The sequence below is a fragment of the Ictidomys tridecemlineatus genome, chromosome 2 (assembly GCF_052094955.1).
Source record: "Ictidomys tridecemlineatus isolate mIctTri1 chromosome 2, mIctTri1.hap1, whole genome shotgun sequence".
NCBI classification, from domain to species: domain Eukaryota; kingdom Metazoa; phylum Chordata; class Mammalia; order Rodentia; family Sciuridae; genus Ictidomys; species Ictidomys tridecemlineatus.
The window spans coordinates 111,951,572-112,011,561 of NC_135478.1; the positions used below are offsets into that span (position 1 = coordinate 111,951,572).

General features: G+C 36.9%; 1 protein-coding gene across 1 annotated transcript; it reads right to left on the reverse strand.

Annotated features, from left to right (window-relative positions):
- Window positions 1-14,069: 14,069 nt before the first annotated feature.
- LOC101956041 (protein phosphatase inhibitor 2) lies at window positions 14,070-29,744 on the reverse strand. Its single transcript, XM_078027396.1, has 2 exons — window positions 29,603-29,744; window positions 14,070-14,710 (listed from the first exon to the last, which is right to left on the reverse strand). Exons 1-2 carry the CDS (start codon window positions 29,742-29,744, stop codon window positions 14,070-14,072), a joined length of 783 nt encoding a protein of 260 aa, XP_077883522.1.
- Window positions 29,745-59,990: the final 30,246 nt, after the last annotated feature.

Sequence of the window (59,990 nt, forward strand, 5' to 3'; positions counted from 1 at the left end):
TAAAGACAAGAACCACATGATCATCTCAATAGATGCATAAAAAGCATTTGACAAAATACAGCACCCTTTTATGCTCAAAACACTAGAAAAACTAAGGATAACAGGAACTTACCTCAACATTGTAAAAGCTATCCACACTAAGCCTCAGGCCAGCATCATTCTAAATGGAGAAAAACTGAAGGCATTCCCTCTAAAATCTGGAACAAGTCAGGGATGCCCTCTCTCACCACTTCAATTCAACATAGTTCTTGAAACACTGGCCAGAGCAATTAGACAGCCAAAATAAATTAAAGGAATAACTATCGGAAAAGAAGAACTTAAACTAGCACTATTTGCTGATGATATGATTCTATACCTAGAAGACCCAAGAAACTCTACCAAGAAACTTCTAGAACCAGTAAATGAATTCAGCAAAGTGGCAGGATATAAAATCAATACCCATAAATCAAAGGCATTCCTGTATATCTGTGACAAATTGTCTGAAATGGAAATGAGGAAAACTACCCCATTCACAATATCCTCAAAAACTAATAAAATACTTGGGAATCAACAAAAGAGGTGAAAGATCTATACAATGAAAACTATAGAACCCTAAAAAGAGAAATAGAAGAAGACCTTAGAAGATGGAAAGATTTACCTTGCTCATGGAGAGGCAGAATTAATATCATTAAAATGACCATATTACCAAAAGCACTTTACAGATTCAATGTAATTCCAATCAAAATCCCAATGGCATTCCTCACAGAAATAGAAAAGGCAATTATGAAATTCATTTTGAAAAAGAAGAAACCCATAATAGCTAAAACAATTCTAAGCAAGAAGAGTGAAACAGGTGGTATCACTGTACCAGACCTTAAACTACAGAGAAATAGTAACAAAAACAGCATGGTACTGGCCCAAAACAGGCTGGTGGACCAATGGTACAGGACAGAGGACACAGAGACTAACCCACAAAACTACAACTACCTTATATTAGACAAAGGTACTAAAAGCATGCACTGGAGAAAGGATAGCATCTTCAACAAATGGTGCTGGGAAAACTAGAAATCCATATGCAACAAAATGAAATCGAATCCCTATCTCTCACCATGCACAAAAGTTAACTCAAAATGGATCAAGGATCTAGGAATTAAACCAGAAACTCTGTGTCTAATAGAAGAAAAAGTAGGCCCTAATCTCCATCATGTGGGGCTAGGCCACAATTTCCTTAATAAGACACCTATAGCACAAGAATTAAAACCAAAATCAACAAATGTTGAAACTAAAAAGTTTTTTCCCAGCAAGAGAAATAATATATGAAGTGAATAGGGAGCCTACATCCTGGGAACAAATTTTTACCCTTCACACATCAGATAGAGCTCTAATCTCTAGGGTATACAAAGAACTCAAAAAGTTAAACCCCCCAAAATAAATAAATAACCCAATCAAAAAATGGGCCAAGATCCTGAACAGACAGTTCTCAAAATAGGATAAACAATCAATTAACAAATATACCAAAAAAATGCTCACCATCTCTAGCAATCAGAGAAATGCAAATAAAAACTACTCTAAGATATTGTCTCACTCCAGTAAGAATATCAGCCATGATGAAGACAAACAACAACAAGTGCTGGTGAGGATGCAGGGGGAAAAAGTACATTCATACACTGCTGGTGGGACTGCAAATTGGTGCAGCCAATTTGGAAAGCAGTATGGAGTTTCCTTGGAAAGCTAGGAATGGAACCGCCATTTGACCCAGCTATTCCTCTTCTCAGACTATACTCAAAGGACCTAAAAACAGCATACCACAGAGACGCAGCCACATTAAAGTTTATAGCATCAAAATTCATAATAGATAGACTGTGGAGCCAACCTAGATGCCCTTCAATGGATGAATGGATTGAAAAAATGTGGCATATATACACAATGTAATATTACTCAGCACTAAAAAATAATAAGATCATGGCATTTGCAGGGAAATGGATGGCATTAGAGCAGGTTATGCTAAGTGAAGTTAGCCAATCCCAAAAAAACAAATGCCAAATGTCTTCTGTGATATAAGGGGGGGTGACTCAAAATTAAGAAGAGAGGAAGAACATGGGAAGAAGATTACCTCTACTTAGGGAAGAGGGGTGGGAGGGAAAGGGAGGGAAAAAAGGAATTGCATGGATGGTGGAAGGAGACCCACATTATTATACAAAATACATGTATGAAGATTGAGGGGAAAAAAATAGCATTACCCTAGATTAGATAGAGAGAAGTGATGGAAGGGGAGGGGAAGGGTTGGGGAGATAGGAAGGATAGTAGAATGAAACAGATCTTATTATTACTATATATATGAATGCATGACCAACGTGATTCTGCAACCTGTATACTCAGAAAATTGAGATAGTATATCCCATCTGATTCAAACGTATGATATGTCAAGGTCATTGTACTGTCATGTGTAACTAATTAAAACAAATTTAAAAATAAATAAAACCAATTTTCAGATTAAAAAAAAATTCACTGAGATTTCGTCTCACTCCAGTCAGAATAGAAATTGTCAAGAATACAAGTAACAATAAATATTGGTGAGGATATCGGGAGAAAGGTACTCTCATACATTCTTGGTGAGACTGAAAATTGGTGCAACCACTCTGGAAAGCGGTATGGAGATTCTTCAGAACACTTGGAATGAAACCACCATTTCACTCAGTTATCCCACTCCTCAGTCTATAACCAAAAGACTTTAAAACATTCTACAGTGATGCAGCCACATCTATGTTTATACCAGCTCAACTCACAATAGCCAAGCTATGGAAACAACCCAGGTGGCCTTCAACATATGAATGGATAAAGTAACTGTGTTATATATACACAATGGAATATTAGCCATAAAGAGGAATGAAATTATGGCATCTACTGGTAAATGAATGGAGTTGGAAAATACGATAAGTGAAATAAGTATATCTCAAAAAAATAAGGGCCAAATTTTTTCTCTGATTTGTGGATGATAACCCCAAACAATTCAGTGGATTAGACAAAGGGAAGTGAAGGGAAGTGAGTGGGGAGGGGAATAGGAAAGACAGTAGAATTAACTGGTCCTAACTTTTCTAGCCTTGTATTTTATACATAACCAGAGTAACTCCATATTATGTAAGACCACAAGAGTGGGAACCTAAATAGAATAAGTTATACTCTCTCTATATATATACTCTGCCAAAATACAGTCTACTGTATGTATAGTTGAAAATAATTTTTTTAATTAGGAACTTTAAATGACTGGACAGGAAAAATTGACTCAGTACCAGTTTTGACACTAATTTATGATGTAAATTCAGCTAAGTCATTTTCAATAACTGAGTTCTAGGTTGATCAGCTATAAAATGGTTTGGGCCAAACCAACCTTAGGTCTCTATATATTTATGTAGGGTTAGAATTATAACACCAGTGAAGGACACTGAAGTGGGTGGAGGTCTGCCAGATCCTGTCTGGGATCCTGGTTTTCTTTCGTATACTGAGTTTCACATGCTTTGGGGTGGGAGATAAGGAGAAAAAGGGAAGTATTGGGGATTTAAGTGGAGCAAGTTATATTCCATGCTTGTATAATTTCATCAAAATGAACCCAAATATTTTGTATAACTATAACACACCAAAAAATTTAGCACAGGAGCTCTTTACCACTGAGCATATCCCAGCTCTTTTCTATTTGTTTTATCTTGAGACAAGTTCTGAGTTGATTAGAGCCTTGCTAAGTTGCTGAAGCTGTCCTTGAACTTGAGATCCTCCTATGCATGAGCTCTCTCTCATCCAGCAAGGAGGTCCATGGAACAGGGCAGAGGAGAGTGTGGCTGCAGTCACAAATCAAGACCTCTGGAGAGGTCTAATCTAATCTAAGCAGATTACAGGCAGCTACCAATGCAATTTCTGGCCAACTGTCCTTACAGCAACCAATCAAGGATCAGGCTATGGAGCAAGCACTGGGACTGCAATATGTGGCCTCACACCCAGGGTTGTGCCTATGAGATAAGTGGTTTGCTGCTCATGCACCTAGCACAAGGAGAGTAGTTTGCCACTTGGGCACCCTTAATGTATGCCACAAATGCAGTACTCCATGTACTTGTCCCCACACTCCTATCTCAGCCTCCTAAATCACTGGGATTACAAACATGTGTCACCATGTCCAGCTCCAAGTATTTTTGAATAGAAAAAAAATGTGTACAAAAAAAATCACTAGAGAACAGCACAACCACATCTACACTTACAACATGACAAAGTCCACAATATAACAATGACTCAATTCTTTTTTAAAATACATAGTTCTAACTCTGGGTCTTGTCCATGTTGTTTCCACACCTATATTGTCCTATCCTTCATCACAAATCTATATCTGACTAAACCCACGTCCAAGAACTTCTTTGACTGGGCATAATGTTACCCGCCTGTGATCCTAGTGTCTCAGGAGGCTGAGGCAGGAGGATCACAAGTTCAAAGTCAGCCTCAGCAACTTGGAAAAGCCCTGAGAAACTTAGTGAGATCCTGTCTCAAGATATTTTTTTTTAAAAAAGGACTGGGACATAGCTCAGTGGTTAAGCACCCTAGGGTTCAATCCCTGGTATCAAAAAAGAAAAAAAAATAACTTCTTTGGCTGCAGGAGATTTGGTGGGAGGGTGTAAGGTAGTTCTTACCTAATTCTGCCCAGCACTGTTTACATACCTAACTAATCCTCCCACTAATTAGTTCCACGTGTTACTTCTGCAATTCAACTATAAATTCCTTAAAAGCCAGATCTCAGAGAATCTATTATTGGATAGACCTTATGGAGGAATGGCAGTGAGTGAATGGAAAGTGAGAAATATCTACATTATAGTTTGTGTAGAATATTTTTTTTAATTATCAGCAGAGAGATAATAAAAACAGAATACTAAGTAGAGTGGAGACAAAGCAAAGCAATATTATTTTTAGCAGGTAGATATTTGAACATGGTGGTGGGGTGTTAATAGAATGGAAGGGATAAAAGATGATGGGAATATTAATGAAGCAATAGCTATAAACACTGAGAAGAGATAGGATCAGAGCAGACACTGTAGAGGGTTGCACTTTGACTAAAAGCAATATTTCATCATTATAGTGGTGGAAAGAAGAAAAAAATGGAGATTGTTGGCCAATGGAAATGATTGATTTATGCTCAAATTCTCTTAAGAATTGGGTTTTCAAATAAGAATCAGGAACATGGTGACTTTTAAAAAAAGGTAGACAGTTTAGAATAGTCACTGAAAGGACCAGAGTAAAATTTTTTTAAATGAAGAATTGTTGACTGTAGTTTAGAGCCCAGCAGCTAAAATATAATCAGATCTGCAGTGGGACCCTCCCCATGTGCAAGATCTTACATAACCCATTCTTTCTATAGCCTTGGAGCCCCAACGTGAATAGGACTATAGATATTAATTTGTATCAATGTTAATTTCCTGATTTTAAAATTTGCTGTTTCCCTAATCTTTTTTTCAACACAAACTTGTGCTGGCCCCACTTTGATCTGTGCCCTTCTTGTCAGATTCCTCCAGGATCCATTAAAAAACAATGGAGAAACAGCATATTAAGCACATTAAAAATGTAGAAGTAAATTCCCAAAGAGACACTGCTTTGACCAAACTTTTCTGTGTACATATGTAAATATACCACAGTGAATTTCACCTTTATGTATATCTATAAAGCACTAATTTAAAAAAACTGTAAATAAAATAGAAGGAAGACCAGTAAAGTAGAGGAAAAGGAACAAGAGGAGAGAGAAGGAGAGGAAAAGGGAAGTACTTGGGACTTAAGTGGAGCAAATTATATTCCATGCTTGTATAATTTCATCAAAATGAAGCCAAATATTATGTATAACTATAACACACTAAAAAAACTATGAAAGAAATAACAGTTCTTATATACAAAGCAAGCTAATTTTGTTTTAAAAAGCTAAAAAACACTCTTAAAAATTAATTAAAATTTCCCATAAGCACCTAAGTGAATTAATATGCCACCATGACACTATCACACATCAAGATGGCTCAGGACCACAGATGAACTGCAAAACTTGGGGTGACTGGTAGATAATCACAATGTATATGTTGTGACCCTCAGTACTCAGTATGGCCCTCTGTCCCCACAGTGGCACCTAAGTGCCTCAGGGCAGGAAGTGAGAAGGCCAAGGCAGTATCCCTTGGTCTTAATCCTAAGGACCAGAGATCACAGCCTGTGACAAAGTGTTGGTGCTGGCAAGGCCTTTTTCTGTCCCAAGGAGGCAGCCTACAGAAGGACATCTGCAGTGTTTGTTTTGTTGTTAATCAGATCTCTGACTGTGCTACAGTTTCTGGAGGGCAGGTTTAGTGAAGGCTTGTCCACAGCATTGGGCTTTGCCATCATTGACGGTCAAGTTGTTTGAGGACCAAACTACCTAAAAGCTGTGCTTATTCAACCACATGCACAAATCAAAAAAAAAGGACAGTTAAAATGTACATGTAGCGTTGATGATGAAATATTTATAATAAAGAAGAAGCACAATTATCCAGGATTTTCTTTTGGTACAAGGGACTACAGTGGAACAATCGTTGATATGTGAATAGGACTGTAGATAAGATAGTAATTTGTATTAATGTTAATTTCCCGATTTTAAAATTTGCAATGTGGTTTTCTAAAAGAATATCAGTGTTTTAGGAGATACAAACTAGAGATTGACATTATGCCTACAACTGATTCTCAGTATATATGTTATTTGAGATTGATAACTTGTGAGCAAAATGATCTCTTTCCAACCTAGGCAGGGGAGCACTTTTTCCAAACAAGGTATAATAATTTGTTTAATAAGTAACCAGTATGATATTGTACATCAGAGTATAAAAGTACACATAATAAGTAACCAGTATGAAATTGATCATCAGAGTATAAAAGTACACAATCATGTCTAAGATTAATCATTATTAATGTCATTCAAAATATAACCTGGCAGGTAAGAATGGACTCCTGCTGCATTATCTTTCCAGCTGACCACAGACCCCGAACTGTAAAATACACGTGCTCATCTTTCTTCCATAGTTCACATACATTCCATCCCTCTACTACAACCAGGAACCCTTCACTCCAGAAGGCCAAATCCCTCAAAGACCACTTTACCTTCTGTCATTCTGCCTCAATTCCCTGTTCGTGCTCTCTAGAACCATAAAGCTGTAAATGTCAAGACCAGAGGAGAAATGGGAGATTACCAAGACTAAGACCAAGCCTTTTGTGGAACTTATGAGCACAAAAGCCCATGACACTCAAGGGCTCTTCTGTTTTTTTAACTTTCCCATCCTGGGGACTGCTCAAGTGACCCCTTAAGAGGACCATTTCCAATTTCACTCATCAGGATTAAATTCACACATCTGACCCTTTTCTGGGTGTACACAGAATGCCTGCTGTATTTCCAGCTTTTATTTTAGTTCATTTGCATGTATTGTCATAAAAGGCTAATAATTTCATGTGTGGAATACTTATCTCCTTAACTGCATGGTGATCTTCCATCAATTAGGAATCTTTGTTATCTTAACACAGAGCTTAATAATATGCAGAAAGTGCTGTAAAATGCTTGTGTTGATTTAGGAAAGTTCCTGGCATATAATCTATGTAGTTGATTTACTTGCAACAATGACTCAGCCTAACAGAAGAGTAATAATGAAGGTCAACTTTTTCCCTCATGAACATTGAGTCAAACACCTGGAATGTAAACCTGGTGAGATTATTTTAATCACTGAGGATAAATAAATTACTCATGTTTGTTTGTTTTTATTGGGCTTATTCTTTTAAATTTTTGTTGATTTTTAAGTATATGACAGAGGAATGCATTGCAATTCATATTACACATATAGAGAACTTTTTTATATCTCTGGTTGTATATAAAGTATATTCACACCAATTCATGGCTTTTTGTTTGCTGTTAAAACTTCAAATTCCTCTTTTCTTTCATCATTGATTATCTCTAAGGAATGCAACTTTTAAGAACTTTTAAATTTCTTTAACGTTTATCACACTCACTCTGCAGGGGCAATCTTTGGCAAAATAGGGTAAATTTAAGAAAAGCCAGCATAATAATAAAAAGTACTTTTTTTCATTCAGGTTTCTGATAACAAAACTGAAAATGAAAATATACACCTGGACTGGCTCTGAGAAATGATATGCAGTGGGAAAAAAAGAAGAAAAGAGATATTATTTTTACTACTAATTAGCTATTATTTTAATTATTGACACTTTTTTTCTTTCTGCACATCTGCCCTTTCATATCCTTAATGACAGGGTGGATTTGCACTCCAGAGGTTCTCATGACTCGAAAGTCTACTACTCTATGAATGCAAGGTCTCAATGTTTCTTTTTCCCCATTAAAACTTGGTAGATGCCCTTTAATAGATAAATGGATAAAAAATAATGTGGCATATATATATAAATGGAATATTACTCAGCAATAAAAAAGAATATAAGGAGGCTGATTCACAGTGGGAAAAGGAGCAGGAGCACAGGAGGAATAGACGAACTCTAGATAGTGCAGAGTTGTTGGAGGTGAAGGTAGGGGGTATGGGGTTATTAATGATGGTGGAATGTGATGATCATTATTATCCAAAGTACAGGTATGAAGACACGAATTGGTGTGAATATACTATGTATACAACCAGAGATATGAAAAATTGTACTCTATATATATAATAAGAATTGTAATGCATTCCTCTGTCATATATTAAAAAAAACTTGGTAGACACCCCCCAGGGAATTTAAGACATCCATATGACCAACTATGTTACTGCTGTGTAGTCTGCATGTGACAATTAGTATTCTGTCTCCCTGACAAATGCTTGAGGTTATATTTACATATACACACATACACAAAATTCTATCATACTTTTTCCTGAAGACTTAATTATTTAATGATGCATTAAATACACTCAAGGGGACACTCATGAGAAGGAGATAAATAGAAGGAGGGAAGGGAAAAGAGATTTTTTCAATTATATAAAAGAGGGGCTTTGTGAAGCTGTCAAATAACTAGGCCAGAAAATGAAGAGGGAGGTTAATTCAGCTATGTGAGGCTAAAGATGGATAATGACCCAAAAAGTGCACATGCTGTTGTTTAAATATAGCTTGTCCCCCAAAGTGTCTTGTGCTGGAAGCCTGGGTCCTCAGTGTGATAATAGCAGTGTGGCCTTTAAGGCATGATAATTAAATCTTTAGAAGGGATCAATGCTTTTCTTGAGGATGTTAATTGAGTCTCCTGGGAGTGTGTTCTTGCTCTTACAGGACTGAATTAGTTACCATGAGAATGGGAGGTTATAAAGCATGTTTGGATTCCTTTCTTATGACATCTCTCTGCTGCACATGCCCCTACCATGTGATGCCATCCTCTATCATACCCTCACCAGCTGAGCAGACGCACTTGAACCTCTAGAACTTTGAGTTGAATAAAATCTCTTTATTAAGTATTCAGCCTCAGATTTTTTTTTGTTAAACAACACAAAAGGGACCAAGAGCCACTGAGAACTTTCTAGAATTAAGAAAAACATAAGACTTCATATTGAGGGGCCCATGAATATATCCCAAGCCTTTGCTGATCTGGCCCATCCGGCTCTCATTCATCTCTCCAGTCCAAAATCTGTTGACAGCCTCCTGCTATAATCCTAGCTTTTGTGCTTCAGCCATATTGATCCACTCCAGGTGCCCACAGGGCCCTATGCTCTTGCATTCTGGGCTTTGCACAGACTATTCCCTGTGCTCAGTCACCCTTTCTCAACAAGTCTCCACCCAGATGGCCTTTCTAACACCCAGACTGTATTAGAAACTCCCCCATTGCCACCTGGGACAGTACTTATTCATGAGATTCCAAATTTATTTTTTCCATCTCTTCCTGGTGATGGAGCAATGGCTTCTCATAGATATATCCCTGAAAATGCATACCATGACTAGTATAAGGCAGGTGCTCATTAAGAGGATGCCCATGTTGATAATTTCAGCCCAGCTCTCCCCTCCTGACCAACCTGAAACTCTCATGCTCCCACTGCCTGTTGGGCATCTCCATATTAATGTCTTACAGGTACCAAACACTCACCCAGTACCAATGTTAACTCGCTGTTCTCCTTATCACCCATCATCTAGCTCTGCTCTGGGATCCCCTAAATCCACTAATAAAGACCTCATGCATCCAGATCTCTGAGCCTCAAGACTGAGTTGCTCATAATACTTCTCTCTCCACTGCCTTCACCTGTAATCTGGCATCAAACCCGCCATTGATAATGAGAAAGCAGTTTCCCTTTTTTTTTCTATATCCTTCCTAGGACCTCATGGGGGCACTGTGTGAATTTCTGCTCAAGTCCATTCTCTTTTCAGTCTAAATAGAACTTCTTAAAATGGAAATCCTTAAATGACCTGAAAGCCTACATTTCCTATTTCCGGGAGGATATAGGACACACTTTTAAAATCCAGCATACATGTGAGCCTTTCACAATTGAACTGTACTTACACTTGCAGACCCATCTCCATTTCCCATCACTCTACCCCACATACTCCCTATTTTGACCATAATTTTATCTGATCTCGAATAATCCAAATAAGTTTTTTTTTCAACTTCCTTCTTTTAAAGTTTTTCTTTGTTCTTTTTAGTTACACATGACAGTATAATCCATGTATTTTTGACTCTCTGTGATATGATTTTTCTACCAACAGATGTAACCTTTATTCCTAAGGGCTTCAGGTTCTCTCTAATAAGCTTTTCTTGAAGCACATGAGTGACCCCAGATTCAGTGTTCCTGCACTCAGTTGACCTCACCATAATGATTGCTATGCAGGACCACTACTGATTTCTCACAGGGCTGCAGCCACAGTCTACACTGGGAGACTCTCTGGGCAAGGAATTTGATTTTTTTTGTCACCTGTATATTTTTAACAATAGTGAGACTGGGTATCCAGGTGAGCCTGGGTATCCAGGTTTTATGATTGAACAAAATGAGTGAATAAATGAATGCCTGAGGGATATGCCTTAAAGTTTTTCTCAGAACACCTATAAATAATCACCCCTGTCTTGATGTGTATGGTGACACAGAACCAGCAAGCGCAGCAAGGTCACAAGAAATCAAGAAGAATGTAAAGTTAAAGAGGGTTGGCTTATGGGCCTTATAATTTTTTACCTGTAAAGAAAAAGGTTTGCTTTGATCTATCCCATGAAACAATTATGATTCCCAAACAACTTCGACTTCCTTTTCTTTGTTTCTATGATGCAAAGTCCACCATTTTCTAGGGCTTAGGATGTAACCTAATGTGAGGTTAAAAAAATGTCAGAATACAAAGTGATCTGAGTCCCATTGGACTGCTCAAAGATCATACAAACTTTGCCAAAACAAATAATCTTGAATAATAGAAATTATATGTGGATGATAAAATAATGAGAAAGAAACAGAAGTATATACTCAGTACCCTCTAAATTTTGTCAAATATAATAATAATGATAACAAAATAATCTATCATTAAAATGCAAGTCTTACAAAAAATCTCCACATATATCATTTAGGTTGTTTTTGCCAAAAAAAACAGTAATTATTTTGGATTTTACTGTCATGTCTAACAATTATTATTTTCTTATGGAAATAGAACTTGAACCTCATAGAGATTAAGGAAGCCTGAGGACAAAGACTAAATGAAAAACAGTTATCTGCAGATTGATAATCACTGATTGGGTCATAGGCCATTCTGTCCATGCCTTTGGAGTCTGACTTATTCTGGTGTTCATGGCACTTTCAAAACAAATCTCTGGCCATAGTGCATATCTGAGGCTGTATGTGTTCTGTACTCCACGATACTTCTAAGCAAAAGCAGTAGCAAAATTTTCAACACAGAAGGGGAATGGCATTTGTGATGTGTCAAGGTCACTTCTTGAGTCCACCTAGGAATGGTCTGCTTAAACTTTCTTTTTAAAAACGTTTTCAATTGGTGATTTAAACTTTCAATATGATCCACATTTTTTCACACAAGCTTCTGCCTCTGACCAATATGCACATGCAATGTACATGAAAAATCTAAAAAGGATAAGAAAAAAGAACAGAAAAAACACAGGCTACACTAGATTTATAACACCACATTCCCAGTTATGTGATAGATGTAGGGTACTCTGAGTGAAAGAGAGGACATGTCCTTGTCCTTAACAAGGGTCTGATTAAGAGGACACAAATTCTACTGAACAATTAGGAACTCTATCACAGCCTTGCAGATTCTACCTACAATCTCTCAAATGATTCACTCCTCACTCTACTGTCCTTTTCTAGGACAGGCCCCACTTGGACAATATCTACTCATCCTTTGGATATCAGCACTGAGGAAGCCAATGTACCAAGTGCTACCCATCATCTATGATTGATGTGCTTCCTTGGAGAACCCTCAGTATTTGATGAGTACCCTTTTCCTCTTACTTTTACACTGTAGTGAGTACATGTTTGTCTTTTCCACTGTAAATGAGATTCTCAATTTTTCTTTTTTAATTTCCTTGATTCTAGTTTAGTGCTGAGCACATCATGTTATAGTTCAGAGAGAAGAGGTAAAAGTGAGGTCAAGTAAAGAGGTCAAGTAAAAGTTGAGACTGAATCATATAGAAATGAGATTCTTTTTTTAACAGCAAAACCTCCCACTCTTATTTATTTCAGCATACTGATATTTCCATAAATCTGCAAGTGGAAAAGAAGCTGTTTGATAAAAGCCATTTCATATATATAATATACAGAAATAATTTTAAGTCTGTTTATATAATGGATTCTTTTGGTACTTACCAAAAAATTAAGATATAAATAAGTAACTGGAAATGAAACCATCCACCACTGTGTAGTGATACACAGGAACTGCACTTCATTTCAGGAAAAAAATCCAAATAATTCCTACTGAGTTAGAAGAATAAAGTACATTTGTCATGGCATACATTATCATATTCCATTAAATCACAACTATTTAAAAATTTTTAAATAAAAATTTTCAGGCTTAATTCTGTCTTTACATTCAGAAATAATTATATCACTGGCTACATACAATTCTCTCATCATGCAAAAAAGTCTCAGTTGTTTTCTAAGATCTAATTAAGTCAAATGAACTAATAATAGCAATTTAATTATCACACTGTAAATAAGAGATGTGTAGATTAAATAGTTGAATGTTATTTCCTGCCTGCCTATAGTATTGCTACCACTCAATTGATTTTCTTTATCTATCAGAAGAATTAATAAGCACTCATGGCAAAAATGAGAGTTTCATTATCGTAGCAGTTTTGTTATCCTTTTATAAAATCCTTACAATTGTGTGCTTATGTGTAAAAAGGAGTAGGAAACAGAAGCAGGAGGTTAAGACAGGTATGTAAATCGAATACTGACAGCTACAATTATATTTATTGACAATATTGATCTGGTCTGCTCAATGTACCAAAACAAGCAGTTACAGCAGACGTTAGCACAAGTTTAACCTAGTAATTTATTTGTGGGGAAAAAAGCTAGTTCTGAGTAGAAAAAACTTCAGTTCTTTCCTTATAAACACAATAAGAATTTTAAAGATAGCAAGCGAGAAAATGCAACAGTAATGCTTACAATCCTTCTCAATTAGACAGAAAAGCCAATTGAAGACAACTGTTAAAATACTTTTCAGCCTGAAAAAAATATATATATAAATATTTTTTTTTCAGCCTATATATCTTATTGTTCCAAGAAGGCTTTTGATTAAAAAAAAACTTTTTATAAGAGGTATCACATCTAGAAGTGATGAAAATAAATTAGTTCCCCTTCCCCCTCCCCCTAGATGTTGTTTAACTTCTAAAGCATAAAAAGTTATATAATGTCCTATACAAATTAATCAGTGTTCTTAAAGTAAAGCAGTTTTAGACTGATGACATTACACTGTATATGCATTAATTAGGCATCTTTAGTCTAATCAGTCTCTAAGGTTATCATTTAATTCTTGTCAATATAAAATAACTGGAATGTATTTTGGTACCTAAGTCATGAATTGTGGAGAACAAGAAGCGGCATGTTATAGTGAATAGGGTTTGTATTTGACAAACAACTGCAATGTTGAACAAATCTCTTCTACAAATTTTGTGATTTGTTTTGCTGTTGGCCACTTGTAGTAGATCCTTGTTTTGATTGTTCAGTGTCTGCCTCTAACATTTCATCTTCATCATCGTGTAGATCTTTTGCAATTAGTTGTCTAGCTAATTTAATATTCAGTCCTTCGTTGTAGTGAAGCTTCCTCCTCAATTCAAATTGTCGCTTTTTTTCTTGTTCTTCAAGTGAGAAGTCATTTTTCTCCTCGACTCTGCCTTTTTTTTCCCGAGTCCGATACTTTGGTTCTGAGCCTTCAACAGCAGTTAATTTCTTAGCTAGAACATCTGGAGTCATGGCTTCAGTGGTTTCTGTATCACTATATGCATCTTCATCATCACTCATCATACTATGGTAAGGAGTGCTTGGTTCATCTATTTTCATTAAACCATAGTCTTTGCCTGCTGGGTGATATGTTGCCAGGATGTTCATTTCATCCCACTTCTGGGATTTTTTACTCAACTCCTCTTCAACACTCCGGTGGGGCTGCTCCACCGAGGACACCACCGAGGAAGTCGCAGACGTCTTGTTCTTCAGGATCCCCTTGATGGGTGGGTGTGAGGCGGTGGAGGCCACTATTGCCGGTCTTTCTGGGTGTCGGCTCAGGGTCGCTGCTGGTGTGGGGTCTAGGAAGAGAAGGTCAAACGCTAGCAGAACTCACCAGATACCCAAGGAGCCCCTTCAGAACTGAGTGACACAACAACCCCAAGGCCACAGCCCTCTACCACAGGCCCTTCACCTCAGAAATTAGATTTTGGGGGGGCTGGTACCAGGGAATGAACTCAGGGACACTCAACCACTAAACCACATCCCCAGCCCTATTTTGTATTTTATTTAGAGACAGGGTCTCACTGAGTTGCTTAGCACCTCACTTTTGCTGAAGCTGGCTTTGAACTCACCATCCTCCTGTCTAGTGGGAATAACTGAGAAAACTCACATTAGGTGAATAATAATGTGACTGGAATGGAGGTGTTGAAGTTAAAACAGAAAGCTTACTAGGATAAGGAAAAATAAAAGTCAAACCAAAGAGAAATACATCCTATACAGAGTCCCAGAAAAACCTGAGAAATGATTTTATGAAATAATTTAAAGGCAACAGTATATGTTGTCACTTACATTCCATTCAAATGCTGCCAAGGCACTTATTGAAGCTGCTACTGTACCAACCAGGCCACTGTTGTTGTTACTGGCAAAAAGGGGATGCACCCATCTGGAATGCAAGCAAACAGACTAAGGTTAGAGTTAAAAGATCCAAATCAGACTTTTGGAAAACAGAATAATGTTAATTAAGGTGGTCCATTTGCTACTTCTTAAGAGCAATAATCAGTAAACTATATTTGGTGGGCTAAATTCAGCCTGTCACCACTTTTTCATGACCCATAAGCCAAGAACATTTTTCCCATATTTTTGAATGATTAAAAATGGTTTAAAATTCTAAAGAATGACACTATTTTTTGAAATGTTAAATTAAATGAAATTTAAATTTCAGTGTCCATAAATAGTTTTCTTGGAACATAGCCATGCTCATGGGTTTAATATAAGGGAGTCTGGGTGTTTTTGTGCTACAACAGCAATGTCATGTGGCTGCAATAAACTCTAAGGCTTTTAATAGGAAACCTACAGAACTTTGCTCTGGGGAACATTGGCATATCCACTTATATGCTCTGAGTTGAACCTGTCTTTGGACCCAAACTGCCAGACCTCCTATCAACCCTTGCCCCTTGAATCAGCCACATAGACCCCAAAGCTGGGTAGGAAGAAGTTCTTTTCTATTTTTCCAGCTATAGAATCCTGTTCTCAGTCATCTCCCTTCTCCATCACATTGCCTGCTATGCTTAAGACTCAAAGATGAACAGAGATCCCTTGAATGGACAAGCACCAATTCTGACAGAATAGAGCTGGAGTATAAGACCCTGGAGTACTTCTTCTGTCTCTGCCTTTTTAACCCTCTGTAAAAACACTTTTTTTCTAATCAGCTATTTCAGTACAGGGTAGGGACTGAACTGGTTTGTGGCTTTGGAATTTGGTTGAGACTTCCATGTTTCACAAAAGAAGGCAATTTCATACTGGATGCCCCAAATAAAAATCCATTTTGAACTTATAGTTGTGGTCTGGCTCCAATCAATCTAGCTGTCATTTGCCAGTCTCCATTTCCTTTCATGCTATTTAGGTGGTCACAAATTTTATAAAGAAAGCATTTACTGAGTACCTATTATATACCCATTATATACAGTCTCCATACCCATAGAGGAAGATGCAGTCTCTACTGCAATATAATTGTGGTCAAAGATGCCACACAACAAAACCCATATGATCAGTCCCTGGGCAAGGACCACTTTTAGCACTATCATAGGAAATAGAATACACTTTCAGTAACTGCACAGAACATATGAAATAGACAGATGTAGTACCCAGATATTCAGGGTAGGGTTGGAATAATTTGGGAGTAAGCTAGACATTGGAGGAGAACAGAGAGGGGAGATGAATTTAGATAAGAGGAACAGTATTAACAGGTTTGGGAGCAAAGAAGGAATATGCTCTGAGTTGAACTTGTCTTTGGACCCAAATTGTCAGACCTCCTATCAACCCTTGCCATGGCTCAAGTAGAACTGAAGGGAGATTCAAGTAGTACAGACACCCAGTGTGGACTGGAAGCAGCCAGGTTCCAGAGGGGTGCTTATTTAAAAGCTTCACCAAACATCATTCCACAAAGCACTGTGCAGTAGTAAGAAGCCAAGGCAGAAGATTTTTGATGAATATTATGGGAAAAGCACACAAGATATAACTGAATTTGTAGGTTCTCAAATGCCAGAAGAAAACCTCTCATAACTGGTGACACTATGTTTTTTTCTGAAATTACAGGTCACTATTATAAGTAGATTTATGAAGAGCCACCAGCAAATGGGCAACCAATGTACATTAAATAAGACCAACATGGCCAACTTTTTCTTTATTCACATATAAACACACACACACACACACACACACACACACACACACACACAGGAAAATTGTCTCAGGAAACTCTGGCCTACTTAGCAGCCACGAAGACATTTCTCAACAAATTGGTCTTCAGCATTGCCTAAGCAGAAAAGGAGCCATGTGATGGTAAAAGAACTACAGATGCACCCAATATACCCAAGCTGCTCTGTTCAGGGTGCTAACATTAGTAAGTTTTCCAGCACTCCTAAAGAGAGAAATGTTTTCCTATAGACTATGTTATGACAACAGTTTTTTAAATTATTTTTTTAATTCTGAAAGGTCAAGATGGTGGAATAGAGAAGGTTACTTTCCAAATTACTCCATGGCTTGGGACCAGGAAAGAGTACAAACAGCTTCTCTTTGAGATCAGTTGAAAGAAAAGAAAAGAAAAGAAAGAAAGAAAGAAAGGAAGGAAGGAAGGAAGGAAGGAAGGAAGGAAGGAAGGAAGGAAGGAAGGAAGGAAGGAAGGAAGGAAGGAAAAAAGAAAGAAATCCTACTGGAATTTAATACTGGACTCTTAGAATGGCCTAGGGACACAGAAGTTGTTTTTTTTTTTTTAGAAAGAGAGAGAGAGAATTTTAATATTTATTCTTTAGTTCTCGGCAGACACAACATCTTTGTTTGTATGTGGTGCTGAGGATCAAATCCGGGCTGCACGCATGCCAGGCGAGCGTGCTACTGCTTGAGCCACATCCCCAGCCCAGGACACAGAAGTTTTGATAGAATAAAGCAAAAGAAAATAATACAACACTAGCACCACTGGCTGCCAATGCAGATCCATTGCAGGCAGGTCAGAGAGAGAGAGACTAAGAGAGCCCACATTCCAAGTGGCACTGAGGTGTGTCTTAAAACACAGGATGATAATCCAGTACATTGTTGAGCTGATCCAGTGGATGACTGCACTTTGCTTTCATATGAGAAGGACGCTGCACATCTCCCAGTGACCTGCAAAGAGTGGGATCAGCCATCATCTTTTTTCATCATGCTATGGTGGCTGGCTAGTGTAGGTCAAAACCCAAGTGCCTAGACCTGTGTAATTCCAGATGGGTCCAAAAACCTGACCTGACAAAGTCCTATCAAAGGACCCAGAGTTTGACTAGAAAAACAGGTGAAATTCTGGCATGAACAATGTTGTACTCAAAGGAATTTGAGACACTCAGACCTGAGAGATCCTGGGTGTCTGTTACACTTTGAGTCTTGCAGTTCACAGGACCAGCTGGGATGACTAGGGACTTAATCTAGTGAGAGAGGAAATGTGCACTTGGGACTCAACCGAATGGCCAAGATACAGGAGCCATGGGAGGTATAGGAGGGCAAAGGACTGGCTCCTCCACTGCTCAGGTAGAACCCAAGGGGGAGTCAAGCAGTACAGACACCTGTGTAGACTGGAAGCAGCCAGGTTCCGGAGGGGTACTGATTTAAAAGCTTCACCAAATATCATTCCACAAAGCACTGGGGATCTAGCTAGACCCAAACAGCACCACCTCTGGGAACTCCTTTCACAGAACTCTACACTTGCACCTCACTATGAGTGGAGTAGATGATACCCTCCAACACAACACACCTCATACTGCTGAGAAGGGAAGCTGAGAACAGGCAACAATAAGAAGTTCCACAAAAAGGAAAAAACTGACAGCCAGCAACTACTACTTTTGTGCACAATGCATGCCTCTAGAAAAAATGGAAAGACAGGCAATTGGGAACTGACAAGCAACATATAATATTATAGACAACTTTTTACCATCACTGCAGAAACAATACATTAATCTTCCATCAAGAACATTTTTAACTTTTGTGTGCTGAGTGGTCATGGACATTTAAATATATACATATTTGTCTCACTCTTATTTCTAACATTTCTTGAAGATAGTTATTTTTTTGACTCTGTCTTTTGGGGACTAGTGGTTTTTATAGGTATACCTTAGTTTTGGTTTATATTTTTTGTCTTATATTCTTTTTCTCTTATTTCCCTTGATTCTCTTCCTCTCTTGTCTTTTGCTAACAGCCAAATTTTTTTTGTTCTCTTTTTCACTGATCTTTTAATTCTTCTCTATCTATCTCTCTCTCTCTCTCTCTCTCTCTCTCTCCCTCCCTCCCTCCCTCCCTCCCTCCCTCATGCTATCAATTATTACATCCTAAATCTTCTCTGCATTATCCCTCTTCACATTTTTGAAATGGCAAACTTTTATGAACACAATATTTATACTGTCAGCAATTGCCTACATACCCTTTCTCTTTATACTGCCAATTAACATTGGAGATGCCAAAATAGGAACTAAGTATTTAGTTCAATGTTGAATATTAATTGCATTGGTTGTTGTTATTTGTCTACCACGAAAGCATGAGGTACTAGAAAACTTCAAAAACAATGTAAACTCATACAATAGAAGCTTTGCCACCTCAAGATTCTAACTGATAAATTGGTATATATACAAACAACATAAAAAAAGCAAAGGGAACAAACTATCCCAAAGAAGCCAAAATACCTCATAATAGAATCCAATGACATTAAAGTGGAGGAAATGACATAGAAGGAATTGAAAAAGTTCATAGTTAAACTGATCTGTGAATTAAAAGACAATGTAAGGAATGAAATTAGAAAGAAAATCCAAGAAGTGAAAGACCGTCTAAATAAGTAGATAGAAATCCTGAAAAATCAATCAGAAAATTTTAAAAGAAGGAATCAAATAAACAAAATTTAAAACTCAATGGAAAGCATCACCAGCAGGCTAGATCACTTGAAACAGAGTTCCAGGCAAAGAAGATAAAATATATAATCTTGAAAATAAAGTTGACCACGGAGAAAAGATGTCAAGAGAACACAAACTTCCAAGAAAGATGGGATAACATGAAAAGACCAAATTTAAGGTTTATAGGGATAGATGAAGGCTCTGAGATACAAACCAAAGGAATGTACAATCTTTTCAATGAAATAATATCTGAAAATTTCCCCAAACTTAATAATGAAGTGGAAATCAAATACAGTACTCCAAATACACAAAATTACAACAGACCTACACCAAGGTATATTTTAATGGAAATGCCAGAACAGAATAATGATAAAAATTTAAAGGCTGCTAGAGAAAACTGACAGGACACATTTAGAAGGAAACCAATTCTAATAGCAGCTGAATTCTCAACCCAAACCCTCAAAGCTAGGAGGTCTTAGATAATATATACCAAGGCCTGAAAGAAAAAGAATGCCAAGCAAAAATACTATATCCAACAAAACTAAGCTTCAGATTTGATAATGAAATAAAAACCTTCAATAATAAACATGTTAAAAGAATTCATAACTAGAAACTCAGCACTACAAAACATATTCAATAAGATATTTCATGAAGAAGAAATGAACAATTAAAGTAAAAACCAGTAAAGGGAGGAACTACACTCAAACAATAAGCAATCAAAGGAGAAACTAATTCAAATTATAAACCAAAAATAAATCAAAATGACAGGAAATAGGGGCTAAGGTTGTTGCTCAACAGTAGAGTGCTCATCTAGCATGTGTGAGGTCCTGGGTTCAATCCTCAGCACCATATAAATTTTTTTTTAAATTTAATGACAGGAAATAAAAATCAATTCTCATAATAACACTGAATTTAAATGGCCTAAATTCATCAATCAAAGACACAGAGGGGCTGGGATTGTGGCTCAGTGGTGGATCGCTCACCTAGCACGTGCAAGGTGCTGAGTTTGATCCTCAGCAACATATAACAATAAATAAAATAAGGGAATTGTGTCCATCTACAACTAAAAAAATATTTTTAAAAAGACACAGACTATTAAAAAACAAGACCCAACAACATGCTGTCTCCAAAAAGACTCACCTTATAAGCAAAGACATCCACAGTCTGAAGGTAAAAGCATGGGGAAAATCTTATAATTCATATGGATCTCATAAATGAGCAGGGGTTTCTATACTTATATCAGATAAAGTGGACTTTATACCAAAGTTTATCAGAAAGGACCAAGAAATCAATTTCATACTGCTTAAAGGAATGATACATCAACAAGATATAACAAGATATAACAATCAGAAACATTTCTGTCCCTAATGTTGGAGTACCTACATACATCAAACAAACCCTTCTCAATTTCAAAATCAAATAGACCACAACACAATAATACTGGATGCCTTTACCATCATCACTGGATAGCTCCTCCAAACAAAAATAAACAAAGAAGCTAAAACTAATAAATATAATTAATAACTTAGAGTTAGCAAACATATTTAGAATATTTCATCTCTCAATGACTAAATACACTTTCTTATCAGCAGCACACAGATCATTTTCTAAAATAGACCACATATTAGGCCACAAAGCAATGCTTAGTAAATACAAAATACAGAGATAATACCTTGCATTATATCAGATAATAACAGAATGAAATTAGAAATCAATGGCATAGATGAAAATAGAAGCTTATCTAGTATCTAAAAACTAAATAATATGCTAATGAATGATGAATGGATAGCTTAAGAAATCAGGATGAAATTTTAAAAAAAATACTTATAGGTAAAAGACAAGAACAACACTATATATCAAAATCTTCTAAGCCACTATGAAGATGGTTCTAAGAGGAAAGTTCATAGCATTGAGCTTATTCATTAAAAGAATAGAAATTAACCAAATAAATAATACACCTCAAAAATAAATAAATATATATGTATATGTATGTATGTATGTATGTGTATGTGTGTGTGTGTGTGTGTGTGTATATATATATATATATATATATATATATATATATATATATAACTACACCTCGAAGTCCTAAAACAAAGAACAAATCAATACTAAAGGCAATATAAGACTGTAAATAATTAAAATCAGAGCAAAAATCAATGAAATTGAAATCCACACCACCACCACCCCAAAAAAAACTCAAAAAAATCAATGAAACAAAAGGATGGTTCTTTTTTATTTTTAATTGAATGGCTAAATACTTTTTATTGTATTTTATTTTTTAATTTTTATTTGTTTTAATTAATTATACATGACAATAGAATGCATTTATGCACTTTGATATATCAAACATAGATGGGATATAATTTCGTTTTTCTGAGTGTACATATTTCATAATCATATTGGTCATGTAGTCACATGAATACACACAGTAATAATGTCGGCTTCATTCTAATATCTTTTCTAACCCCACAGCACCTCCCCTACCCTCCCATGGCTTCCCTCTACCTAATCTAAGGTAACACTATTCTTCCCTAGGGCCCCCAGACTTATTGTGAATTAGCATCAGCATATTAAGAAAAAAACATTCAGCCTTTGGTTTTGTCTTTGAAAAAAATCAATAAGATTGATAAACCCTTAGCCTGCTAAACAAGAAAAAAGGGAAAAACATCAAATTTCTAAAATTTGTGATGAAAAAGGAACTATTGCCATAGACACACTGGATTATAGACAATAATCAGAAACTATTTTGAAAATTTATACTACAATAAAGTAGAAATCTTGAAGACATGGACATATTTCTAGAGAAATGTGACCTTCCCAGGTTGAACCAGGAGGACATACAAAATTTAAATAGATCAATTTGAAGTAATGAATTTGAAGGTTCCATCAAAATCCTGCCAACAAAAAGCCCTGGACAGATGGATTCTCAGCCAAGTTCTACCTTCAAATAAAAACTAATCCCAGTAGTCTTCTTACTATTACAACAGAAAAGGAGGGAATACTCCCAAACTCATTCAGTGAAGCTAGTATCACCTTGATACCAAAAGCAGACAAAAACACAACAAGGAAAGAAAACTTCAGACCAATATACCTAATGAACATAGATGCAAAAATTTTTAATAAAATATTGGTAAATCACATACAAAAGTATACTAAAAAGATAGTGCAGAGTGATCCAGTGGGGTTCATTCCAGGGATGCAAGATTGGTTGAACATATGGAAATCCAAATAAATATAATTAAGCACATTAATAGACTTTAAGAGAAGAATCACATGGTTATCTAAATATATACAGAAAAAACATTTGACAAAATACAGCATCCATTCATGTTCAAAATACTAGAAAAAATTAGGGATAGTAGGAATATACCTCAACATTGTAAAAAGGATATATGCTAAAATCAAGGCCAACATCATTCTAAGTGAAGAAAATTGAAAGTATTCACTCTTAAAAACAGGAATAAGACAGTGATGCCCTCTTTCACCAATTCTACTCAACATAGTCCTTGAAGCCCTAGCCAGAGAAATGAGGCAAAAATAAAAAATGAAAAGGATACATATAGGAAAAGCAGAACTCAAACTATTTGCTGACAACATGATCCTATAATCAAACACCCAAAAAACTCCACCAGAAAATGTTTAGAGCTCATAAACAAATTCAGCAAAGTAGCAGGATATAAAATTAACAGCAATAAATTAATTGTGTTCCTATACACCAATGACGAATCAGCCAAAAGAGAAATTAAGAAACCTGTCCCATTCATAATACCCTCAAAAATATAAAATAAAGTACATGGGAATGAATCTAACAAAAGAAGTGAAGAACTTTTCTACTAAAATGAAACCTTCAGAACACTAAAAAAATTTTAAGAAGACCTTAGAAGATCAACAAATGGTGCTGGGAAAACTGGAAATCCATTTGCATCAAAATGAATCTGAATCCCTATCTCTCGCCATGCACAAAAGTTAACTCAAAATGGATCAAGGAGCTTGATATTAAATCAGAGACACGGCATCTGATAGAAGAAAAAGTTGGCTACGATCTACATACTGTGGGATCGGGCCCCAAATTCCTCAATAGGACACCCATAGCGCAAGAGTTAACAACTAGAATCAACAAATGGGACTTACTCAAACTAAAAAGTTTTTTCTCAGCAAAAGAAACAATAAGAGAGATTAATAGGGAGCCTACATCCTGGGAACAAATCTTTAATCCACACACTTCAGATAGAGCCCTAATAACCAGAATATACAAAGAACTCAAAAAATTAGACAATAAGATAACAAATAACCCAATCAATAAATGGGCCAAGGACCTGAATAGACACTTCTCAGAGGAGGACATACAATCAATCAATAAGTACATGAAGAAATACTCACCATCGCTAGCAGTCAGAGAAATGCAAATCAAAACTACCCTAAGATACCATCTCACTCCAGTAAGATTGGCAGCCATTAGGAAGTCAAACAACAATAAGTGCTGGAGAGGATGCGGGGAAAAGGGCACTCTTGTTCATTGCTGGTGGGACTGCAAATTGGTGCAGCCAATTTGGAAAGCAGTATGGAGATTCCTGGGAAAGCTGGGAATGGAACCACCATTTGACCCAGCTATTCCCCTTCTCGGTCTATTCCCTAAAGACTTAAAAAGAGCATGCTACAGGGACACTGCTGCATCGATGTTCATAGCAGCACAATTCACAATAGCAAGATTGTGGAACCAACCTAGATGCCCTTCAATAGATGAATGGATAAAAAAAATGTGGCATTTATACATAATGGAGTATTACTCTGCATTAAGGAATGACAAAATCATAGAATTTGGAGGGAAATGGATGTCATTAGAGCAGATTATGCTAAGTGAAGCTAGTCAATCGTTAAAAAACAAATACCAAATGACCCCTTTGATATAAGGGGAGTAAACAAGGACAGGGTAAGGACGAAGAGCTTGAGAAGAAGATTTACATTAAACAGGGATGAGAGGTGGGAGGGAAAGGGAGTGAGAATGATATATAAGAGGAAAGGAGGGGTAAGACAAGATAATACAAATGGAAGAAATGATTTACAGTAGAGGGGGTAGAGAGAGAAAAGGGGAGGGGAGGGGAGGGGAGGGGGGGATAGTAGAGAATAGGACTGACAGCAGAATACATCAGACACTAGAAAAGCAATATGTCAATCAATGGAAGGGTAACTGATGTGATACAGCAATCTGTATACGGGGTAAAGTTGGGAGTTCATAACCCACTTGAATCAAACTGTGAAAGATGATGTATTAAGAACTGTGTAATGTTTTGAACGACCAACAACAACAACAACAAAAAACCCTTTTCACCCTCAAAAATATCCTAGATTGGATAATGAATTATATTATCATTGTCATTCTACCCATGACCCATCTGGATGTGTCTTTTTGAGTTCTCTTGGCCAGAATCAGTGATTTGTTTTGTTCATAATGATCATAATTTTGCTTCCAACATAGCAGAAATTATTAGTATTATTTCTAATAAAAGTGTTTATTAAATTAAAAAAAAAGACCTTAGAAGATAAAAAGATCTCACAATGTTCTTGGATAGGCAGAATTATTACTGTCAAAATGTCCATACTACCAAATGCACTATACATATTTAATGCAATTCCTATTAAAATCCCAATGACATCTTTCATAGAAATAGAAAAAGCAGACATGAAATTCATTTGGAAAATAAGAGGCCCAGAATAGCCAAAGCAATCTTTACCAAAAGAAGTGATGCAGGAGGCATCACAATACCAGACATTAAAATATACTACATAACAACAGTGACAAAAACAGCATGCTTGGGCTGGGATTGTGGCTCCGTGGCAGAGCGCTTGCCTAGCATGTGTGAGGCACTGGATGTAAACAAAGATCCATTGACAACTAATAAAATATTTTTAAAACTTAAAAAAATAGATGTTATTGGTACCAAAACAGACATGAAGACTAATGGAACAGAACAGAAGACACAGAGACAAACCAACATATATTTAGTTATCTCATACTAGACAAAGACATCATAAACATACATTGGAGAAAACATAGCCTCTTCAACAACGGTGCTGGGAAAACTGGATATCCATATGTAGCAGAATGAAATTGAACTCCTATATCTTGCCTGCACAAAATTCAGCTCAAAGTAGATCCAAGACCTAGGTATTAGAACAGAGAACATGTGCCTTTACTAGAAGAAAAATTAGCCCCAAGACTCATGTCAGCATAGGAACTAACTTCCTCAACAAGACTCCTAAAGTGCAAGTAGTAAAATTGAGAATCAATAAATGGGATGGTATCAAACTAAAAAGCTTCTTCACAGCAAAGGAAACAATCCAGAAAGTGATGAGAGAACCTTCAGAACAGAAGAAAATCTTTGTCACCTGTGCTTCAGAGCATTAATCTCCAGGATATACAAAGATCTCAAAAAAACTTTACAAAAAAACAATAATCCAATCAATAAATGGGTAAAGGACCTGAACAAACACTTCACAGAAGAAGAAATATGAATGGTCAACAAATATATGAAAAAATATTTAATATCTCTAGCAATTAGAGAAATACAAATTAAAACTACACTGAGAGTCTAACTCAAGTAAGAATGGCAATTATCAAGAACACAAGTAACAATAAATGTTGGCAAGGATGTGGGGAGAAAGGTACTCTTATACATTGTTGGTGGGACTGCAAATTGGTACAATCACTCTGGAAAGCAGTATGGACATTCCTTAGAATACTTGGAATAGAATCATCCTTTGACCTAGCTATCCTACTCTTCAGTTTATACCAAAAGGACTTAAAAATAGTATTATACATTGACACACCCACATCTAAGCTATGGAACCAACCTAAGCTAACAAACCTAGGCTAACAAAATTTGGTATATATACACAATAGAGTATTACTCAGCCATCAAGAAGAATGACTTTGACATTTGTCAGTAAATGGATGGATCTGGAGACTATTATGCTAATTGAAATAAACTAATCCCCAAAAAACAAAGGTCAAATGTTCTCTGATATGTAGATGCTAGCACACAACAATGGAAAGAGTGGAAGAATCAAAGTTTAGTGGATTAGACAAAGGAGAATGAATGGAAGGAGGTAAGAATAGGAAAGACAATGGAATGATTATGACATAATTTCCTATGTACATGTATAGATATATCACAGTGAATCTCTATGTCATATACAATCATGAGACTGTGATCCTAATGACAGTACTATATACTCCATGTTTGTATAAATGAGTCAAATTATACTCTACTGTCATATGTAACTAAAAAGAACAAAAATTAAGAAAATAAATGCAGAACTATTAAATATGTAGATATATATGAGGTAATTTTTCTTCTGAAATTCAGCAAAGGATTTTACTGTTCAGAGTAAAACTTCAAGTATTATATATTGAAATTTATGAAGTTTAAATAAAATATATGACAATAACTTTATAAATAATTTGAAGAAGTATATACAACTATAATTTTGTGAGATTATTATATCATATGTATAATAACACATACTGTAAGTTCTGAAGAAATCACTGAAATATTGGAACAAATATGAATAAATATCAAGATAAAACAAATATGAATGCTCAACTAGTCCAAAATGAAACAAGAATGGAAAAATATTATTTATTTGAAAGTATCTTTTAAAAGGTAAGTGATTTAAATGCTATTTTATTAAAGAATTGTATGCATAAAACAAGACAAATAAATGTAGATTATAACAATTCACGTGTTATAAATGTCCAAAAAAATTTAAAATTTTCAGCACTGGGAATTGAACCAAGGGCCTTGCACACATCAGGAAGGGCCCTAGGTTTATATAAGCACTGGGTTAATGATCAGCCTCAGGCAGGTGGGGGGCAAGGTGTCAAAGCCAGCTCCTGGGCATGAGGATCTTTAAACCTCTCTTTTGAATCCAGGCTCTGAGATACCCTGGTCCTGCAGTGGTCAGTGTTTGTCTGGGTAGAGTCTGAGAATCTGGGAGAGGGACCAAAAATAGAGAACTAAAAATGAACAACAAGATGTTCATTGAGTGGAAAAATTAGATATTTTAAGAGGTTTTACTAGTTTTACTAAGAAAGAACAGAAGGGAACCAAGGATGGGAGAAAGATGAAGGTGAAAAGGCCAGAACAGGATTAGGGGGGACAGAGGTGATGGTTCATTGCAGAATATTTAAGATTCTTGACCAAAAAAAATTATTCTTAAAGATCAGCAAAGTAGAGGTAGGGAATCAAGAAGATAAAGGGGGTGGTAAAAAGAAAAGGGGAATAAAATAAATCAAAATTATTCTATACCTATTGATGTATCACAATAAATTCCACTTTTGTGAAAAATTATAATGCAACAATGGGGGGAAATACATGTAAATAAATAGAAGACCAGAGAATAAAGGAGATGAATAGGGGAAGGGAGAAGGGGAGGAAGAAGGGGGAGCAAATTATATGCATATACAAATATGTCACAGTGAGCATAACAAAAAAGAAAAAGACAAAAATTACCTCTTGTAATTGAAATTAATTGTGCATTTCAAGAATTACAAATTCCCATATTTCTCTGGAGCAGGTAGTATGATACATCAAGACCCTGGCAGCTCAAGCAGAAAATGTAAACTGGTAGGCAGTGCTATGGAGTGGCTGGGTCAAATGTTTTAATAATGAGTGAAACAATCTTTAAAAATCAATGGAGCCAACCCTCACCACAGGTGGCCCTGGGGAGTGGGTTACAACTTCAGGTAGCCCAGTGCATAGTTGTCAAACAAAGCAACTGATGAGTGGGTGATCCTGCAGTACAGTTGTAGGTCCTCAGCTTGTGGACTGCACTGAGCCAATCCCTGTTGGACCTGGAGTTTGGATTGTGAGGAAAACTGGAAAATGGAGCTCAGAAAGCATGAAGTCAGAAATGCAAAAGGACCATGTTTGCGCTGTCAAGGTGGTGGGTATCCTGGCTTTAATACCAAAATTGAGTCTCCACTGTATATATGTGTGTCCACACTGTGAAGTATTTAGCAGAACTCCTGCAACACATGTGCTCAGGCATGCTACCTTCTGCTTTCCAATGATAATCATGATCAGTCATAGAAACATCCTCAAAGATTGAGTAGTTATGAAAAGATGAAGATAATATACATTTGGTTGCACAGATGAGCATTTGGACCAGTTTTTTATTTACCTAAGACATTAGCATGATGAAGGAGCCAGGATAGTTATGGACAATCATAAAGAATAACCAGAACACTTGTTCCAAAGGGGACTATGATTTTGTCTCAAAATAGAAGACAGTGATTTTGAATCAAATAGAGGAGGAAAACGGTGATCTAGTTCCTGGCCACTGTTCAGAAGGAATGGACTTCCTGCACGAACAGGAGGACATGAAGCACAAAGAGATTGACGCCAAGGAGGCAGAAGTCAGGGCAGCAGTGAGCTGTATCTGTCAAAAGTACTTCCCTGCTGAAAGGGAGGACGACCATGGGTCTCCGTTCTCCCACTTAAACAACACACTGTATTGTGTAGCTATGGAAGCAGTGACCCAGAGCCTTGTTTCCAGCTGACACAAAAACTCCAGGAAGTAATTTCCAGCTTGGAAGCATTTCTCTAACTCTTCTCAAGATAGCACTAAAACAACATGTAAGTAACCTATGAATAGTTCTCCAGAGGAGGAAAATGAAAAATAATTGAGTACAAATTGCCTCATGAGACACTTCAGGTAAGGGCACTGCACTGAGCTCATTCAAAGGAACAGACGTGTCTCTGGGAGTTCCTCCTTTCCCACCTCTGGCTCCTGCTTTCCTACAACCTGCAAAAGTGTGAGACCTCAGTTCCAAACTCTCACCCATCAGATTTATCCAGAAAATGGCGCCTACGATCCCGTTGCCTGAGCCGGTGTCAGCAGTCTCTTCTGAAATCTCCTCTGATGTGCCAGTCACTGAGAAGTACAGCAGAGAGGAGGACCTGGTGTGGGGGTACCACCACATCACTGCATTCCATTATGACGGAACTATAGAGGGCGTGGTGGAAAGAAACTGTCCCCTTCCCGAGAGCAAGTTTGGTTCCAGGAGCAGATCTGGAGTCTGGGAGCACTTCCGGTCACTCCTGGACTGCTCGAATCCAACACGTTGACTTCAAAAATGAGTTGAGCAGAGGGAAGAACCGGAAGAACCTGGACACCAGCTACTCTTTGGGCACAGTTGGAAAACGCAGCGCTCTAACGTGCTGCAAGAGAATGGGGGTGGCACCAGCGTCCTGTCTGCAGGTGCGGTCCCCCATCTCATACCCTGAGTCCAAACCCGCTGCCTCCAGAGGAGAACCAAATTCGGTGTCATCTCTTTCTAGCAACATTGGTCAAAGTGTGCCCTTCTGCCTCCTCATCCCTGGGCAGGCTGGCCAGGGATCTGCAGTTGTGCTCTGGGAATTTATGTCAGTGCTGTTGTGTTAAAAGGATGTTGGTGAGGCCCTGGTGGTATCCTCTCCTGAGAAGAAGCAGACTGGGGAACTGAGTTCTAGAATGTTTGAATCTGGTGCTGTCTTCCAACAGAATAAGAAGGTCATGAAAAGACTGAAGTAGGAAGTCTGGCACCATTTTTTCACTGGGTCCCTGTGAACAGTTTTGAGGCTCTATGTCTACACTGCTGCTGGGTCATCATGCCCGGGGAAGAAAGGGAGCTTGGGCACTGGCTATTTGCGCTACAGATGCCACCATGAAAATGTTTGAATTAAAAAGGGCTTTCTAGGTACAAGTTTGGCAAACTCCATGGAAAATTCCTCCTCCAAATTAACTGGCTTTTTCTAATGATTTTTTTTGTTCTTTTTATTCTTATTTGTTTTGGTACCAGGGATTGAACCCAGAGGCACTGAACCATTAAGCCACATCCCCAGCCCTTTTCTTTTTTTAATTTTGAGACAGGGTCTCTCTTAATTGCTTGGGCCTTGCTAAGTTGATAAGGCTGGTTTCAAACTCACAATACTCCTGCACTGGGATTAAAGGCATGCAAAAAAATAATAATAAACTGGCTTGCCAGAGAGGCCAGAAAAAAATAATGTATTATATTTCCCATTAATAGCAAGAAGAGCTCAAAGATGTAGTCATTTCTCTATTTGCTCTGCAGAGTCCCTAAAGTGGTATGCTTACACTGTGGCTGGACCAGCAGCAGCAGCAAGAATCCCACCAACCAGGGCACCAGCTGCCTCCTAACACCTGAAGAGGTTCCATGGCCACCTGCTCAAGACCCATGTCTCAGAGACCACCTTGACCCACTCTTCAGGCATCCAAGGGCCACTGATCATGGAGTTATCTGGCACTTACTCCTTTGACGACCTCAGTGAGAAGTTTTATGACCCTCACTCAGCACCCCCCCACACACAAAAATCATGTCTCATTGCTGAAATTATTGCATTTGGCCTTCAGCCATATTCTTTTGTAGACAATGTTGGTTTTAAAAGTTTGCTCAAATGCTTGAAACCTCAATACTCTTTGCCTTCTCTTTCTTAATTGTCCAGGACAGCTATCCTGGGTATAAATGTCAATGTAAAAGAGTATGTCACAGCTGAAGGAAGCTGACAGTGATGTGGTCATTCCAGAATATGGATGAGTAACCAGACTCATGAGTACCTGACCCTTATGACTCAATGTAGTGTCCTACCACATTGTGGGGACCACTGTTGTTTGGCATTTTTGGTTGTGTCACCTATCAATTGTGACCACAGTGGCAAGAGCATGCAGAAGCCTGAATGACCTTCAGATTGGCATCATAGTCACTGATGACCTGAGCATAGGGAAGAAACTGAATGAGGGGAACATTGAGCATGCAATGCTTCAGCTACATAGTGAAACTGATCACAAACTAGGCCATTAAAAGTCAAAGAATGGTGCAGAACCTACTGAGCATTGCAGTAGTTCTCCAGCTGTGAGAATGGGTTTTCCAGTGACTCTAAGTGAAAAACTAGGAGAACTAGATGACCTATCTCATAACCACCTTATCCAGGACATGCCTTGCAAGTGGAACACATTGTTCCATGTGCTTGGGTGATTCATTGTGCAAAAAAAAGAACAATTAACATAATGACCACTGAGTCTAACTTCAGAGAACTGATCAGCTGTAACCAGAGGAAGACCTGAAGTCTGTTTGTGACACATTGAGACCCTTGGATGAGCACCCACATGTCCACTTTGAGCCAGGTTAACCCCTCGATCCACATTTTCAGCAGGAAGGTTGAGATGCTGTTTGGGGAGATTATGGGCATTGACACCATGCTGAAGTTGCTGAAGGAAGCCCTGGTGAAGTATCTGTCTACCATCCTCCACCATCCCATGTTCTTCTTTGTCATTCTGTTGGATTCTCACTACAAATCCTCCCTATTTACAGAGGAGAAGGTAGAGAGTACAGGCATGACTAGAAATAATGAATTCTACCTCAGAGGACACAGCCACCTCCAATAACTGTGACTCAGGGTCCAGTTGAGATACTGTGATAGAGGGTAGAACCTATGGTTGCTCATGACCAAGATGAGGAGACCAGATGAGGAAACTACCTGAAGACATGATACTTGTGTATTTGAAGGAGGAGGTGCTAGAGCACAGGTGTGAGTCACTCACCTACTCTCACCACTAGATAGATCATGCAGACATAAACTAAGTAAAAATTTTTCTGAACTAAAAAAAAATACTATTAATCAAATGGACCTAACAGACATCTGGAGAATATTTCATCTATCATCAATACATAGAACATTTCTAAAGTAGACCATAATTTACAACAGAAACCAAATTTTAGTAAATTCAACCACTATTGATATAATCATATGATTCTTACTTCTGTAAGTCTATTGATGTGGTGAAATAACCTTTATTTATTTCCATATGTTGAACCAACCTTGCATCCCTGGGATGAACCCCACTTGATCAGGTGCTCTATCTTTTTACTATGTTTTTGTATGTGATTTGCCAGAATTTTATTGAGAATTTTTGCATCTATGTTCTTCAGGGGTATTGGTCTGAAGTTTTCTTTCCTTGATGAGTCTTTGTCTGGTTTTTGATATTAGGGTGATACTAGCTTCACAGAATGAGTTTGGAAGAATTCCCTCCTTTTCTATTTCATGAAATAATTTGAGGAGTATTGATATTAATTTTCACTGAAGGTCTTGTCGAACTTGGCCGAGAATTTTTCTGGCCCTGGGCTTTTCTTTATTGGTAAACTTTTGATGGTGTCTTCTATTTCCTTGCTTGAAATTGATATGTTTAAATTTTGTATGTCCTCCTGATTTAGTTTGGGCAGATCATATGCCTCTAGAAATTTGTTGGTGTCTTTGAGTTTTTTTGTTTTATTGGAGTATAAATTTTCAAAATAATTTCTAATTGTCTTCTGTATCTCAATAGTGCCTGTCATAATGTTTTCTTTTTCATCACGGATTTTAGTAATTTGAGTTTTCTATCCCCTTATTTTCATTAGGGTTGCTAAGGGTTTGTTTATTTATCTTTTCAAAGAACCAGTTTTTTGTTTTGACAATTTTTCAGTTGTTTCCTTTTTTTTCAATTTCATTTATTTCAGCCCTGATTTTAATTATTTTCTGTCTTCTACTGCTTTTGGTGTTGATTTGGTTTGTTTTTTAGGACTTTGAGATGTAATGTCAGGTCATTTATTTGTTGAGTTTTTCTTCTTTTAATGAAAGAGCTTAATGCAATGAACTTTCCTCTTAGCACTGACTTCATAGTGTCCCAGAGATTTTGATATGTTCTATCAGAGTTCTCATCTACCTCTAAGAATTTCTTTTTATTTCCTCCCTGATATCTTCAGTTATTCACGCATCATTCAATAGCATGTTACTTAGTCTCCAGATGTTAGAGTAGCTTCTATTTTTTATTTCATCATTGATTTCTAATGTCCTTACATTATGGTCAGACAGAATGCAAGGTAGTATCTCTATTTTTATCTCTATTTGATAAGACATGCTTTGTGGCATAACATATGGTCTTTTTTGGAGAAGGATCCCTGAGCTTCTGAGAAAAAAGTATATTTGCTCACTGATGGATGGAATATTCTATATATGTCTGTTAAGTCTAAATTATTGATCATATTATTGAGTTTTATAGTTCCTTTGTTTAGTTTTTGTTTGGAGGATCTATCCAATGGTGAGAGAAGTGTGTTAAAGGTACACAGTGTTATTGTGGTCCATTTGATTCTTGAAGATGAGAAGGGTTTGTTTGATATACATAGATGCACCATTGTTTGAGGCATAGATATTTATGATTGTTATGTCTTGTTGAAGTATGATTACCTCAAGCAGTATGAAATAACCTTTTTTATCCCTCTTTACTAACTTTCGCTTGAAGTCCACTTTGTCTGATATGAGTATGTAAATCCCTGTTTGTTTACATAACCCATGTCAGTGATATATTTTTCCCCATCTTTTCACCTTCAGTCTGTGGATGTCTTTTCCTATGAGTTTCTTGAAGGCAGCTTATTTGGGGGTCTTTTTTAATCCATTCTGCTAGTTACATCTTTTTATTGATGAGTTTAGGCCACTAATATTCAGGGTTATTATTGAAATATCATTTGTATTCCCAGTCATTTTGGTTTATTTTCGGTTTTTATCTTGATTTGGTTTCTCCTTTGATTGACTTTTCCTTTAATGTAATTCCTCCCTTTGCTGATTTTCATTGTTGTTTTTCATTTCCTCCTATGGAATATTTTGCTGAGGATGTTCTGTAGATGAGGTTTTCTCTGTAAATCCTTTTAACTTTTGTTTATCGTGGAAGGTTTTTATTTCACCCTCAAATCTGAAGCTTAATTTTGCTAGATGTAAGAGTCTTTGTTGGCATTCGTTTTCTTTTAGAGTGTGGTATATGTTGTTCCAGGCTCTCCTAGCTCTGGGGGTCTGAGTTGAAAAATCTGCTGAGACCCTGATTGGTCTTCTCCTCCTACATATGGTCTGATTTCTTTCTCTTGCAGCCTTTAAAATTCTATCCTTAATCTGTATGCTAGGAATTTTCATTATAATGGGACTTGGGGTAGATCTGTTGTAATTTTATACATTTTGTATCCTGTTAGCCTCTTGTATTTGATTTTTCAATTCATTGTTAATGTTTGGGAAATTTTCTGATATTAATTCATTGAAGAGATTGAGCATTTCTTTGGTTTGAATCTCTGTACCTTCCTCTATCCTGATAAATCTTTGATTTAGTCTTTTAACGTTATCTCATAATTCTTGGATGTTCTGTTCATGTTTTCTTACCATCTTCACTGTGTGGTCAATTTTATTTCAAGACTAGATATTTTGTCTTCACTGTCTGAGGTTCTGTGTTCCAAATGATCTAGTCTGTTGGAGATGCTTTCTATTGATCTTTTTATCTGCTTTATTGTTTTTTTTTAATTTCAAGGATTTCTGTTTTGTGGGAGTTTTTGTTTGTTTTATTTTTGTTTTTCAGAATCTCTATTTCTTCAAGTAATCTTTGCTACTTGTATTTGCTCTCTTATCCATATGTTGGAGTGATCAATTGTTGCCTGTACTTTCTCTCTTATGTTACTGTTTGATTCACCGATCATTTTAATTATGTACATTCTGAACTCCTTCTCTGACATTTCTTCTACCATGCTGTCAATGGATTCTATTATTGTCTTATGTCAATGGATTTTATTATTCTATGGTTGGTTTGTATGGGACAATTTTTTCTCTTGTTTTTTCATGTTTTCCATGTGTCTTTTTCTCTCTTGCAATGTGGATCTAAGGTATTACAGTTCTACCCCATAAACTTGTAGTGACCCTGCAGGTTACCAATGTCTTGCCTTTATGGGGGAACTCAATGTTTTTCAATACACAATGTATGCAATATGCATCCATAAATCTAATAGATCCTGTTTAGACAATTACAGATTTTTTGCTATAAACAGTGATGATGATTATCATCAACCATAGTCAGTAGGTTTGCATAAGGCTTCACAGTTTCTAATTGTGGACAGGAAGAGAAAGGGGGGTGTAGAATGAGATGTTCATGAGGTAGAATGTGAGAATATAGTGGTATTAGATTATAGAAAGAGTGAAAGCGGAACCAAACAAAGTGGGCTGTTAGAAGAAAAATTAGAAAGGGGTGCCCCCATTCAGGGCTCTCTTTTGCCTCTCCAACAAGATGGTGTCTATTAGCACACCTAGTAGGGATACCTTTGGTGTAACCAGGCCCACAGGAACCTTGGTAATGGTCTTTCAGGTCTTGTTAGTTGCCCCTAGATAGAAGTGGTCACATCCCTAGTTGGTGGCAGCACTAGTGTTGCAGTTGGGCTTCCAGGCCCCAGTTGGTGTCCCAAGATGCAAGCTGCCCCAACTAAAGATGGCAGAGTTGGCAGTGGAGGCAACCCAAGATGGCAGCAGTGGTGTCTGAAGTTAGAAGTGACTGCTTTCAGAGATGGGGATGAAATGATGCCCCCATGTGATGGCACTGGGTGGCCTGTGTAGTGATGCAGTGCTGCAGCAGGCAGCTACCTCTAAGCCCTTTCCATTATCTTATGGTGGAAGCTACCATGTGGGAAGGACTATGACTATGGCTGCTGTGTCTCAAGATTGAGGCAGTCTGGGGGACCCACAGCTTGGTTGAGTCATTTCTCCATGTGGGCCTGGTCAGGTCCAGAAAAATCTTAAAGCATAACAGTAATGGAAATCTCTTAAAATAGCACAAACAGCTTAAAACCAAATTGTGAAAAGAAAGCTGAGCTGGGGTCTGCAGCCATCTTATGTAGCTGTCAGCTGACCCATTTCCTTCTTAAAGCATGTCTTCCCGTGCCCAGTCAGCTGCAAACTGAGCCAGAGGAAAGTGCAAAGAGATCTCTTAAAAAATCCAGACAGAATGAACTTCTAGAAGGACCACTATTAGCTCTAAATCACCAAAATTATTCTCCCCTCCACACTCACTATGAACTAGGATAAAAAAGCAGGCTGGAGGGGTCTGGTGCCAGGGAAGTGGGACAAACCCCACTATGCATCTGTGCCCCTAGCAAGGGCAACAAAGAAGCAGCTTTGGAACTGAACAAAAGAAAGCAGATTCACCAGGCCACCAAACACCAACTCTTGGGTAAGGCACCATAGGGAGACAAGTAATAGTCCCCAGGATCCAAATAGTAGGAATGAGATTGAAGGGCCTACCAGAGGGAAGCTGCCTGAATATCCAGTGGCATAGAGACCCAGCAGGGAAGTTCCTGAGTCTATGCAGCCAATAAAAGCTGATGCCAGTGCAATCATAACTGGCAAGTGACAGGGAATTACATGGGATACTTGCAGGTCCTTGCATCAAGAATCAATAGAAGAAATATGTGATGCATGCCATTCACAACCTGGGGCAGTAGAAAATAGAGTCTAGGTGAACGACTGGAGTCCGTTTACTACCATACCTCAGAAAGCTGTGTTGGCCAGGGGAATACTTCTTCATCACAGATCACCTGCAGAAAGTTCACAACCAACATTTCTGCACCCACAGACAGCCACCAGGATCTTCAGTTCTGCAAAATGGAATGAATAGAGGAGAACAGGTACACACAGCAATCACAGGGACACTCTAGAACCTAAATCCTGAAATACTACATGCAACAGAAACATTGTGCCAATTGAGCAGTTACCTACAGGCCCCAGATCTGACAAACCAGAAGCTGCTGGTAGGAATACCATAGCAAACATGAAATTGTCCCCTGTCTCCCAGCAACTCAGGAGAGAACCATGATTTAAGACTGATGGACATCTACTAAATGTCCATACCACAATGAAATCCAAACCAAGATCCAACAAGAATTTTCTTCATCGGGACATGGTATACCATATACAACTCTAACATCAACTTTGATTATATAAATAATGCCTTAATTTGAATATAATTGTTAACCTAATTGCCAACACTGTACATTCAACACATTTGATTGTATTTCGTCTAATTGTTTGAAGCATTAAATGGAATCAATCTTCCTATCTTTGTTTTCCTAGCTCTAGTTTGTATCTGCCTCTCTCATTCCTTACTCAACCCCTGATACAACATCAAATAACACCCATCTTTCTCTTTCTATCTTTGTATAAATTACCCTTTTACAGCCTCTTCCTCTCCCCCTTTCTTTCTTTCTGTCAGTCTTTTTCCTCTCCTATTTGTCCAATCTTATTTCTTCCTCCTTTTAGCCCTCAAGGGTATAGGAAATTTACTGAATTTAAACAATAATTTTTTACCTCCTTCCAGAACTTTACTATAGTTATATATCTGAATGTAAGGGACAGCATAGATCAAATGCAAGAAGTTTTTGTTCTTATAAGGTTGAATGGAATAAGGCTTGGCCCCAAAATGACTATAGTAAATACGGCTAAGTGTCATCACTTAAAGTGGGCCTGATATCAGAATCAGCAGTCACATAGTGAATTAAAATATCATCTGGATATTCACCCAACACAGGACTCTTAAGAAAAAAAGCTCACAAATTGTTCCTTCACATAAAAGAACTCAGAAACATACTGATAGAGGGGTAGACATAGAAATATGAAAAGGCAAGGGAATAAGCCATCCCAAAACACCCAAAATGTCTCAAAAACGACCTCATTGAATTCACAATGGAGGAAATGTCAGAGAAGAAATTTAGAAAGTTCATACTTAAACTGTTCAATGAGCTAAAAGACAATGATGTATGGAGTGAAATCAGAGGAAGTACAAGAAGTGAATGATCAACTCAATAAGGAGATAAAAGTTTTGAAAAAGAACCAATCAGAGATCATCAAAATGAAGGAATCAATAAACCAAATTAAAAATTCAATGAAAGCATCACCAATAGATTAGACAATTTTTAAGATAGATTTTCCAAACTTAAAGACAAAGTATGTTGAAAATAAAGTTGATCATAAAGAAAAGATGTTAAGAGACTGTGAATAGAATGTTCAAGAAATATTGGATAACATTAAAAGGCCAAATTTAAGATTCATTAGGATAGATGAAAGCTCTAAAGGACAAACTAAAAGAAAGCACCATTTTTTCTATGAAATAATATTAAAATATTTTTCAAACCTAAAGAATAAAATGAAAATTCTAATGCAGGAGGCATATAGGACTCCAAATATAGAAAATCACAACAGATTCTCTCCAAGACACATTACTATGGAAATGTCTAACATACAGAATAAGAGTAGATTTTTAAAGCTGCTAGGGAAAAACATCATGTCACATTTAGTCGTAAACCAACCCAGATTTCAGCTGATTTTTCAACCCAGACCCTAAAATCCAAGAGGTCTTGGAATAATATATGCCAACATTTGAAAAAAAAATGAATGATAATCAAGAGTAATTGGCCCTAAAAAATTAAGTTTCAGAATAGAATATACATAAAAAACCTTCCATGATGAACAAACGCTAAAAGAATTCATAACTAAAAGCAAACTCAATAAAATATTTCATAAAGAAGAAATGCAGAATAAAAATGAAAAAACAGCTGAAGGAGAAATGGCAATAGAATAATTAATTAAATAACAATCAAATTTAAACACTAGAAATTAATCAAAATGACAGGAAATTATATATATATTCTCCTTCAGTCTAAAGACATGGTTGGCAGAATGGATTTAGAAACAAGAACTTGCCTGATGTGGTGGCACACACCTGTAATCCCAGTGACTTGGGAGTTGAAGGCAGGAGGATTGCAAGTTCAAAGCCAGCCTCAGCAATTTAGCAAGGTGCTAAGCAACTCAGTGAGATCCTATCTCTAATAAAATACAAAATATGGCTAGGGATGTGGCTCAGTGGTCGAGTGTCCCTGAGTTCAATCCCTGGTACATCCCAAAAAAGAAAAAAAGAAACAAGATCCGATAATATGCTGTCTCTAAGAGACTCTCCTCACAGGCAAACACATTCACAGACTGAAGGTAAAAGGATGGGGGAAAAACATACCATTCACTTGGATCTTGTAAACAAGCAGGGGTTTCTCTCCTTATATTAGATAAAGTAGACTTCAAGCCAAAAACAATCAGAAGAGACAAAGAAGGTCATTTCATTCTACTTTAGGGAAAGATACATCAACAAAAATCACAGTGGTAAAAACTTATGCCCCAAACAACATAGCATATTCATACAATAAACACTTCTCAATTTCAAGAATTAAACAGACCATAACACAATGATACTGGGTGATTTTATACCCACTTATCATCACTGGATAGATCTTTCAAACAAAAACTAAAAAAGCGGCAAAACTAAAAAATACAATAATTAAGGCAATGGACATATGTAGAATATTTCATCTAACAATAACTGAATACATTTTCTTCTCAGCAGCACATGGATTCTTCTCTAAAATAGACCATATCCTAGGCCACAAAGAAACTCTTAGCAAATTTTTTAAAAAGTAGAAAAAAGTGCCTTCTATACTAGCATATCATAATGGAATGAAATTAGAAATCAATAATGAGATAAAAAAAATAGAGACCACTTTAACACCTGAAGATTAAATAATACACTTTTGAATGATGAATGGATAGCAGAATAAATTGGGAGAAATAAAAAATACTTACGGTAAATGAGAATAATGGTACAACATATCAGAATCTCTAGGACACTAGGAACAGTTCTTTTTCCTTTTTTGTTTGTTCTTTTTAGGTATACATTAAAATAGAGTATATTTTGACATATTATACATACATGAAGTATGATTTATTCTAAGATCCCATTCATGTGAATGTACATGATGTGAAGTTTCACTGTAGTGTATTCATATATGAACATAGTAAATTTATGTCTGATTCATTCCACTGTCTTTCCTATTCTTATCTCTTGCTGCTGATTTCTAGTTTCACTTCATTGTGGTCTAATAGGATACATTGCATAATATTATTTCCATATTTCCTAAGTCTTAGGTTTTGACCTAGAATATTGTCTATTTTGAAAAAGTTCCAAGAGCTGTTGATAAAAAGGTAAATTCAGCTGTTTAGGGGTGAAATATTCTGTAGATGTTGATGAAAGATACATCAACAAAAATAACAGTGGTAAAAATTTTATCTATAGTGTTATTTGGATTGCATATATCTTTATAGATCTTTTGAAGTCCAACAAACAGTATAAATGTGTTTATTTTCCCCCATATCCCCATGAGCATTTGTTATTATTTGTATTCTTGATAATTCTCATTCTGACTATAGTGAGATGAGTTCTCAGCATAGTCTGTTGTTGTTGTTCTTTGTAGATTTACATGACAGAAGAATGTATTTTGACCTACTAAACATGCTGAGAGCCACAGCCAAAGCAGCCCCAGAAAACTTCCAGCTGATTGGCTCACAGCAGCCCCAGCAAACTTCCAGATGCCAGCTGATTGGCTCCTCTGTGGTGATGCTCATTGGGCTGTTTCCTGGCCCTTTCAGACCACCGAGCTGCTCATTGGGGGACTATTTTGGTTCCGCCCACACGACGCAGCCAATCTGCCTCAAGAGCGGGAGGACAGGGGGTTGAGAGGCTCGAAGGAAGCTGGTGGTGGCAGTTGGGCTCTGAGGGAATTCCTGAAGAGCTCTTGTGGTGCTGCATGTGTGTTCTAAAAATAAAGTTCGATTCTGCTTGACAAGTGGCTTGTGAATTGTACCCATCCAGACTGCAGCATAAACATACATGAAATATAATTTACTCTAATTAGGATTCTATTCCTGTGGTTGTATATGATGTAAATTTACCCTGGTTGTATATTCAAACACAAGGATAGAAAAGTTATGACTGATTAATTCTATTCCCTTTCTATCTCCCTTGCTCCCCTTCCCTTCCTTTCATTCCCCTTTGTCTGATCCAATGGGTTTGTATTTTTCTCTTTCACACCCTCCCCCATTGCAGGCTAGCATCCACACTTCAGAGAAACATTCAGCTTTTTGTTTTTTGGTACTAGCTTATTTTACTTAACATTATGTTCTCCAGTTTGATCACCTTACTGGAAAAAGCCATAATTTTATTCCTCTTTATGGCTGAGTAATATTCTATTGTGTATATATACCATATTTTCTTTATTAATTCATCTGTTGAAGGCACCTAAGTTGGTTCCATAGCTTGATTATTGTAAATTGAGCTGCTATAAACATTAATATTGACTCATCACCATAATATGCTGATTTTAAGTCCTTTGGGTATAAGACAGAGTGGGATAACTGGGTCAAATTGTGGTTCCATTTCAAGATTGCTAAGGAATCTCCATACTGCTTTCCAGAGTGGTTGTACCAATTTGCAGGCCCACCAATAATGTATGAGAGAAGATTTTTCCCCACATACTTGTCAGCATTTATTGTTTTGTACTCTTTGATATTCTATCTACTGGTGATAGGGGTGTGTTTAATTCACCCACAATCGTATTGGGGTCTCTCAGATATTTAATGTCAAGGAGTATTTTAATTTAATTAGATGTGCTACATTTTGGACATAGATATTTACTATTATTATATCTTCTTGTTGGATTTTTTTCCCTTTACCAGGATGTAATGGTGTTTTTTGTCTTTTTTGATCAATTTTGCCTAAAGTCAACTTTATCAGGTATGATAATAGCTGTTCCAGCTTATTTACAAACCCCATTTGCATGTAATATTTTTTCCATCTTTTATCTTTCAGCCAGTGAGTGTATTTGCTTATGAGATGTGTCTCATGCAGAGAGAATACAGTTAGATTTTGTTTTGATGCTTTCAGCTAATCTATATCTTAATTGGAGAGCTGAGACCATTTATATTCAGTGTTATTATGAATATGTTTGTGATTTACTGTAATTTTGATTTTTTTGTTGTTTAACTCAGTCTTGATTCTCAATTAGCTTATTTTATTGATATTCATCTATTTGGGAGTTTTAGGATTTGTTTTGGGGGTCCTCTGTGTGCAGTTTATCTTTGATAATTCTTCAGAGTGATGGCTTTTTTGTCATCAATTCCTTTAGTTTACACTTATCATAGAAATTTTTTATTTCTGTATTTAATATGAAGGAAAGCTTTTTCTGCGTATAGCAATCAGATGGAATATGTCACTATAAGCACTCCTTTATTGTAGTGTCTGAGTTGGGAAGTCAAAAGTGAGTCTTATTTATTTGCTTCTTAATGTGACCTGAGGTTTCTCTCTTACAGTTTTTAATATTATTTTCTTATTTTCTGTGTTAGGCAGTTTATTATGATGTATCTTGGAGACCTTCTCTTCTGGCTATATCTATTTAGGGTCCTGTATGTTTCCTGTACGTGAATGTCTATTTCTTCTCTGATATTGGAAAAGTTTTCTGTAACATTCTCATTGAAAAAGTTCTTAATGCCTTTAGCTTGTATCTCTATATTCTCTTTTATCCCAATGATTCTTAAATTTGGTCTCTTGATGTTGTCCCAGAGTTCTTTTATATTCTGATCCTATTCCATTATTTTTTCCTTTATTGTCGGCTGTGTACTCAATTCATGTATTCTGTCTTTAAGACCTGAGGTTCAGTCTTCAAGTGCTGAAGTTCAATTTCAATAATCTGTTTGTGATGCTTTTAAGTGATTTGGAAAATGGGGTACCAGGAGTTGAACCCAGAGGCACTTAACCACTGAGCTACATACCCCAGATTCAGCCCTTTTTTATATTTTATTTTGAGAGGGTATCTTGCTAAGTTGCTTAGGGCCTCACTAAGTTGCTGAGATTGTCTTTGAACTTGTGATCCTCCTGCCTCAGCCTCCTGAGCTGCTCGGATTACAGGCATATGCTAACATGCCCACCTCAAATGAATTTAATTTAATTCATAATGTCTTTTATTTTCAGAAATTCTAATTGGTTTATTTTCAATACTTATATTTCTTTATTGAAATATTCTTTCATCTTTTTATTTGTTCTCTTAATTCATTTTTTAGAGCTTTTATTAGTTCACTGAACATTCTAATAAAGATTTTATAATCTTTTTTGGAAATTTATCCTCTTCTATATCTTGTGGAATCTTTCAATGAGGGATTATAAATTTGAGGGGATATTTATTTTCCTGTTTCTTCATATTTTTCAGAGGTACTGGACTTACACACCCATTAAGATAGATTCCCTTTCTCTTTTATACATGCGTCCTTATGTATGTAGGGTTTTTTTAATTTTTCTAGAATTTCTCTGCTTTTTTAATATTTTTTTAGTTGTAAATGGACATAACTTTATTTATTTATTTATTTATGTAGTGCTGGAGATCAAACTCAGTGCCTCACATGTGCTAGACAAGCATTCTACCACTGAGCCACAACCTCAGCCCCTAGAATTTCTGTTTTTGATATACAATTGGATGTCAAGGGATGGGACCTGAAGTTCTCCTCTAGTTGTTCCTCCTTGGGGCCTGGTTTTTTGTTTGGGGTTTTTGTCTGCTCAATTCTATGATTTGAAGTAATATTAAGATGCAGGTGGAGCTAGAACGAGTGTGCAGGATGCTCTGCTAAGCTGTGAGTGTTTCTTGGCAACAGTATTTCTACTCTGTGATCTTGAAGCATCCCAATCATTTTCAGCCTCTCTTAGAGGAAGGGGTAGCTGGAATAACACTGATGTCAGATGTAGATGTATAATTTTAAGATAAATGTCCAGTGTTTACATCTGTAACATTATTGCCACTTATATAGGAATGCTAGGGTAAGCATTCATCATCAGTAACAGCAATAAAATTTTGGACAAGAACAGGCATTCAAACATGAGGTGTCTACCATGTCATCACTATATTAATAAACACAGTATGAAAGGGGTATGATTTACATCTATATAATTCTATATTTAGAGGAATTAGTTACTTAAACATAGAGAAAAATAAGGCATAACTATGAGGGAAAGTCTAAAACATTTTTTTTAAAGTGATAAAGGAGAGGCCAGTGGTAGGTAGCAGATGTCAGCTATAAAGAAGAAATAAAAGATTTATAAAAATAAAGAGAGGACATAGAACAGAAAACTTTGGCTGTTGATGAAGAGGATAGTGATTGAAGGGGAGATAAAAGGGATGAGGATCAAAGTATGGACAAACTAGTAACTGTAAGATCAAAAAAACTCAAACCCCTATATAAATGAACCCCACCCAAGACAAATCAGGCTATAAAATAAATAGGTACAGAAGGGAACAATTAATGTGAAAGTAAAATTATATAAACACAGAGAATGATAAATTGTGGTATAAAGGTGTATTAAGAATTGTAATGCAAAAAATAAATTTAAAATTTTTTTTAAAAAATTATATAAACATACTAGTACTTTTTCAAGCCTATCTGCATAGTGAGTACATATACACACACAAACACAAAAACATACATAATGGGAAAAAGAAATAAAATATGATGAAATTATGTTTGAAAAATTTAAAACAGTCTTTTTAAAAATAAAAAGTCTTAATTAAAATGGCAATATGAAGAAAAGAAAAAAGAAATGAGGAACAAAAAAACAAACAATGTAAAATGAAAACTCTTACTGAGAAATAAAGGGCTTATTTCCACCAGTTCTCTGATAGCATGATCACTTGTTTTCTTGGCTGCAGGGAAGCAGCAGATGGTCACCTTCTCTGGTAGTATGAATGCAAGTGTGAACATGATCATGAGTACATTTTCCTCACCCACAGGAACTCAGCATGTGTGGCTGAGTTCTCTAGTAGCAGATGGCGGGCTGCTTTCTCTGGTACAGCAAGCACAGCCACCTTATCTGGTAGGACAAGTTCATGCTTCCCCCCACCCGACCCCCAAGCCCATCAGCCAGTTTGCCTTGCCTAAAAATGCTTCCCCTCACATGAGAGTTATTTTTGAAATTGCTTCCACTTATTCACTTCCTAGCTGGCTATTAAACTCAACTATTAAAATAATTGGGCTATTAAAATAATGATATTACAATCAGCTTTCCCTCTCTAATCCAACAGGTTACACCAAGTCAATTCTTCTTTATTTTTTCAATGTCTTTATCAGCCGGTCACGCTGTCTCTTTTCTCTGCACTATCCCTCCCCTTTGCTACAGCTGCTGGCAGCCACACTGGAGCCCAAACTGGCACTTCTCTGATGTGTTATTTCTTATGTTTGCATTTCTGACTTCTTTGACTCTATAGATAATTTTTTTACAGTTCCATGTTCAGTTTCAGTGAGTTCCCCAGTTGACAACCTTGCTAAGAAGCCACTTCCTGCTTTGTAAATTCAGTGCTGAGGAGCTACTAGAATGTGCACCCCTCCTCTAATCTCATTTTGGGGTGGGTGGGGGTACTGGGGATTGAACTCAGGGGTACTGGACCACTGAGCCACATCTCCAGCCCTATTTTGTATTTTATTTAGAGACAAGAACTCACCAAGTTGCTTAGTGCCTCACAGTTGCTGAGGCTGGCTTTGAACTCAAGATCCTCATGTCTCAGCCTTCCAAGCCGCTGAGATTACAGGCATGCACCATCATGCCCTGCCCTTTAATCTCATTTTAATAGTACTTTTTAGTTATGCATACATAGGATTCATTTTGACATAATTATAAAATTGGAATACAACTGGCTCTAATTTAATTCCCACTACTTCACCTTTCTCTCCTTTACTCCCTTCCCTTTTTCCCTTCTTTCTACTCTATGATCTTTCTGCTATTTATTTAGGGTTTTTTTTTGGTTGTTGTTATCAGTTTCTTGTGTGTTTACATAAAGATGAGATTTATTGTGATATATATATATATTATATCACAATAAATCTTATACACACACACACACACACACACACGAAAGTAAGATCATAATCATCTCACTGTTATTCCCTTATTCTGTCCCTATCACTCCCCTCCCTCTACTCCACTGATCTTTCTTCTGCTTTGATGGAATTCTCCCCTTTGATTTTACTTTCTTTTTTCTTCTTCTTTTGGACCAGGTTCCATGTATAAGAGAAAACATTTGAAATTTGACATTCTGCATCTGACTTATTTCACTTAGTATAATGGTCTCCAGTTCCATCCATTTGTTGGCAAATGCCATAATAACATTCGTTTTTTTATTAGGAATACTTCTTTAATCATTGGTTGACAGGACCTAGATTGGTTCCATACCTTGGTTAATGTGAATTGTGCTTCTATAAATGTTGATATGGCTGCATACTAATTCTTGATAATTGCCATTCTGACTGGAGTGAGATGAAATTTCAATGTAGTTTTTATTTGCTTTTCCCTAATTGCTGTGGAACATTTATTGTATGTATTTCTTGGCCATTTGTATTTCTTATTTTGGGAAGAGTCTCTTTAGTTCTTTTGGCCACATATTAATTTGGGTATTTTTAGGTATTATGCTTTTTAGTTCTTTGTATATTCTGAAAATTTATCCCCTGCCTGAGGAAGAGGTGGCCAAGATCTCCCATTCTGCAGGCTCTCACTCTTGTGAGAGACAAGTGACAGAAACAATACAAAACAAAATCAAAATATGCTAATCAAAAACTGTAACCCTCAAAATACAGAGCAGGGGAAAATAACCCCTTCAAAAAAGAAAAACAAGTCCAGAAATGAGGAAAGAGAAGCAAATGTGTATATGTATTGGAGTCTTTGAATCAATCAGCACATATTTAAATAAAACAAAAACCCAATATAGAAAAACAAAACAAAACCCAAATAAAAGGAAAATCTTGGTGAATTGTTAAGAAATTAAGGAGTCATTTCCACTGTGGTGGACAAAATAGTAAACATACGTGTTCTTCTCTGTCTGTGCCCAACTGGTTTTCTTTTCATTTCTTTTTTTTTTATTGGTTGTTCACAACATTACAAAGCTCTTGACATATCATACTTCGAACAATAGTTTCAAGTGAGTTATGAACTCCCATTTTTACCCCAAATACAGATTGCAGAATCACATAGGTTACACATTCACATTTTTACATAATGCCATACTAGTGACTGATGTATTCTGCTACCTTTCCTATCCTCTACTATCCCCCTCCCCCCCATTTCTCTTTCTATCCCATCTACTGTAATTCATTTCTCTCCTTATTTTTCTTCCAATTCCCCTCACAACCTCTTTTATGTAGTTTTTTATAACAATGAGGGTCTCTTTCCATTTCCATGCAATTCCACTTTTCTCTCTCTTTCCCTCCCATCTCGTGCCTCTGTTTAATGTCAATCTTTTCTTCCTGCTCTTCCTCCCTACTCTATTCTTAGTTGCTCTCATTATATCAAAGAAGACATTTGGTATTTCTTTTTGAAGTGTGAACTAAGTGTGGGAATATGGGCCTTGGACTGTGAGTCCTTAATTTTTATTGTATTGGCCACCTCGTTGAAGGTTGGGGTTTAAGACTTCCCAACTTCCCTTCTTGGAGGATTATTGTGGACAGCATGGGATGCTGGCCAGGTGATGAAGCTGGTGGCTGGGGCAGTTGGGCCTGGCAGCAAACTGGCATGACAGACAAGCTGGACTGTGGCCAAATGATGATGAAGTGGTTGGGCCAGGCAGGCCAACCACAAAGTAGTGGGTCAGCAGGCTGGGCTGTGGCTGGATGGCAAAGTGGATGGCCACATCTAGCAGGCCTAGCTGACTCAGTCAGGCAGATCAGGGCTGGGTGATGGCCCTGTAGCCATTGGTAAAGCTATGTGCTGGGCCAGGGAGGCCTAGCAGTGAAGCAGTGGCCTGGCATGCTGGGCTATGAGCCAGCAGCAGAGCTCCAGGGCCTGGCAGCAAACTGGCATGACAGACAAGCTGGACTGTGGCCAAATGATGATGAAGTGGTTGGGCCAGGCGGGCCAGCCACAAAGTAGTGGGTCAGCAGGCTGGGCTGTGGCTGGATGGCAAAGTGGATGGCCACATCTAGCAGGCCTAGCTGACTTAGCCAGGCAGATCAAGGCTGGGTGATGGCCCTGTAGCCATTGGTAAAGCTATGTGCTGGGCCAGAGAGGCCTAGCAGTGAAGCAGTGGCCTGACATGCTGGGCTATGAGCCAGCAGCAGAGCTCCTGTTTGAGTGAGCAGAGCAGTGGTCCAGGTCAATGTCCAGGGGGCCAGGGAACTGGGGCTAGGGGGCCCAGATGCTCTGGCAGTTGCCAGTCTGTTACTGGCACTGGGGACCTGAGAACCCAACAGGTGCCAGACAAGAGAGGATGCTGGGGACCATGGTGATGGGACAGGGGATTAGCCCAGGTGTGCCCCAGGACACCAGTGGGTGCCAGACTGGGGAAGGCACCAGGGATCAGGCTAGTGTTGGGACCTGGGGTGGGGAGGTAGCCCAGGTGGCCCTGGGAACTGGTGGGTGCCTGGGACTGTGTGGTTGCTGGGATCAGCCAGCCAGGCATGCAGAAAGCCAAGTGCTCTCATACCCACCTTTCCAACCTCCTGACCACTGTCAGCCCCCATAAGCCACAGGACTCACAGGGCTGGGGACAGCCTCTCCAAACTATGCTCCTCCAAGCAAAATGGTCCCAGTTTCTGACTTTCCATAGGTTTGCTAAACCCAGCCAAGTCCTTGCTATGCTCAGACAGGCCCACATAGACCTAGCCAAACTCACAAATCTGTATTTCCAGTTCCTGTTGGTACAGCTGCATTGCAGTCCCAAGATGGCTCCCTAATTGGCTCTTTGCTGGATGATTAATAAATTCAGGATGACTTTCTTAGGTCCACTTAATGAGTCAAACAATCTCTGGTTCAGCTAGGACAGACTGCCCCTCCAGTCTCAGGATTTTTCACTCAGCCTTGGAGAGAAGACGTATTCCTACTGCTTGAGTTCTGAGTAGCCAAGCTAGGAGAAATGCTGCCTCACTCTAATCTGAAATCTTGTCCCTCCTAATTCACTATTCTTCTAATTAGATTTATTCAGACACTGACTCTAATTTTTTTATACATGACATTAGACTGCATTTATGCACTTTGATAATATCATACATAGATGGGATATAATTTCTCATTTTTCTGAATGTATATGTTGCAGAATCATAATGGTTATGCAGTCATATATATACATAAAGTAATAATGTCTATTTCATTCTATTATCTTTTCTATCCCCACATCCCCTCCCTTACCTTCCCATCACTTCCCTCTACCCAATATAAGGTAACACTATTCTTCTCTAGTGCCCCCCAACTTATTGTGAATTAGCATCCGAATATTAGAGAAAACATTTAACCTTTGGTTTTGTGGGATTGGCTTATTTTGCTTAGCATGATATTCTCCTTGCATTTACTGGTAAATGCCATAATTTCACTCTTCTTTAAAGCTAAGTAATATTTCATTGAGTATATATACCACATTGTCTTTATCTCTGATTTTTAAAATTTCTTCTGCAAGAAATATTTCATTGAGTATGTTTTGTGATGATGGTTTAGTGGTTATGGATTCTTTTAGTTCCTGCTTGTCACAGAAAAAATTTTATTTCATCATGGTATGCTGTCACTGTGTTTTGAAAGTTGCTTGCTAATATTTTATTAATAATTTTTGTGTTTATGATCATCAGAGATATTGGTATGAAGTTTTCTTTCTTTGATGTCAAGGGTCAATGCTTTTGCTCACACGTGGAAACTAGAGAAAAATAAGCCAAAAATGACGTACATCCCTTGAAAATAGAAGGAAGATCAGTGGAATAGAAGGGGATAGAAGGGCAGCCAGGAAGGATGGGAAATGGGAGAAAATGCAGAATAAAATTTACCAAATGATCCTATGTACATATAAGAATATAGTGCACTGAATTTCAACTGTATGTACATCTATAGAGCATCACTAAAAAAAAAAAAAACTATGATAAATGGAAGGAAGACCAGCAGGGGGAAGTAGGAGGAGCAGGGGAGAGAGGAGTGAACACATACCTGGGACTGAAGTGGAGCAAATTATATTTCATGCATGTATGATTTTTTCAAGATGAGCCCTAATGTTGGTATAATTATAATGTGCTCATAAAATTATTTAAAATTTACCAAAAAAACCCCTAAGTATACATAGGTGCTACATAGATAACAACTTAAAGATGTGGACTCAGTGGCATTCACACTTTTATTCCTCACAGCTCCTAGCCTAGTGTCTTGAGCATGTGGATGCTCCAGATAACAATGTACTACAAACATGGCCAGTGTAATCATAGAGTTTTGGGTTCAAATTCTAGTTCTGCTATTTATTTAGAAGTGGAATCCTTGAGTAAAACTTTAATTCTCTGAGAACAATTTCCCCCTTCCAAAAGCTGGAGATTGGTAATAGTATCTTCATTTTAAGATCCTTTTTAATGTTTTTATTAGTACATTTATAGTTATATATAATAGTGGGATTATTTGATGATTATATGCATGGAATGTAGTTTAATCCATTTCAGTCCCCATTGCTTTCTCCTGCCCCCTTCCCTCCTCCCTCCCCCCATTCCCCTTCCTCTATTCTACTGATTATTCTTCCACTTATTAAAAAAAAACATTTTATTAAACATAAGAATTGAAAATGTTTTGATGGAACATGAGAAAATAGAAACTTTAAAGATGATAAAAAGATTGCGGCTTAAGCATCATATAAATATAATTATCATTCTCAATGATGAGGAAAGGTTGTTAAATGAACAGTTTTGCAGGAATATCAGGAATTCAATTGATCTAAAATAGTAATTACCATATCACATAATATGAAATAATTCATTATTGTTTATATTACACAAATTTTGAAAATTAATTATGATATATTATTAGTACTAATTTAAATGTTTTAAATATACATTTTCTAAAGATCAAATGAGCAGAGAAAATGTAGTTTTATTATGCATGAATATGTATTATTCATAACCCTGAATCTATAAAAATGGAAAAAGTTACCAAACATGATTCTAACACTAAAAGCACTGAAACATAAAACTAATTTATATATTTATATACAATTTATTTATATTTATATTTAATTTATATATAATGTAGTTTAATTTTTCTAGCTTTTTCTGACAAGTTTGAGATTAGCTTTGTTTGTGTACAATGTATCTCACCTGTTCTGCATGAAAATTTAAAAATAAATTAATAAAAAAGTTAAAAAAAAAGAATTGAAAATAACAAACATAATAAGAAACACTTTAAAAGTTAAGAATTTCTCATTTGGGTTGGGGATGTGGCTCAAGCGGTAGCGCGCTCGCCTGGCATGCATGCAGCCCGGGTTCAATCCTCAGCACTACATACAAACAAAGATGTTGTGTCCGCTGAAAATTAAAAAATATTAAAATTCTCTCTCTCTCTCTCTCTATCATCTATCTATCTTTAAAAAAAGAATTTCTCATTGGTTACATATTAGATATGATAGAGCTTTTCTAAATAGATTTAATTCAGGGAGAAAATACAAAAGTAAACTCAAAGTAGAGGAAAGGCTTAAGTATAAAGAACAGAAATTTTGCAATGTTAGAAGAAAAAAGTAGAAGAAATACTTCAAAATGTAGGAACAGGCAATAACTTCCTAAACAAGTTTCCTGTAACTCAGGAAATAAGAGCAAGAATCAATGAATGATGACCAGAAAAGACTGAATTCCCTTTTCTCTTAGCATTACATTAAACTTTTTTAAATAGAGCATATTTTAAGTCACAAAGAAAATCTTATCAAATAAAAAAATAGAGATAATACTTTGCATTCTATCAGACCATAGTGGAATGAAATTAGAAATCAACATAAATATTTAAAAAAAGAAACCATTCTAGCACATTAAATAATAAAGGAGATTAAATAATACCCTTTTGAATGGTGACTGAATAGCAGAAGAAATCAGGGGAGAAATTTTTTAAAGTTCTTAGAAATAAATAAGGACTTCAACATATCAAAATCTCTGGGAAAGTATGAAGGCAGTTCTAAGAGGAAAGTTTATAGCACTGAGTTCATATATCAAAAAAAAAATAGAAAGATACAAAATAAATAATTTAACATTATGCCTCAAGGTCCTATAAAAAGAACAAACTACCAATAATCAGTAGAAGACAGGAAATAATTAAAAGCCAAAATCAGTGAAATTGAGAATTGAAAAACAACACAAAAGATTAACAAAGAGTAGATTTTTTTGAAAGGATAAAGAAGATTGATAAGTTAGTTGGCAAAACTAACCAAAAAAAAGAAAGAAAACACTCAAATTACCAATATTAGACACAACTGAAATCCTGAAGATAATCACAAATGATTTTGAAAATTTATATTTGAACAAATGAATATCAAGTAATGATATTAAACATTTATCAAAGCCTTTCAAAAAAAGCAGTATGGAGACTTCTCAGAAAACTTGGAATGGAACCACCATTTTGACCCAGTTATCCCACTCCTTGAGTTTTACCCAAAGGACTTAAAATCAGCATACTACAGTGATTTCAATGTTTATAGTAGCTCATTCACATTAGCTAAACTATGGAACCAACCTAGATGCCCTTCAACAAATAAATAGATAAAGAAAATATGGTATATATATATATATACACAATAAAATATTACTCAGCCTTAAAGAAGAATGAAATTCTGGCATTTGCAGATAAATGAATGGAGCTGGAGAATGTCATGCTAAGTGAATTAAGCCAAATCCAAACAACCAAAGGCCAAATGTTTTCTCTGATAAGTGGATGTTAATCCATAATTGGGGCAGGGATGAAGGAACTTTGGATTGTGCAGAGGAGAGTGAGTCGGGAGGGGGTGTGGGTATGGGAAGTATGATGAAATGAGATGTGCATTATTATCTTATATACATGTATGATTACCTTACTGGTGTGAATCTACCCCAAGCTCAGCCAGAGGAAGAAGTTGTGCTCCATTATGTACTATGTATCAAAATGTATTCAGCTGTCATGTATAATTAATTAAGACAAAAACGTTTTTAAAAAGCCTTCCAACAGGCCAGCTGCACCTGCAAGGTAGGTGGACCTGCGACCCACCGGCAGAACAGGCCCAGCAACCCGCCAGCATGGTAGACACATCGCCCCGGTTGGGGGAGGGGCAGAACCGCCACCTGCACCTGCAAGGTAGACAGGCCTGCAACCGACAGTCAGAACAGGCCCAGTGGCCCCCAGAGGGGCAGAGCCACCGCCCGCGCCTGCAAGATAGGCGGACCTGCTACCGACTGGCAGAACAGGCCCAGCGGCCTGCTGGCGTGGTAGGCACATTGCCCCACTTGGAGGAGGGGCAGAGTCACCGCCCACGCCTGCGAGGGAGACTTTGCAAATATACAAGAGCAATATAAATATATAGGGGGAAAATTCAATAACACAACAGTTTCACCAAGCAGAAAGAAATGCAAACAGTATGAAAAGACAAGGAAAGAAAGGACCACAAGCAATGCAGGTCAACTCAACATTAGAAGAGGTAATATCTGCAGCAGATGGAATGTCAGATAAAGAATTCAGGATATACATGCTTCAGATGATCTGGAGTCTCAAAGAAGACATTAGACAGCAAAATCAGACAATGAAAGATCACTTCAACAATGAATTACATAAACAAATCCAAGAAGCAAAAGATCAACTATACAGGGAGATAGAGGTTATAAAAAAACAAGCAAACAGAAATCCTAGAAATGCAGGCATTAATAAAACAACTTAAAAACTCAATTGAGAATACCACCAGCAGAGTAGAACACTTAGAAGATAGAACATCAGACAATGAAGACAAAGTATTTCAACTTGAAAAGAACATAGACAGCTCAGCAATAGTGTTAAGAAACCATGAGCAGAACATCCAAGAAATATGGGATAACATAAAGAGACCAAACCTAAGAGTCATTGGGATACAGGAAGGTATAGAGGTCCAAACCAAAGGAATGAGCAATCTATTCAATGAAATAATATGAGAAAACTTCCCAGACTTCAAGAATGAGACAGAATCCCAAATCCTAGAAGCCTACAGGATGCCGAATGTGCAAAATCATAAGAGATCCACACCTAGACACATTATAATGAAGATGCCCAACATACAGAATAAGGAGAGAATTTTAAAAGCTACAAGAGAAAGGAAGCAGATTACATTTAGGGGTAAACCAATCAGGATAACAGCTGATCTTTCAACACAGACACTGAAAGCTAGAAGATCCTGGAATAACATATTTCAAACACTGAAAGAAAATGAGTTCCAACCAAGAATTGTGTATCCAGTGAAATTAAGCTTCAGGATGGAAGATGAAATTAAAACCTTCCACAATAAACAAAAGTTAAAAGAATTTGCAGCTAGAAAACCATCTCTTCAAAAAATCCTTGGCAAAACATTACAGGAAGAGGAAATGGAAAATAACAATGAAAACCAACAGTGGGAGGTAGTACAGTAAAGGGGAGAAAATAATCAAAGATGAAAAACAAACCATGTTAAGAAACATAAATAAAAAAATATGGCTGGAAGAACAACCCATATCTCAATAATAACCCTAAATGTTAATGGCTTAAACTCACCAATTAAGAGACACAGGCTAGTAGAATGGATCACAAAACAAGACCCAACAATATGCTGCCTACAGGAGATGCATTTGATAGGAAAAGACATACACAGACTGAAGGTGAAAGGTTGGGAAAAATCATATCACTCATATGGACTTCAGAAACAAGCAGGAGTGTCCATACTCATATCAAATAAAATAGATTTCAAGCCAAAGTTGATCAAAAGAAATAAAGAGGGACACTACATACTGCTCAAGGGAACCATACACCAACAAGACATAACAATCATAAATATATATGCCCCAAACAATGGTGCAGCTATGTTCATCAAACAAACTCCTCTCAAGTTCAAGAGTCTAATAGACCACCATACAATAAACATGGGAGACTTCAACACACCTCTCTCACCACTGGACAGATCTTCCAAACAAAAGTTAAATAAGAAAACTATAGAACTCAATAACACAATTAATAACCTAGACTTAATTGACATATATAGAATACACCATCCAACATCAAGCAGTTACACTTGTTTCTCAGCAGCACATGGATCCTTCTCAAAAATAGATCATATATTATGTCACAGGGCAACTCTTAGACAATATAAAGGAGTAGAGATAATACCATGCATCATATCTGATCATAATGAAATGAAACTGAAAATCAACAATAAAAGAAGGAAGGAAAATTCATGCATCACTTGGAGAATAAACAATAGGTTACTGAATGATCAATGGGTTTTAGAAGACATCAAGGAGGAAATTAAAAAATTCTTAGAGATAAATGAAAACACAGACACAACATATCGGAATCCATGGGACACATTGAAAGCAGTTCTAAGAGGAAAATTTATTGCTTGGAGTTCATTCCTTAAAAAAAGAAAAAACCAACAAATAAATGATCTCATACTTCATTTCAAAATCCTAGAAAAAGAAGAGCAAAACAACAGCAAAAGAAGTAGAAGGCAAGAAATAATTAAAAATCAGACCTGAAATTAATGAAATCGAAACAAAAGAAACAATTGAAAAAATTGACAAAACTAAAAGTTGGTTCTTTGAAAAAATAAATAAAATTGACAGACCCTTAGCTAACGAAGAGAAGAATAGAGAGAACTCAAATTACTAGCATACGGGATGAAAAAGGCAACATCACAACAGACACTTCAGAAATACAGAAGATAATCAGAAATTATTTTGAATCCTTATACTCCAATAAAATAGAAGATAGTGAAGGCATTGATAAATTTCTTAAGTCTTATGATCTGCCCAGATTGAATCAGGAGGATATAGACAACCTAAACAGACCAATATCAATTGAGGAAATAGAAGAAACCATCAAAAGACTAGCAATTAAGAAAAGCCCAGGACCGGATGGGTATACAGCAGAGTTTTATAAAACCTTTAAAGAGGAACTAATACCAACACTTTTCAAGCTATTTCAGGAAATAGAAAAAGAGGGAGAACTTCCAAATTCATTCTACGAGGCCAACATCACCCTGATTCCTAAACCAGACAAAGACACTTCAAAGAAAGAAAACTACAGACCAATATCTCTAATGAACCTATATGTAAAAATCCTCAATAAAATTCTGGCGAATCGGATACAAAAACATATCAAAAAAATGTGCACCATGATCAAGTAGGATTCATCCCTGGGATGCAAGTATGGTTCAATATACAGAAATCAATAAATGTTATTCACCACATCAATAGACTTAAAGATAAGAACCATATGATTATCTTGATAGATGCAGAAAAAGAATTTGACAAAATACAGCATCCCTTTATGTGCAAAACTCTAGAAAAACTAGGGATAACAGGAACATACCTCAATATTGTAAAAGCAATCTATGCTAAGCCTCAGGGTAGCATCATTTTGAATGGAGAAAAATTGAAGGCATTCCCTCTCAAATCTGGAACAAGACAGGGATGCCCTCTCTCACCACTTTTGTTCATCATAGTTCTCAAAACACTGGCCAGAGCAATAAGACAGATGAAAGAAATTAAAGGCATAAAAATAGGAAAAGAAGAACTTAAATTATCACTATTTGCAGATGAAATGATTCTATACCTAGCAGACCCAAAAGGGTCTACAAAGAAACTATTAGAGCTAATAAATGAATTTAGCAAAGTGGCAGGATATAAAATCAACACGCATAAATCAAAGGCACTCTATACCTAGCAGACCCAAAAGGGTCTACAAAGAAACTATTAGAGCTAATAAATGAATTTAGCAAAGTGGCAGGATATAAAATCAACACGCATAAATCAAAGGCATTCCTGTATATCAGCAACAAATCCTCTGAAGTGGAAATGAGGACAATCACTCTATTCACAATATCCTCAAAAAAATAATAAAATACTTGGGAATCAACCTAACAAAAGAGGTGAAAGACTTATACAATGAAAACTACAGAACCCTAAAAAGAGAAAAAGAAGAAGATCTTAGAAGATGGAAAAATATACCCTGTTCTTGGATAGGCAGAAGTAACATCATCAAAATGGCGATATTACCAAAAGTTCTCTATAGGTTTAATGCAATGCCAATCAAAATCCCAACGGCATTTCTTGTAGAAATAGATAAAGCAATTAAGAAAATTAATATGGAAAAATAAAAGACCCAGAATAGCAAAAACAACTCTAAGCAGGAAGTGTGAATCAGGCGGTATATCGATACCAGACCTCAAACTATATTACAGAGCAATAGTAACAAAAACAGCATGGTACTGGTACCAAAACAGGTGGGTGGACCAATTGTACAGAATAGAGGACACAGAAACCAATCCACAAAACTACAACTATCTTATATTTGATAAAGGGGCTAAAAGCATGAAATGGAGGAAGAATAGCATCTTCAACAAATGGTGCTGGGAAAACTGGAAATCTGTATGCAACAAAATGAAACTGAATCCCTTTCTTTCGCCATGCACAAAAGTTAACTGAAAATGGATCAAAGAGCTTGATATCAAATCAGAGACTCTGCACCTGATAGAAGAAAAAGTTAGCTCCGATCTACATATTGTTGGGTCGGGTTCCAAATTCCTCAATAGGACACCCATAGCACAAGAGTTAATAATTAGAATCAACAAATGGGACTTACTCAAACTAAAAAGTTTTTTCTCAGCAAAAGAAACAATAAGAGAGGTAAATAGGGAGCCTACATCCTGGGAACAAATTTTTACTCCTCACACTTCAGATAGAGCCCTAATATCCAGAGTATACAAAGAACTCAAAAAAATTAAACATTAAGAAAACAAATAACCCAATGAACAAATGGGCCAAGGACCTGAACAGATGCTTCTCAGAGGAGGACATACAATCAATCAATAAGTACATGAAAAAATGCTCACCATCTCTAGCAGTCAGAGAAATGCAAATCAAAACCACCCTAAGATACCATCTCACTCCAGTAAGATTGGCAGCCACTATGAAGTCAAACAACAATAAGTGCTGGCGAGGTTGTGGGGAAAAGGGTACACTTGTACATTGCTGGTGGGACTGCAAATTGGTGCAGCCAATTTGGAAAGCAGTATGGAGATTTCTTGGAAAGCTGGGAATGGAACCACCATTTGACCCAGCTATTCCCCTTCTCGGTCTATTCCCTAAAGACCTAAAAAGAGCATGCTACAGGGACACTGCTACATCCATTTTTTAGCAGCACAATTCACAATAGCAAGACTGTGGAACCAACCTAGATGCCCTTCAATAGACGAATGGATTAAAAAAATGTGGCATTTATACACAATGGAGTATTACTCTGCATTAAAAAATGACAAAATCATAGAATTTGCAGGGAAATGAATGGCATTAGAACAGATTATGCTAAGTGAAGCTAGCCAATCCCTAAAAAACAAATACCAAATGTTTTCTTTGATATAAGGAGAGTAACTAAGAACAGAGTTGGGAGGAAGAGCATGAGAAGAAGATTAACATTAAACAGGGGTGAGAGGTGGGAGGGAAAAGGAAAGAGAAGGGAAATTGCATGGAAATGGAAGGAGACACTCATGGTTATACAAAATTACATACAAGAGGAAGTGAGGGGAAAGGGGAAAAAACAAGGGGGAGAAATGAATTACAGTAGATGGGTTAGAGAGAGAAGATGGGTGGGGAGGGGATGGGGGATAGTAGAGGATAGGAAAGGCAGCAGAATACAACAGACACTAGTATAGCAATATGTAAAACAGTGGATGTGTAACCGAAGTGATGCTGCAATCTGTATACAGGGTAAAAATGGGAGTTCATAACCCACTTGAATCAAAGTGTGAAATATGATATCTCAAGAACTATGTAATGTTTTGAACAACCAACAATAAAAATTAAATAAATAAATAAATAAATAAATAATCACACATTCACCAAAAAAAAGCCTTCCAACAAAGAAAAGTCCAGAATCAGATTTTTTGTTTATTTGTTTGGTTTGGTTTTTGGTTTTTTGTGTGGTTCTGGGGATTGAACCCAGGGGCACTTAACCACTAAACCACATCCACAGCCCTTTTCTGTATTTTATTTAGAGACAGAGTCTCACTGAGTAACTTAGGGCCTCCCTAAGTTGCTGAGGTTGGCTTTGAACCCACGAATCCTCCTGCCTCAGCCTCCCATGCCACTGGGATTATAAGCATGAACCACAGCACCCAATGAACCAGATGGATTCTTAGCCAAGTTCTACAGACCTTAAAGAACTAGTAAAATCCTCCTCAAATTATTCCATAAAATAGAAAAGGAGGGAACACTGACACATGCATTCTATAAAGCCAGTATCACTTTGATACCAAAACCAAAGACATATCAAGGAAAGAAAACTTCAGTCCAATATCCTTGATGATCATAGGTGCATAAAATCTCTTAATAAAAATTTGGCAAACCACATACAAAAACAGATTTAAAAGATGTGTACCATGATCAAGTGGGTTTTATCCCAGGGGTGAAAGTTTAGTTTGACATATGGAAATCAATACATGTAACTCAGCACATAAATAGAGTTAAGAATGAGA

What these genes read in the sequence shown, in the direction of transcription:
- LOC101956041 (XM_078027396.1), bottom strand. Translation starts at nt 29,744, where the DNA reads ATGTGGTGGTACCCCCACACCAGGTCCTCCTCTCTGCTGTACTTCTCA. An exon ending in TTTCTGGATAAATCTGATGG is followed by an intron (nt 14,711 to 29,602) that starts GTGAGAGTTTGG and finishes TTCTCTTCCTAG; the next exon opens with ACCCCACACCAGCAGCGACC.